Below are 70667 nucleotides of genomic sequence, written 5' to 3' on the forward strand. Positions count from 1 at the left end.
GAAGACTACAGTTTAGTTTCCACCACTCACATCTGGCAGCTTACAACTGCCTGCAAGTTCAGCTCCAAGAGATCTGATGCCCTCTTCTGACCCGCAATCATGTACATATACCCATATACATACATATAATAACAAATATTTTAAAAATATAAGGTGGTAAGAGATAAGACACTCAGCTTGACCTTTAACCTCCACACGTGAGCACAGCTGCACAAACATAAACACATGTGAAAAGAACCAAAAAATATATTTTAATTTAAATATAGTACAGGGGTATGTGATTCTTTTGTAGTACAAAAATAATTGTAAAAGTGTTTTTCCATTTGTAAGCATACACTACAGATTGCTTTTAAATAGTACATTGATACTATAGACTGTATAAATTACATATTCCCCAGCCTGGCCCTTCTTCTCTGGGCTGTCATCTGTAGAGAACACAGTTATGAACCTCGACGCCCTGTCAAGACAATCAGAAACAATTATCCCTCCTAACAGAATTGCATGTGCTTCTCTTTAACTAGCCTTCATGTTTCTGTCTCAAGCCTGTAGATTAAAAACCTTAAAAAGTAATCTAATATTCTGCTGTTTGGAATAGATATCCTTCTGTCGAGGAAAATGTCAGAGAGACTACTGAATAGTAAACTCAGAAATTCTCATTGGGAAGTACATCACTGTGAATGAGTGTCTTTCAGAAATTAGGAGCTAGAACTGAACAGCCCTTTACTGGAAGATGTCAACAGTTCCTGGAAGGTGATCTGCCTTCCCATTCTGCTTCCAAGTATATAAAGCAAAAGTAAGTTCCATAAGAATGATTCACAGAACTATAGCAGGTTTGGCTGTATCTGATCCACCTAGCACCTTTGGCAAAGAGAACCAGGTACTACTAAAACAGTGGGAAGAGCAGAACAAGACAACAAGAAGCTCTGGCATAAGGAAATGGTGCAGCTTTGTTTCCTGCAGTCCTGTTAGACTAGTATTGTAACTTGTGCTTTGGACCAATCATATCTGAGCCTAATGTAAGAGATGACACACTGGCCATCTTAGAACACCTTGGAACTGGCCAACGTTGAAGGCTGTGTTCAGCCACTGGTCCTATTGCTTCAGTTGTTATACTCTGTACAGATTTCCCTCTCCTTTCTGTGCAGAACTGCCACCTGCAGCAGGAGGCTGGGGCAGGAGGAAGAATTTGTGGTGTTCCTAAAAATTCCCCCATCTCCTCCTTCATGCACTCTCTGCTCTATGAGGATGGGTTCTAGATTGTGTAACTCAGACTTACAGAAGAAAATTACAGAGCATACAAATAGGTAATCTGATACACAAAAAAGACGTGGGTCTGTTTTCTTAAAGTGGGATGTAAGCCAGACAATACTTTGTTGTAGAAGAAAGAAGTTTATGTGATGACAGCTCAGAGACATGAGGCTGAGGGAGAGGCTAGCCATTAGGAAGTCTCTTCAAAGAACCCTACTTTATAATTGTATCAATAAATCCTTACTACAGCATGTTCCTATGTGTGCAATATAAACAGGTATATTCTGGCAGTGGTGGCACACACCCTTGAACCCAGCACTTGGGAGGCAGAAGCAGGCAGATCTATGAGTTCAAGGCTAGCCTAGTCTACAGAGTGAGTTCCATGATAGCAAGGGCTACACTGAGAAACTCTGTCTCAGAAAAAAAAAATGTTATATATATATATGTTTCATGAAAATTTTCCCAGTCCTATGTTCAAAATTGATGTTCATTCAGCAGATACTAAGAACCTTGCCCTGGCTTTGTTTCCTAAAATACAAGGGAGACCCAACTCTGAAGCTTGCACACCTTCAGAGATACCAAGTTTTTCCTTTCACTCACCTTTTCAAAACCCAATACTCAGCTTGTCTCGCTGTAACAAGCTACGTAAGCAGCACTTTACTCGATGAGAGAATGGTCCTATAAGCTGACTATGTACTACTACCTGCAGTCTGGTAGAGGGCCTCATGGCCATCCTCAGAATCACACAGCTTGGGAAGACTTCTCCCAGGACTCAGTCATGGATGGGCTAATGTACAGGATGATGGCATATGATCAAATGATGGCAATTCTTTAGTATAAAAGTACTTGTCACTGAAGCTAGGAGAAAATGTCCTGAAATGTTAAGAGAGAGAGAGAGAGAGAGAGAGAGAGAGAGAGAGAGAGAGAACTATTATCTCTTCCTAAAAGCCAGTAAATTACATAAGAGTGTTCGGAATGATTCTGGAAGAAAAGCACCAGGGAAGCCCACAGTACTTTCACCAGTAGATTACATTGAGTGTCAGCAGACCAAGGAGATTTGTGCTGCCTGATGGCCAAGTCCACACATACCACCCACTCAACTTAATGCTCTAAGAGCAAAGAAGGAAATGTTAATCAAACAGGGTCCTGGATCGCATATTCAAGTACAGGAAAACAGTTCCAATTTGATGTGAGAGGAAGCTGGTCCTGGCCTGGGCTTGGCTGCTTAGATGGGCACTCTGTTCTCCTTGGCCCACTTCTTCATGATCCTGATGATATACTCCACTTGGGTGTTTCCTGTGCTTCTCAGTAAATGCAGCACTTCTCGGAGGGTCTCTCTGAGGAAAGGTTTTAAAGAACAATTTTTCTCAATAGAAAAGAAACCCTGGCAATCCCATGGCATTGTTCTACATCCCAGTGAGGCATGTGTGATGATCCTCCACTGGGCATAAGCCAATTATAAAGCTGCTAGTTTTCTAAGCCATGGCAATGGGTCGCTTCTTCAACAGATTTGTTCAAAAGGGTTTAAATATACTAGGGTTCAAATATACTTATAATATAAATGAGAATAGCAGTAAGAACCAAAACTTGGTGAATGCCCAGCATTTACACTTTAACTAACTAAAACATGTTTTAACTTAAAAACATTTTGCACTATGCAGGTCTCTGAGAAAGACAGAAGGAGGTGTCAGATACCTTGGAGCTGAGCTTACACTTACAGGTGTTGGGAAACGCCCGACACACGTGCTGGGATTCAAACTGTAGCCCTCATGACTGAGCAGCAAATGCTCTTAACCACAAACCACCTCCAGCCCCAGGTTAAAATTTATTATAATTAAAGCTTGGATTTTAGGTGAGGCAGGCTGAAGCTTCCCTGTTGTCTCATTAGAACTTTGGCAACTGCCTGTGGATCTGCTCCCCTTGTGGTCTTGTGTTCTATTCCTTTTCTCTCTGAGGAACCTCCTGCACCTGACTAAATGCTTGTATTCAGGATTATACACAAGCACAAAGCAGGAAGTAAATTTTAATAATTTGCTTGCAAAATTATTACAGTTTTCTATCCATATGCATTAAGCAATAAATATACTGCCATGGAACTATTTTTATAACACTAAATTAATGAATTAGTTTTAGCCCAGGTTGCCTTTGCTGGCCTTGAGTCCACTATTTTGCTTCAGGCTCCCAAGTGCTAGGAATTTACTTTCAAGTATTTTAGTTTTTATTCACATAGAACTATAATCCTCTTAGTTTTACATAATCAAATACCTTAGCATTTTCCAGGATACAAGAAAGCAGAAGCAATAAAAGAATTATCAACTAGGTCTATTCCATTTCTATTTTTTTAAGGCCTAAATTAGATAGCAGAAGGGCTTTTTACAGAGCAGAAATGTCAACGGCATTTGCTATGGAAATGGCTGTTCATCCAGGGCCAGATATAGACCTTGCCCTGGATTTAGAGGCTCTTGTATGCTTAGAGTCACTTGATTTAATAAAATAAGACATTTCTGGAAGAAAATGATCATATAGGCAATGCTAACATCTCAGTGTTTCTACCTTTAAGATTTCTGCACCAGGGGCAGATGGACAGAGGCAGTTCTTTTTTTTTGGGGGGGGGGGGGTCAAGACAGGGTTTTTCTGTGTAGCCCTGGCTGTCCTGGAACTCACTCTATAAACCAAGCTGGCCTTGAACTAAGAAATTGCCTGCCTCTGCCTCCCAAGTGCTGGGATTAAAGGCGTGCGCCACCACTGCCTGGCTAGAGGCAGTTTTGCCCATTTGTTTACTTACTTGGGTTCTCTCCCAGCTAAAATCATCTGGAAAATGCCCACACAGGCACCCCTCTTGCCTTCCCAGTATTCAGGGTTGGGATCCAGCCTCTCTAGGACATCAAAAGCTTTGGCTGAATAGTAGAACTGGCCCATCTGCAGAAAAGAAGGCATGGTGGTAGCATTGACATTTAGTCAGAGGTGGGATGGAATGAAACATGCAGAATACAGAACAGAATGGGATAAAACAAATGTACAGTTTCTTTTTGGCATAGCAGTTTAGGTACATTTCAATTCCTAGCTAAAACAAGAGAACAACAGTTTAAATGCACAGGTTCATTTAAAGCCACCTGCCCTTACTTTCAGTGATAGAACATTTTGTCTAATACTGTTGAATTATGATGTCATCAAGACATTTGCTGTTTCTTCTAATTCTATTCTACTCTAGTGAGAAATTGACAGCTGTCTTGAATTAGATATTTTTTAAGTTTCTTCAATACACTACACTAACCAGACCATATTCAACTCAAAATCTTTCCCTGATTGTCCTAGATTCTAAGTACACAATCTCTTAATTCATTTTGCAGACATCTATTCCAAAGACTCAACACATTTCCTTAGCTTCACAGAACATGCTGAGCACAACTGAAATCTGCCTAGGTGGGTTTCTTGTGTTGGCTCTTAAGGCTGTAAATTACTGGGTGATACTCTTCACTCTGTGGGTTTGGTTACTCCTCCAGCCTACTACTCAGCCACTGACAAGTTCCTTAAGAAACTTATGTAGAGGAATTTTAATCCAGCAACATGGCTGCTCTGGCAATGGATCACATGCAAAAATGATCTGGCCAGAATACAGACACACCCTAGATTACAATATGATTTGGCTGGAATACTGACATGTCCTTAATACACACATTTAATCCCTAAAATGGAAGTTAAGATTAGTTTGTAGAAGGATGCAGCCATGTTTGAAAATGACAACTAATTGAGAGGCAGACAAAGTGATGAATCAGAAAAAGATTTAACGATGAGTCAGAAAGGATATGTCCCACTCTCACAAGAATAGTACATCAGTGAGAGGCTATTAAAGAGCAGTTCAGGGAGAAAGAATGAGCTAGACACAGGTAGTGTGGTGTGGTGTGTGTGTATGGCAGTCTTAAAGGGAAAATTTTATAGGTTGTAGAGAAAACAAGCTAGACACAGGTGAAGACATAGTGAGCCAGTGAATAAAAAGGATCCAGAAGTTTAGGACATATTGCCAAAGTTAGTATGAGGCCAAGCAGAGCAATTCATTCAGAAGCTGAGAGAAGCCAGATTGAATCAGTCAACTTGGTAGGCCAGATTTTATGGAGGTTAGAAGTTTCCAGGCCCATACAATCCCTTATCCTGTCTTTCTGCCTACTTCCCAAGTGCTCTTCCTCTTCTCAGGGTCTTCACATTTCTTCACAGTATGTAATCCAGCACATACATAGAGTGGTGTGTGAAACATGCACAGCTTACTATGTGTGAATACAAGTGGATCAACCATCCAGGTCCACACGCTGTGACAAAACAAGATCTTCTAGCAGATTCCTTCCAATAGCTGACCACTCTCTTGAACTATTATTTAGCTGATGCCATGTGATGCTTGTCCTCAAGTTTCCCTTTCCTGTCACCCAAACTCACCTTGTAACAGTCATTCGCAATGAGCTGTAAGAGGCTGAAGGACTCGCCAGAGGTTTCCATCTTAAGATAAAGTTCCCAAGCTAGTCTTGGTTTCTTATTCATAATATCTGCAAAAGAAAATGATTGTGTTAGTATTTATTTATGATAGTGCCTCAGGATATTAACCAAAGATGTTCTTCACCTCCAGCCGTGAGCCTCTCAAGTGATGAAATTATAGGAGTGTGCCACATTCCCGGCATTTTTTAAACGTTAATTTTTATTTGTGTGAATGTGTTTGTGCCCCTGAAGGCTGAAGAGGGCACTGGATTCCCCTGGAGCTGGAGGAACAGGAAGCTGTGAGCTGCCTGGGTGCTGGGATCTGAATTCTGTTCCTCTGCAAGATCAACCAGCATTCTTAACCACTGAGCCATCAATCATTTCAGCCTCCAGGCTTAGGCTTTTTAAATGTATAAGAAATAACTCCTGCACTGTGCCATTCTATGGACTTGGATTTATATACAAAATACCGGTAAAATACCTCTCACATGGAAAGCTTGCAATGTTGCCATCTAAATGGTTTCTTACCAGAATTAGGGCAAACCTAAAATATTTAAGATATACATACTTATCTTTGAGACCGAGTTAAGTTCTAGAAGTTCTCACTTTGCTAAAGGGTATAGTCAGCATTCATTCACTCCTGCACACAGGCCCGCACTCACTGCTGACCAAGTGTTTGGTCTACACCTGTAATTCCAGCTTTAGGGAGATTAAGGCAGTGGGACCCAGGAGTTTAAGGCCAACCTGGGATATAGAGTGAGACTTTGTCTCAAAGTACTACCAGCACCACCAACAAAAAGAATATTCAATTGCTAAAATGGTCCTGAAACTGTAAAAACATAGTGATCATTTTAAAGACAGCTTTAAAATTTTTACTTATCATTGTATGTGTTTGTTGTGTGTTTGGGAAGGAGGGGACTATGTCAGGCTGCATGTATGATGGCCAGAGAATAAATGTCTGTTCTCTTCTACTTTTATGTGGTTTCCAGGAGACAAGTGCTTACTTGAGTCATCTTAGTGGCCCCTGGGGCATATTTTAAATCTAACTGGATTGTAACTAGTCTATGCAAGGGATTATGTAGACACAGGCCTGACACTTGTGCCCAGGTGAGACACCACATACAGACCTGAACCCCAACCTCTTTCCTTCACTGTGATGCTTCCCTTTTTAATATCTAATTTTAACTTAGTGAATCAGCTCTGTTGTGCCCTGTTGTCATTTTTTAATTTTGTTTGTTTATTTATTTATTTTTTTTTTGAGATGGTTTCTCTGTAGCTTTGGCTGTCCTGGAACTTGATCTATAGACCAGGTAGACCTTCAACCACAGAGATTGTCTGCCTCTACCTCCCAAATGCTGGGATTAAAAGTTGTATGGTCATACCACCCTGCTTATTTTTTTTTTTTTATTTTTTTCACCCACAGAATCAACTAACCTGGGTTCATAGAGGCTCACAGAGACTGAGATGACAATCAGGGAGCCTGCATGAGTCTAACTTAGGCCGTCTGCATATATGTTATGGTTGTATAACTTGGTCTTCTTGTGGGACTCCTACCAGGAGGGCTAGGGGCTGTCCCTGAATCCGTTTTTTTGCTTTTGGGACTCTTATCCTCCTACAGGGTTACCTTATCCAGACTTAATATGAGGGGAACTGCCTAGTCTTATGGTAGCTGTCTGATGTGGATGCTGGGAACCAATCAAGTTCTCTGGAAACACAGAGAACACTCTTGACTACACTATTGTCTCTCTAGTCCAGATTAGCTAAAAAACAAAACAACAACAAAAAACCATAAGGCAACAAAAAACACAAAAATATTCATTCTGTAGCCATGGATGGCCTAGAACTCAATATGTAAAATAGGATAGCTTTGAACTCAAAAAAATATGGCTCCCTATATCTCTCAACCAGTCAGTATCTCAGACTGACCACAAACTCATCATGTAGCCAAAACTAACTGTGCAGCTAAGGATGGCCTTGCACGTGTGATCTTTCTGACTTCTGCTTAAGTAGTGCTGGTTTTTTTGTTTTTATTTTCTTTTTTTAATTGGCATTCTCAAAGAACATAAGAAGACCTATAGTTGCAGGTCTCCTGGTGTCAGCCTCCTGAATGCTTTAGTATTCAGTATTGTTTTATGTTATCTAATATGGGTTCACTCTACCCACAGCTGGATAAGACGGATCTCCGCTCTTTGTTTTATTCATGCTTTGTTTACTTTTCCCTCACATTTTTTCTGTAGCTCAGACTAATTACTAGTCTTACTTGTTTATTTCCCTCTGTCCTACCATTAGTAACTAGTACCTTGGCAAACAATGTACTACTTTTGTTCCTTTATGCCACTAAAATGATTAGAATTGAAGAGGCAGTTGCTTTTGACTGACACTTGCTGCATTTTCACGATAGGCATATCCATATGTTAGAGTTGTTTCTTCAGTTAATATTCTAATAATAGAGCAGAGCTGGAGAATGGGCTTGGTGCTCAGAGCATGTGGTCTGAGGATTTAGCTACTGAGCTACACTTTAGAACCAGAATAAATGAAACAGCACCTCAACTCTACAACAATCTAGTCCCTCTTAAACATGGGACATACTTTCACTGAAAGAATATAACTGATTGAAAACGAAATCCAACAAAAACCATAAGCCCAGGTGTGCAAATCCCAATGCTGGGCCAAGTGTGGTGCCTTTAATCTCATCACTTGGGAGGTAGAGCAGGTGGATCTCTGTAAACGTGAGGCCAGAGGCTATCTATAGTAACCATCTGGTCTATATAAAGTGAGTTCCAAGACAGCCAGAGCAACAAAGTGAGACTCTCTCAAAACAAAACAAAACAAAACTGCAAAAGTACGTCTCAATGTAGAAACAAAAACCCTGAAAATTTAAAACAATATGACTACTCTACAAATCAATAATTTTATAGTAATAGAGTCCATGAGAGTGAAAGTGAATGAGGTGAAATCCTAGACAAAGAATTCAAAAGAATAAACATGAGAACATTTACTGAAATCAATGAGGACATGAATAATCATCTGAAATCAAAGAAAACATAAATAGCCGACTAGAGAAATCAGTATAAGGGGCTGGAAAGATGACTCAGTGGTTAAGAGAACCGGCTGCTTTTCCAGAGGGCTCAAGATTCTGTTATGTGAAACCACATAGTGACTCACAACTGTCTGTAACTTCAGTTCCAGGGGATCCAATGCCCTCTTCTGGCCTCCCCAGGGACTACATTCACAGAGTGTACATATCCATGAACATAAAAGAAAAACAAAGATTAAAAAAAGACATACATTGTTAAAAAATAAAATTAAAGTCAAAATATGAAAAGGAATTTATAAAAAGAAATACTGATAAAACTTAACTTGAAATTTTGTAAGTGTAAGTCATACAAAAATTCAGTGGAAAGCCTCACCAATAGAATGGATCAAGTGGAAGACAGTATCAGGACTGGGGGAGAATGCAGATGAATGTGATAGCTAATCTCAGTTATCAACTTGACTCTATGGAATCAACTAATGCCCAAGATTTTGAGCATGCCTCTGAGGCATTTTCTTATTTGGATTATTTGAGGCCACAAGACTCACTCTAGATGTAGGTTATGCCTTTGGGTAGCAGCATATATAAAAGCACTCAAAAAAGGAAGTGTTTGCTTTTCTTACTTGCTTGCCCTCATTCTCACAGACAAGTTCATCTGTCCCATTGCTGAAGAATTTCTTTGCCATGTATTAGAACTAACTTCTTTGGGATTCCAACATAGATTAAAGATCAGCAGCTCTCCAGGAATTCTTAGGGCTCCAGTGCCAGATTGGGAGAATGCTGAAATATCCAGTCTTGGGGACAGAACAACTACCAGATTTTAGCCTTTCTATCATGAAACAGCCATTGTTGGAGTACCTGGAACCTACCCTGTAAGCTATTATAGCAAATCATATGTGTGTGTGTTTGTGTGTGTATGTGTGTGTACATTCTCTCACTACTGTTTTGTTAGAGAACCATGATTAATATAGTGACCATTCATATAACAATAAAAATAAAGTATTAATAAATGATGGAAAATGAGATATATGGGACATAATTAAAAGACTTAATAATGATCCATGGGCATAAAACAGAGACAATAAAGACAAAGGAATGAGCCCATGGGGCTCTAAAATCTCAGTTACAAAAAAAAGGGGGAAGTTATATACTCCTTTACTACAAAATTTTATTTTGAATTTTTGGAACTTGGATGCCAAGGGATTCTCTGCTTATAAATGAATTGGATCATGGTCTGGCAAGGAGCAAAAGTATGGTTAGGCTGATGATCATTGCTGGTGATGTTGCTCTCATAATTCTTAGAGCCAGTGCTACTATTTCTGCATTAGCTTTAACACAAGAGGTACAAATATCTAGTTTTGTTAGTCATCTTGCACAAAATTGTAAGACCCCAAAGGGCTGTTATGCCCTGGCTGAGACTTTCTGTGTGCTGCTGTCTACAAAGTAACATTCTGCATTTTTTCTAAGAACAAAATATCCTGTTGAAGGATGATTCCCCAGGAAGGGAATTTACACCTGACATCCTATTGCCCTCCAGATGAGTTCCTGTTTTTTCTTGAGTTTGTGTTTTTCCTTCCCTGACTTGGTGTATATATTGAACCTGCCCAGTAAAAGCATTGGCATTCTCTCACAGTGAATGACCCGAGTCTGAGTTGTTCTTTAATCCCCCAGACCTATGCCAGAGCTCGGTACTGTGGGCAGCACCAGCGCTGTCAGAAAATGTAACCAATGCCCTAGGCATACAAAAGGATTTGGATAGATGGCTAGAACAAAGAATTGACACATAATATTATCATAGTGCAGACCATAGGAGATGAGGTACAAGGAATGGAAGTCAGAAGCCATTTGGAATGTCATGCTTGATATCTATGAATCTGTATGACTTCAAAATGTATAACGAGAGTCAGAATAACTGGACCAGAGGAAAAAGACACCTTCGAGGTATATGGCAAAATACTAATACTACATTAGATTTATTAGCCCTGCATAAGGAGGTTGTGAATTAAAGAAATGCAAAGACTTTGTCTTTTGGTGCTGCTAGCATTGCAAATGATATTCTGAAAAACTTACAGGCCATTTTCCCCTCATAGTCCTCATTTACTTCTCTCTTATTGGGAGTAGCAGGACTTGGCTTTATGAGGCTTTTATGGCATGTCCATTACCTGTTCTTTTGAGAGGAATCATCAAGCTTTTATAGATGTCAGAGCAGAGTTACATAAATTCAAGCTCCAATGTTTTCCCTAGCAGAAGTTGTTAGTCAGTGACAGGTAAGATTATCTTGAAAACCTTCTCAACCTAAGACATACCATAAATACAAGATTATTCCAGTGCCAATGACGGGTTTTTGGATGGCAACCTAAGACAGACACAACTTTCTGCTCCATGACTGATAAGATGTAAATAAAAACGACAAGATTATCTCAGAGGTGGATCAACCTAAGACAGGGCATGAAGACTAGGATTCATGTGCCAATGGCAGGTAAGGTTTATACTTCTTGAGGGAATGCCTAAGACAGCTAGAGTCTTTGTGCACCAATAGCTGAGACAGCTTTGGCTTGTATAGATAAAAAAAAAGGGGGGCATGTGGGGAACACATCCAGAGTTAACTTTGGCTGACTTCTTGCTTATGATTAATCATAAATTAGTCTGCCAACATTTGTTGTTTTTAGTTAAGACATGAGTTATATCCTACCAAGTTTCTTCGCTTATGCATATGTCCTTGAGAAACTGTAAGGAAATAGCCTTAGCCAAACATAGATATTGTGTACCCATATAAGCATTTTTGGTCATTGTTTAACTTCCTGGAATTGGTCATGTTTGTGTTGCTTGCCTTTAAAAGACACTGAGAAAATACACTCATTGCTGGCATGGTATTGACCAGCAGCTCTCCCATATCTGTCTCTTGCATCTTCTTTCTGCCTTTACTATTATCATCCTCATTCGCCCAGTTGTGGTTCCCAAGTTGACTGACTGGCTGGCTCTGGCAAAACTTTTAGAACACCAAGAAGACAGGACCAGAAAATAAGCTCCTAAGTCACTAAGTCCTAAGTGACTAAGTCCTAAATTACAGTTAAAACACTAAGCATAACAGAGAACTATACTATGATTCTAGGTCTTCACACCATGGACACTTGCCCACTCGTGTTTATTCTGCACGACTTATAATAATCAAGCTGGGGAATTAGCCCACCAACATATGAATAGATCACACACACACACACACACACACTGGATATAAAGAACCATAATATTATATTCAAGAAACATGCACAACTTGAGAATATTATATTAACATATGAAAACTTAGAAAAATGAATTCTTCTCTCATTTTCTCTCATTTTGAATCCCAGATCTTCTACAGCTTCACAAGACCATTTCTCCATAAGCTATGAAAGCTGGAGAGAGATGGTAATGGAGTATATTGTGGAAGGGCATGTGTGTGGGGATGGTCAAGGAATGTGATAAACTTGAAGTTGTCTTGTTGAAAGCTGGCACTGTGTACAACTGATATGTGCAAAAAACTGATAAAAGAAAAATATGACTTATTAAAGGTTATCAATGAACAAAAATTATATTCTGACGTTCCCAGTTTTGGGCTTGAAAAATAAAAAAGGCAACATCAACGTGACAGCATCAGCCCTTCAGTGACACTGCAGAGTCTGGAAGCTTTAATAAAGCTAAGAACCTGGCATCTTTCTGCAGTAGCAGCAGTATGTCAGTGTGGAATGGTGGAACTAATCACAGGCAGTTACACATCACATTCACATGGCAGCTCTTACCGAGGAGTATAAATAACCCTTAATCACTGTCTACTCATCCTACAGAAAACAAAGAAGTGTAGAAAATGCTTAATGTGATTTCCAAACAGATTACATGATAGAAAGAAAAATAGAACTCATGTCATGATGTTGAAAAAGAAAACTTACAGCAGCGAGCTAACCAACTAAGGTAAATGTAATCATTTTTCAGTTTCTCACTTTGGATCAAGAGGAAAACCTATGAGAGAAAAGAAATAAACATAAGGCTGAATATACAATAAAAATAGACATTATCAACTAGACCAGTCTGTTGAGACTATAGTCTTATATTTTAATAGTAAAACTGAAGCATTAAAGGAAAAATTAATGATTATAAAATCTATGTTTATTGACACTATACTTTTTAAAGTATTTACTTTTTATTTATGGGCATGCATGTGAACCTGCTTGAGTGTATATACACCATGAACATGCAGGAACCCACAGAGGATAGAAGAGGTATCAGATGCCCTTGAATTTGGATTATAGGCAGTTATAAGCCACCACATAGGTGCTGGGAACTAAACCCTAGTCTTCTGCAAAAACAGTAAGTGCTCTTAATAGCTGAGCCACTTCTACAGATTGATATTGGACTTTGTAATGTAAACCATAATGAAACAAATTAAAATTATTTATTTACTCTGTATGTGTCGCTTTGTGTGTGTGTGTGTGTGTGTGTGTGCATAAGAGAACATGGAGAATGCAAATTGAATTGATCCATTCTTATCTGCTTGTACAAAGCTCAAGTCCAAGTGGATAAAGGACCTTCACATAAAACCAGATACACTGAAACTAATAGAAGAGAAGGTAGGGAAGAACACTGAATACTTGGGCACAGGGGAAAAGTTCCTAAACAGAACACCAATAGCTTATTTTCTAAGATCAAGAATTGACAAATGGGACCCCATAAAATTGCAAAGCTTCTGTAAGGCAAAGAACACTATCAATAGGACAAAACAGCAACCAACAGATTGGGAAAAGATCTTAACCAATCCTACATCCGATAGAGGGCTAATACCCAATATATACAAAGAACTCAAGAAGTTAGACTCCAGACAACCAAATAACCCTATTAAAATGGGGTACACAGAGAAACCCTGTCTCCAAAAACCAAAAAAATGAGTTACAGAGCTAAACAAAGAATTCTCAATTGAGGAAACTCAAATGGCCGAGAAGCACCTAAAGAAATGTTCAGCATCCTTAGTCATCAGGGAAATGCAAATCAAAACAACCCTAAGATTCTACCTCACACCAGTCAGAATGGCTAAGATCAAAAACTCAGGTGATAGTAGATGCTGTCAAGGATGTGAAGAAAGAGGAACACTCCTCCATTGTTGGTGGGATTGCAAGATGGTGCAACCACTCTAGAAATCAGTCTGGCAGTTCCTCAGAAAATTGGACATAGTATCACCTGAGGACCCAGCTATACCACTCCTGGGCATATACCCAGAAGATACTCCAACATATAACAAGGACATATGCTCCACTATGTTCACAGCAGCCATATTTATAATAGCCAGAAGCTGGAAAGAACCCAGATGTCCTTCAACAGAGGAATGGATATAAAAAAATGTGGTACATTTACACAATGGATATTACTCAGCTATTAAAAACAATGAATTCGAGAAATTCTTAGGTAAATGGATAAAATAAGAAAATATCATCCTGTTGGGCGGTGGTGGCGCACGTCTTTAATCCCAGCACTTGGGAGGCAGAGGCAGGAGGAGTTCTGAGTTCGAGGCCAGCCTGGTCTACAGAGTGAGTTCCAGGACAGCCAGGGCTACACAGAGAAACCCTGTTTCGAAAAAACAAACAACAACAACAAAAAAAAAAAAAAAAAAGAAAAGAAAACAAAAAAAAAAAAAAGAAAAATCATCCTGCATGAGGTAACCCAATTACAAAAGAACACACATGGTTTTCACTCACTGATAATTGGATATTAGCCCAGAAGCTTGCAATACCCAAGATTCAACTCACAGACCACATGAATGAAGAAAGACCAAAGTGTGAGTGCTTCGGACCTTCTTAGAAAGGGGAACAAAATACTTATGGGAGCAAATACGGAGACAAAGTGTGGGACAGAAACTGAAGGAGGGGCTATCCAAAGATTGTTCCACCTGGGTATCCATCCCATGTGCAGTCACCAAAAATAGACAGTAATGTGGATGTCAGGAAGTGCATGCTGACAGGAGCCTGATATAGCTGTCTCCTTAGAGGTCTGCCAGAGTCTGACATATACAGAGGCAGATACTCACAGCTAACCATTGAATTGATCATGGTGTTCCAAATAGAGGAATTAGAGAGAAGACTGAAGGAGCTGAAAGGGTTTGTGGCCCCATGGGGAGAGCAACAATACCAACCAACCAGAGCTCCCAGGGTCTAAACCACCAGCCTGAGAGCACACAGGAAGGGGCCCATGGCTCCAGCTGTATATGCAGGGGAAGATGGCCTTGTGGGGCATAGGTGAGAGAGGAGTTCCTGGGTCCAGTGAAGGCTGAACGCTCCATTGTGGGGGAAATTGTGGGTGGGGAGGGTGGATGGGGGCATATCCTCATAGAAGCAGGAGGATGGGGGAGGGAATAGGGGATTCCTGGGTGGGGAAGAAATGGGGAAAGGGAATTACATCTGAAATGTAAATAAAATATCCAATAAAAAAAAAGAAACTGGCTTAGGTGAAGAATGTGGATAGGTGAGAGAGGTGAGAGAGGAGGTCCTTGGTCCCATGAAGTCCGGATGCTCCAATATGGGGGAATTTGAGGGTGGAGAGGTGGAAGTGGGTGGGTGGGTGGGGGCACATCCTCATAGAAGCAGGAGGAGAGTGGATGGGATAGGGGGTTCCTGGGTAGGAAGGGAATGGGGAAAGGGGATAACATCTGAAATGTAAATAAAATATCTAATAAAGAAAAGAGAGAACATGTGTAACATGATATGCATTTGGAGGTCAGAGGGCAATGTTCAGAAGCTGGTTCTTGCTGCTGCAGTGCTGTATACTTGAGGCTAGCTGCCCTGTAAGGTTCCAGGCAGTTCTCCTGTTCCTGCCTCCCATCTACAAGAGTCCTACCACAGCCAGCTTTTTATGTAGGTTCTAGGGATGAGATTGGTCACCAGGTTTATGTAGCTAGCTCCTTAACCCACTGAGCCACCTCTCTGGACGCATTCTTTCAGGCTGGCCAGTCTGCTACTAAGTGCTGGGTTTATAGGAATGGGGGGGGGGGAGGGAACAAGGCTCTAGCCAAATCAGCCTTCAATAGTTCCTTAATCTCTTACTCTCTTACCCTCTTAATCTCTTACCCTCTTGCTTCTCTGTCTCCTCCCCACCCCCCTTCCTCTCTCTCCATGTGGTCATGGCCAGCCTCTACTTCTCTACTCCTGCTTCTCTGCCTCTCTGCCTCTCTGCCTCTCTGCCTCTCTGCCTCTCTGCCTCTCTGCCTCTCTGCCTCTCTGCCTCTCTCTCTCTCTCTCTCTCTCTCTCTCTCTCTCTCTCTCTCTCTCTCTCTCTCTCTCTCTCTCTCTCTCTGCCTCTACTACCCTCCTGGCTCCCCTCCCCATTCCCTCAATAAACTCTATTCTATACTTAAAAAAAAAGTTCCTTACCCTTTACCATTTATTTTAGTGAGAAGAATCCAAGGATGCTGTTAGATATGATCACAAATGCCTTTGAAAGCAAGCACCCTAATACTTGCCATCATTTTAAAGAGAGAGAAAAAAAGAAGGTACTCACCTCTTCACCCTCACTGGTATTGCCTGTTGCAGCTTTGGCTTGGGCATAATTAAAGTTAAAGATGTCATCATTATAGAAGTAACTCTGAAAAATGTACCAAGAACAGGCCACACTGAATATTAACATGTAAAATGTAAAATCATCAGCTATACTAACTAAACAGTCTTTCTTTCTTACAGTTTATTATTGCTGTGCACAATGCCACCCACCTCTAATCCCAGCACTCAAGAGGCAGAAGCAGACAGAAGAGATCTCTATGAGTTGAGGACAGCCTGCTCTACATGGTGAATTCCAAGCCAGCCAGGGTGACATAGTGAGACAAAAAATAAACCATTGTGCATGTGCCTCTCTGTGTGTGTGCATGTGTATGTAGCTATATGTGTGTATATGTGCAAATGTGTATGTATGTGTGCATGTGTGTGTATGTGTCTATATGCGTGTGTATGTTCATATGTGAATTTGTGTGTGCGTGTGTATGTGGCTATATGTGTGTGTGCATATGTGTATGTGTGTACATGTGTGCATATGTGTGTGTTTATGTCTGGTGGTAGTGGGGTAATAAGTGATGTGTGTGTAATGGTGCATGTGGAGGTCAAAGGACAATTTTGTGGTTCAGCTCTAGGTCTTTCCTTCTGCCTTTACCTAAGTTCAAGTCACCATGCCTGTCTGTCTGTCTGTCTGTCTCCCCTCTCCTCTCCTTTCCTTTTTTTTTGTTCTTTTCTTTATTTTCTTTCTTTCTTTCTTTTTTTTCTGCCACCATAGAAATAATCTTGAGGAATTAAGCCAGGTGTAGCATACACCTTTAATCCCCAAATTTGGGAGGCAGAGGCAGGTGTATGTCTGAGTTCCAGGCCAACCTGGTCTACAGAGTGAGTTCCAAGACAGCTAGAACAATAGAGAGAAACCTGTCTTTAAAAAAAATAATAATTAGATTAATTCCTTGATGCCATCAATCCTACCAGAGAAAAAGAGGCTATATAATATAATTTTTTTTGTGGGGGAGAAGTAACTGTGATTGGCCTTCAGTTCTTTTTTTATTGTCATTTTGAGACAGTCTCATTACGTAGCTTTGGCCAACTGGAACTTACTATACAGAGGCTGGACTTGAACTCACAGAGATCAACTTGCCTTTGCCTCTGCCTCCTGAGTGCTAGGATTAAAGGCATGCACCACCACCACATCCAATTGGGCTTCAAACTTGTAATTCTCCTTCCTACAACATAATTTCTATCTCACACTGCATGTAGAGTGTTTCACACATAAAGTCACAGAGATAATTCATACTGACCTTAAAAGAGTTGAGGTAAATCAAGACATCATCAAATTGTTTAAGCAGGAAGAAACAGGAAGCCATGCACTGCCTTCCTGGTATTGTATCTAAAATGGGGTTGACAAAAGGGGGAAGAAACCATGGAAATTCATGAAACCAGAAGGTGTCTTTAGTTAAAATTTGAGTCACTGTAGAATTTAGAAACAGGAACATAGTTGCACATGGTGGCACACACTTTTAATCCCAGCACTCAGGAGACAAAGGCACGTGGATCTCTGTGAGTTCAAAGCCAGCTTGGTCTATATAGTGAGTTCCAGGACAGCCACGGCTATATGGTAAAATCCTGTCTACAATAAAATACTGAATCTTAGGACCTTTTTCTAATTCCTGATTCTGAAAAAGTAAATTCTTCTGACCTCAGACTCTAGTGTCAACTCTCGAAGTACATAAGAAATGTATCTCCCGCAAGTATACTGATTTTGGTATTCCCTAGACTGCCTTATGAGACTTTGGTTTGTGTAACTTAAGACCTCAAGTCAATCAATGTGGTCGAGTCTCCATAGTTACCTCCATAGTTAACCTACCACTTCTAAGCTATAACAAGGCCACAATAGTATTCCATGAAGCTATCTGACTCTGACCTGGCCCAGCATTTATCTCTGATCTTATACTCCGATTTGAGATAGGAGCTGCTCGTATGACACCCCACCCACACCCGTGGCATTCTGAAGATTTCATGCTGCTGTTCAATGTTTATCATAGTCTGATGTTTATCATGATCTCTTCTGTATTATGTTCAAGGTCTGTCTGTCCCACACTGTAAAGCCCACAGGGGCAGGGATTCTTTTTTATTTGTGCTACATTCCCAAAGCTTAAGTAAGTTTTTGTCGTACAAATCAAAAAATAGAGAAAGGAAGTGCTAGTCAATAAATAGTGTTGGTGAAACATTTGTGAATCTTCAGTAGTGATTTTTTTTAAAAAGTTAACAATCAGTTCAGCAAGCACATTTTTTTTTTTTTTTTGCTATGTAGACTAGCCTGGCCTGGAACCCACAGAGATCCACCTGCCTCTGCCTCCAAAGTTCTGAAGACATGTGCCACCTCGCCCACCAGATTTAATTTTTTTTTAATAGAAAAAAGAGAGAGAGCAAGAGAAACTTAGTGTGGTGGTATATGCTAATAATCCCAGGACTTACATTTTATTTATTTATTTGTTTATTTACTTACTTACTCCTTTCTCCTCTCCCTCCCTCCTTTCTCCCCTCCCTCTTTTGGTTCATTTGAGACAGAATTTCTCTGTGTAACCCTGGCAGTCCTGGAACCCACTTTGTAGAGCAGGCTGGCCTCGAACTCATAGATCCACCTACCTCTGCCTCCTGACTGTTGGAATTAAAGACATATGCCATCATGCCCAGTACTCTGTCTCTTTTTAAAGATTTTATTTTTACTTATGTGCATGTGTGCAGATGCCCAGAAGCTAGAGTAGGGCATCAGATTCCCCTGTACCTAGAGAAACAGATAGTTGTGAGTGCTGGGAACCAAATTCTGGCCCTCTGCAAGAGTAATACATGCTCCTAACCACTAAACCATCTCTCTCTCTTTTTTAAATAGACTCATCATTGTTTTAACATTTAAAATATATTTTATTACATTTTTTTCTACATTTGAATTGTATGTGAGTGTGGCCATGAATCTGCATGGTGGACATGCAGAGGTCAGAGGACAAGTTGTAGAAGTTGTTCCTCCCTTTCTATCACGTGGGTTTTGGCAAACAATCTCAGGTCAGTAGGTAAAGACAAATGTAGTTACCTACTGACTCAGCTCACTGGCCCTTACTTTGTTTTTATTTTATTTTTATTATTAATCATTTTATTCATTTATATTTCAAATGATATCCCCCTTCCTGGTTACCTCTCCCCCATCCCCCATCCCATCCCCCTTCTCCCCATGCTGGGGCATCAAGCCTCTCTCCCCTCCAATTAATATCAGATAAGACTGGTCCTTATTTTTAATTTTTCCTTTTTTTATTATGTGTGACAAATGTGTGTATATGTATGATGTGTATGCATGTTTATCTGTGTATAGGTGTGTGTACAGTGGAATTCATGAGGGGTCAGAGGATAACCTTACATGTTCCATGCCTTCTACCTTGTTTGAGTCAGATTCTTTGCAGTTTGGCCATATATGCCCGGTAAACTTGTGGGGATTCTCCAGTCTCCACCCCCTTCTTGCAGCAGCAACACTGGGGTTATAGATGCTTACAACCATGTTTCTATGGCTGCTAGGGATCCAAACTCAGGTCCTCATGCCAATAAGTGCTTTACCACCAAGCCTTCTCCTCGATCTGGGACTACTTTTATAACCAACAAAATATGCTCTGAAGTTGGGCTTTGCCTGTAATCCCAGCACTTGTGAGCCAGAGGCAAGATGCTTATAAGTTCAAAGCCAACATAAGGAGTTGTTAAATACTTCATAAGAACATTTCATATTAAAACTAATTTATATTTACAACTCTCAGGAACTAAGAAGAAAATTTATTCCTGTTTATTTATTCTCTTATCACTTTTTTAAAAATTGTACTTATTTATTTTTTTATGTGCATGAATGTTTTGCTTAAACATATGTCTGTTTATCATATGTGTGCTTGGACCCCATGGAAACCAGAAGACATCAGTTTCCTAGGAGTGGTGTTACAAACAGTTGTGAGTTGTCATGTGGGTGCTAGGAGTTGAACCCAGGTCCTTTGTAAGAGCAAACAGTGCTTTTAACTGATGGACGAGCCATTTCTCTAACCTCACATCCATTTTTTTAAAACAAAGTTATTTGTATTTTAATTATGTGCACATGTGAGTGCAGGGGCCTGTGGAGGCCAGAAGGAAATATTGGATACCCCGGAGCTGGGCTTATGAGCAGGTATGAACCAACTGATGTGGGTACTAGGAATTGACCTTGAGTCATCTGTAAAAGCAGCAGATGTTCTTAACCACTGAGCTGTCTCTCCAGCCCTTTCTTATCCTCTTTTGCTGATATGTTCAAAAGGGAAAATGCTGATATTTTTCTCTTATTGTTGTGTTTATTTGTGTGTGTTGGTGTGTGTCTTTGTGTGTGTGTGTGTATGTGTGATTGTTGCAACAGAGTCTCCTGTAGCCCAGGCTGGCCTTCAGTGTGGAGCTAAAGATTTGTTTTTGAACTTCTAATTGTGCTGTCTCTATTTCCTGAGAGGTAGAATTATAGATACCAACTATCATGTCTGCTTAAAGTGGTGCTAGGGGTCAAACCCCAGGCTCCTGAGTGCTAGGTGATCAAGCTACAAAACGAACTATATCCTCAGCCCTCCTCTCCAATTCTCCTAACTTCTTGCTTCATAACAAGAAGTATAACATGTATCTCTAGACAGACAGACAGACTCCACCAGTCAATATTGTCCAACTACAAATATGAATTGTGTTCAAAAGGACAGATCATAGACATACCACATTCACTAGCTGATCCTCCTACCAACTGGAAAAACTGTTGAGCAATTTTCATATGATCCCTCTGCAAAACAGAACAGAACTAAGAGAGAGGCAGCAGGCACACATATTTCATTTATATTGTAGTTATGACCATAATGCATTTTCCTGTATGTCATTTAACATCCTTGTTATATCATGCTCAAATTCTTATTAGCACAGCAGCTAGAAAATGACAATTTAGAATTGTGTGAACACAGGTAGAATCATTTACAGAAAAAAACTCTAACCTCAAAATTCCACTCTAAAATCCGTGCATTAAGTAAATTTACACATTCAACAAATATGCAACTCTCTGTGTCTGAACTTTGTATAGGTGCTATAGACATAAGAAGAATTACTTACTAGACTCATTTATCTAAGCAGTAAGTATTTGCTGCCTACATAGAGAGACCCAGAGATGAAAGGTTTATTTATTGCATCCTTTGTGTCATGAAGAACTTAATACCTTAACATGGATAAGAACCTTAGTTTATCTATCTGTCTGTCTGTCTGTCTGTCTGTGTCCCTGCCTATCTGCCTATTGTTGAGAAAGGGTTTCACTATGTAACCTAGGCTGTCCTTGAACTCGGGATCCTCCTGCTTTGGCCTCCCAAGTGCTGTAGTCATAGGTGTGTGGAACCATTCCCAACTAGGAACAGCAGCCTAACTTTGAACTGCTTTTATAATTATAAGATGCTCCCCAAACATTGGGGAGATTGAGACAGAAAGATTGAAGATTTCTGTGAGCTCAAGGCCATCCTGAGAATATCGTATATTAGACCCTATCTAGAGAAACCAAAATTAAAATAAAACAAACAAAGAACAACAACAACAAAAGGCCAGGCAGTGGTAGCACCTTGATCCCAGAACTTGGAAGGCAGAGGCAGGAGGATCTTGTAGGTCAGCCTGGTCTACAGAGTGAGCTCCTAGACAGCCAGGGCTGCCCAGAGAAACCCTGTCTCCAGAAAAACAAACAAACAAACAAACAAACAAACAAACAAAAGAAAAGCTTTTGCTGGGCAGTGGTGGCGCACGCCTTTAATCCCAGCACTTGGGAGGCAGAGGCAGGCGGATTTCTGAGTTCGAGGCCAGCCTGTTCTACAGAGTGAGTTCCAGGACAGCCAAGATTATATACAGAGAAACCCTGTCTCAAAAAAAACAAAAACAAAAACAAAAAAAAAAAAAAAAAAGAAAAAAAATCTTTTTAGAAGAGATAAGGGTGTGTTTCTAGTACCTTAACAAAAGCTTTTCTAGAGAAAGAAGTTTCCCATGTTCTAGATGCCAAATCCATTGTGTTTGTCAGAAAAGAAATAACTGTATTACATTGGCACTCTTTTTAAGCAAAATAGCAAGTTTTATGGTTAAAGCTTTTTTTAAAAAAAAATCTGTACACAATAGAATTGTTTTTGCAAAGATTCTGAACTGGAGGTTTTAAAGAATCAAAGGAACTGAAGGATGTGACTCAGTGCAGGAATCTACCATGCAGAAGGGTCTGAGCCCTGGTAGCCCACCCCCCAACCATAAAGAAAAGGCCTGCAGAAGAAGCTGGTGAGCGTCAGCTTGTTACTGGTTGCACATCAGCATCTATTGTGGTCTTTACATAGCTAGAACTTTGCCAAGTATAAATTATCATGATTTCATACTTACTGAACCCATTTCCTGGCCAAGGGCTGCATTGACAACTCCCTTGAGGATATACTCCTGGGAAAACACAACCATACCAATCACAGTTACGTGGGCTTTCTTGTTGGCCCTTTGCACCAACTCTACTTCATATGCTGACTTGCTTTTCTTGGCTGTATCCTGGCTTATGAAAGGATGAGGAGTCTGGTTTGATTTCTAGAGGGCAAATGCCCATACAGCAGTTTATCATTGTAAAAGCTCAGTCTTAACTGAAATAATTCAGTGAGAGGCTGAATTTACTCAGTTGGCAAAGGGCTTGCCGTGTAACATAAGGACCCTAGTTCAATCCCCAGGACCCATGCAAGGAGACACTTGTAGTTCCAGTGCTGGGGAGGTGAAAACAGGCAGATTCCTGGGGCTTGATAGGCAAGCCAGCCTGGCTTCAGTCTTTTATTTAATGAAAGGGACGGGATGCTTTTTTTATACTTAGTATACACAGTGTTGGAGATACCATAGAGACACAATTCCTGAATGCAAGGAGCTAGCAACTTACTGAAGGAAAAAAGATAAGTTGCAGACACTTAGAGAGCAGCTGTTCATTCATTATAATTACAGATTTCATTTTTTAGAACAGATTTAATATTTTCAAAGTTTAGACCTTTTAGGGAATCAAATACTAAGGGATTTGAGCTACACTTAAAAAAAAAAAAAAGCCTACACATTCATTCTCATCCTAAAGTCACACAAAACCATCAACATATGCGGTCTCCTTGATCCTACAATAGGAGCCTTCTCTGCCACAGCTTACAGCTGTGTGTCTGCAGTGCTGATCTCCATAGCACTTGTTCTAAAAACTGTATGGCACCTCCAGTTACCTGAGGTGTAGTAGGTTCCAGATCCTTGATTAAATTATAGGCTTCCTGCACATCATCTGCAATGTAAGAAGTTAGTTGTTACATGGGCTTGTGTTTCAGCAAAACTCTCGTAAGCACTCACTAGAAAGTTGAGAGTTGCAGTATTCAGACTCGTACAAAATAGGGCTGAGGGAGGGAGCAGGTTAGTAATAGACTGCTTTTACAGCAGGTGCAAGGCTGCACACACACACACAAGAGAGAGAGAGAGAGAGACAGAGAGAGAGAGAGAGAGACAGAGAGACAGAGAAATAGAGAGACAAAAGATAGAGACTGAGAGAGAGAGAGAATACCATGTTTTACTTGACCTTTAATTCTCCATCAAGTTCAAAGTTGTGTAGCTGTCCTAAAGAAAACTATTGTTTTTATTTTTTAAAAAATGCATGTATGTATGTCACGTATGCATGTATGTGAAGGCCAGAGGATAACCTGGTGTCATCTTCAAGGACATGGTCCACCCATTTTGAGACCAATTAGGCTGGAGGGACTTGTTAGAAAGAGACAGGAATCCTCCTGTCTCCACCTCCCTGTGCTGTGTTACAAATGTCTGACACTACATCTGGCACTTTCACAGGCGTTCAGGAGCTGGAACTCAGGTGTTCCTGGGCTGGGCAAGGTAGCACATGCCTCTAATCCCAGCACTCAGGAAGCAGAGCAGCTGCATCTCTGTGAATTCAAAGCCAGCCTGGTCTACAGAATGAGTTCCAGGAGAGTACTATTGTAAAGACCCTATCATTAAAAAAAATGTAGGCTGGATATTATGTCGATGGATTTGTATTTAAATAAGAAGAATGTCTCCCTTTTTTTTTTTCAAGAAGAAACAAACATTATATACATTATATTCACAAGAGTGAATAACAATGTAGACATGTTCTCTCTGTGTAGTGCTGGCTGGCCTGGAATTCACTATGCAAACCAGTCTGGCTTTAAACTCACAGAGAGGCACTTGACTCTGCCTCCTGACCATAGAGATTAAAGGTGTGGGCCACCCACACCCAGTTTAAAAAGTATTTAATTTGGAGTTTTTGGAGGTTCTTTTGTTTATGCTAGAAATTTGCTTTTGTTTATGCTAGAAATTTTTCATAATTTCTGAAATTTCTGAAGTATATTCAATTTTTCATATCTAAAATTTTTTTTTGCTTATCTATCATATAGAGAGGGTGGTTTGTAAGACATGTTCTCACAAAATAAACATATTTTTCTCAGTGAGAAATAAGTTGCCTGGTTGGGCTCTACCACACGCCTGAAAAAAACACACTACAAGTTTAAGATCCATAGCCAAGTGTACTGGTAAGTTCTGAGAAAAGCCGCTCAAAAATGTTTCCAACAATGAGAACATTAGACATCACATTTCTCATAAGACACCTGGGTACAGAGCAGGAGATGCAGACTCTTTGAGCAAACACAAATGCTGATAATTTAAAAACAAGAAAATGTGAATGTGCACTTTCTTTTCTTCTCCTTCTTCGATTTTTTTTTTCCTGGTTTTGCTGAGACAGGGTTTCTCTGTGTAGCTTGGCTGTCCTGGAACTTGATCTGTAGACCGGGCTAGCCTCAAACTCAAAGAGATCCACTTACCTCTGCCTCCCAAGGGCTGGGATTAAAGGTGTGTACCACAACCACCTGATGTGAATGCACATTTTCATAAAAGGTAACCAGGAAAAGGAAAGTAAGGGGAAAAAATGATGATCCAAAAGGAAATTGACAGAGAGGAAAAGACAAAACAGTAAGACAAAGAAAAGAAAAACAGACTGAGGGAGCAGAAGGGGTGTGAAGAGGGAGAAGAAGGAACCGAAGAGGAAAAGGCACAACTGGTAAGTGCCACTCAATTTGTCTTATCTCATGAACTTGGTGCAAATATATCTTTGGAAATCTTATGTATTTACAATGTATACAACTAATTCAGTCATATTAAATATTCTAAAATATTTTTTATCATGTCAGAACATGACAAATTTCTCTTACCTTGACGAAGATAGTAAATCACTAGGTTTAGCCTAGCTTCGGGAATGACATCAACCAGAGGAGGTAAAACCTGCAAAGCCCCTTCGCCTCCTCGGAAAACAACCTGCACAGAGAGCAAGAGTGTCACTGTGGTGTCTCAGGGGCTATGTATGTTCGTCACTGTAAACACAAAGCAGCAAGGGAGTGTCCGTGTGCACCTGTGATCCCAGTACTCAGGAGGCAGGTGTGAGGAGAGCAAGCTAGTTCAAGTCCAAAGCTAGATTGAGCTTCACAGGGAAACTGTGTTACCACAGCATCACAAAAGTAAAAAGCCCATGATGGCATTTACATAACTTTTCAGAGCCGTTTCCACATTTCTCAATGTAATTATTATCAATTGCAGGTAAGGGCTGGTTACTACAAGTCGTACATCCCTAATCAAAAAAACCAGCCAAAAAAAAAAAGCCTGAAAATGTTTAAGTGGTACTGCTGCTGCTGCCATGACTGTAAAATTCCACACATGACCTCAGAAAGTAGGCTGGGCTGAGTGTGGTGGCATATGCTTTAGTCTTCACCCTGGAGAGGCAAAGACAGCTGGATCTCTGAGATCCAGGCCACCCTGGCCTGTATTTATATAGGATTGCAAGCCAGCTAGAGCTGCATAGTGAGATCTTGTCTCAACAAGAGGAGGAGGAAGAGGAGAAGGTGGGGGAAGAAGAAACAAAGCAGAAGGAGAAGCAGTAGTTTCTCTGTCTCTTTCATCTGTTTTCAGATGGGGAAGATGGACTCACCATACAAAACCATTGGCTCTGTGCTCCCAAGTGCCTCGCTCAGAAGCATACAATCTCCTCATCTCATTGTGTTGCATGATGATAGGCTACCATTTCGTGTGAGCTTAGATTTCATTTAAGCAAAAGCCATCACAATCCAGGCCTAAACCCATTAGTTACTTTCCACTTTCTCCAGTACAATCATCGTCTGGTTATCTTACACACATCACACTTGCTCTACACTCATGTCCTACATTAAATGAACCCTCAAAAACTCAGCCAGTCTTCAAGCATGAAGCAATCAGCCCATTATTCTAACCATGAGAATATGTTCCTTTGTTCACTTCAGTCTCCATGCCTTGCCCTTCTTTCCAAGTGTGATCCACACTCTGTCCTAATAAGAGGTGCCCTCTAATAAGAGGTGCCCTACAGAAAAAGACTGATGTTTGAAACCCCTTTATCTCATCCACAGTAAGGCAGCACTCCCTGGAGTAGTGCAGTATTTGTTGGGGTGTTTTCTTTTATTCATCTTTAGTTGCTATGATGTACCAAGTCAACCACGCTGGGAAGCTTCCTCACCAGATTGTGCCTGATGAGTTCTTTAGCAAATTCAAAGGGTGAAGAAGCATTGTCCATCAAGCTTTTGAGCTCTGCCTAAAAAATAAAAAGGAAAGGCATGTCAAAGTAATAAGCATACAGCTCTTATTTTCTAAGATTTATTTTGTTATTATATTTATTTATTTTGATTTTTTTTCAGTTCTCTCTATGTAACCCTGGCTGGCCTGGAATTTGCTATGTAGACCAGGCTAGACTTGAACTCACAGAGATCTGCCTGCTTCTGCCTCCTGATGCTGAAATTAAAGACATGCACCACCATACCCAACTTGTTATTTTCTTAGTTTATGTGTATCTATGTGTAGGTCTGTACTTGAACACACTCTTCTTCTGAGACTACCAGCATTGAATACTTCTCAAGCTGGAATTACAGGTGGATGTTAACCATCTAACGCGGGCTCTGGGAGCTTAACTCAGGTCCTCTGCAAGAGCAGTGGCTCTGCAGCCCCAGCCCCAGCACGAGTGGGAGCTTGTGAATGCAGCACAGGTGCAGAAATAAATGACCTTCCAAAACTTGTTCCCCAACCATGACATACAAGCCATACATGTGTGTAGACACACACACAAAACAAATAAAGAAATAATCTTGTGACTAAGCCCAAAGAGCTAAGGTCGATTCCCAAAACCAACACAATAGAAAAAGAGCCTAGGTTCCTGCAAGTTGTATGCTGATGTCACTTGTATAAAGGGCATGGCACACATACAAATATAAAGATAATAAAAATGTTTAATAAGCTAGGATGGTAGTGCATCCCTAATCCTAGCTTGGGAGGCAGAGGCAGGCAGGTCTCTGTGAGCTTGAGGCCAACCTGGTCTACATAGTGAGTTCCAGGACAGCCAGTGCTACATTGTGAGACCCTGTAACCAAAAAAAAAAAAAAAAAAATTAATAAAGTAAAATCTCTAAAAGATTATTAATAATATCAAACTTAAAATTGAGACTTTTGTTTATGTGGGTTTTATGAGACAAAACAGAAAACTAAATAATTAGTAAATAAAAATAATAAGTAATTCATTATATGCTAATAAAATTATTATTTTAAAAACTATATTTAACAAGGGGAGCAGTGGTGGCACACACCTTTAATCCCAGCACTTGGGAGACAGAGGCAGGTGGATCTCTGTGAGTTTGAGGCCAGCCTGGTCTATACAGTGAGTTCTGGATAGCCAAGGCTACACAGAGAAACCACAAAAATCAATCAACCAACCAAAAAAAAAAACAAAAACCCAAAAAAAACGGTATTAACCAACACACAGGGATTGGCTCTGTTTCATACTTTCCACAAATTACTCTCTCTCTCTCTCTCTCTCTCTCTCTCTCTCTCTCTCTCTCTCTCTCTCTCTCTCTCTCTCAATTGGTGCTTTTTTGTTAAAAAGTCACTGTGAGCTCCTGACAGGAAGGGAACCTGAAGAAAAGATGACAACTGGAAGACCATCTCCATGTTAGCATTTGTTATCCTTGTTTTCCAGTACAAGCATAATCAAGAAATGTCCCTACTGCTTTGGAGGACAAGTTAGTAACGATACCACTGCCACCATCTCTTTCACGTTTACTTCAAATACAGCCTTGAAAAAGTCTGCGTGTCACCAGTACACAACAATGGCATGGGATTATTTCTTCCTTCATGATAATTTGAAACCATAAAAAACATTGTTTTCTAAACATCTGTAGTACACATAAGATGTTCTGTCTATGACCTGACGCAAGGAAAATTCTTTTTCTTCTCAGAAGAGATTCCATTCCATGAGCTTTGTTCACTAATATGATATGGATTAGCTATACCCAATTCCACCTATTCTTAGGACGTTTGGCTAGTCTTGCTTGCTAGCAAGCTCTGAGACGTTCCGAGGCTGCACCACTCACCAGCAAGTGAGTTCTGTGTTTCTCATGCTGCGACAGCCTCTCAGCCCTCTTAATAATACCTGGCTTAACAGAGGCTCTGTCATGGCAGGGGCAGAAGTTCCAAGGGTGACAAGTGAGTCCCTAGGGGCAGCATCTAAGAAGATGCTATTCACTCTGTGCACGTGGTGAGAGTGACAACACTGTGCCCAGGCAGCTTGTCGGCCTCACTCAAGCCTTGGCCTGTCTCACAGCCTCTGCAAAGTGCTCAGGGACCCAGAGACAACAGAGCACGCCTTTACATTATTCAGTTTAATGATCTTAACTGAAAAAAAACTACAAACATAATAGAGGAATTATTAAAACATTTTAAACAAGTGGGGCAGTGGTGGCACAAGCCTTTAATCCCAGCACTTGGGAGGCAGAGGCAAAGGCAGGTAGATCTTTGAGTTTGAAGCCAGCCTGGTCTACGGAGTGAGTTCCAGGACAACCAGAAAAATCCTATCTTGAAAACCCAAACCAAAACAAGACGATTTTAAACCATACTGAAAAAAATGACAAGAAAGTAAAAGAGTTGTGTCAAAAGTAAAGGGAAAACAGATCCAGGAAAAAAGTCACATAAGCCAGTTTTGAACTGGAGGTTTTATGAGTCTCATAGAAATAGATTTTTTTTTAAACTTCCTGTATCATGTGGGTTTTTAATGATTATTTATTTATTTATTCTTTTTTTTTTAACACTCCAGATTTTTCCCCTCCCAGTCCACCCTCCAACTGTTCCACATCCCATACCTCCTCCCCACCTCCCTGTCTCCACAAGGATGTTCCCACCCCAACCCCCCACCCCACCAGACCTCTAAACTCCCTGGGGCCTCCAGTCTCTTGAGGGCTAGGTGCATCTTCTCTGACTGAACCCAGACCTGGCAGTACTCTGCTGTATGGAATTTCAATATACACTGAAGGAAAGGCCATCCAGAGACTGCCTCACCTGGGGATTCATCCCATATACAGTCACCAAACCAAGACACTATTGTGCATGCTGACAGGAGCCTGATATAGCTGTCTCCTGAGAGGCTCTCCCAGAGTCTGACAGATACAGAGGGGATGCTCACAGTCAATCATTGGACTGAGCATGGGGTCCCCAGTGGAGGAGTTAGAGAAAGGACTGAAGGAACTGAAGGGGTTTTTAACCCCATAGGAAGAACAACACTATCAACCAACCAGGCCTCTCAGGGCTCCCAGGGACTAAACCACCAACCAAGGAGTACACATGGAGGGACCCATGGCTCCAGATACATACATAGAAGCAGGGGGAATGGGATAGGAGGTTTGGGGGGAGGGGACCAGGAAAGGGGATTTGAAATGTAAATAAATAAAATATCCAATTAAAAAAAAATATTTTTTTTTTTTTTTTTTTTTTTTTTTTTTTGGTGGTTTTTCGAGACAGGGTTTCTCTGTGTAGTCCTGGCTGTCCTGGAACTCACTCTGTAGACCAGGCTGGCCTCGAACTCAGAAATCCACCTGCCTCTGCCTCCCAAGTGCTGGGATTAAAGGCGTGCGCCACCACCGCCCGGCAAAAAAGAATTTTAATATACATATTATTTACTCTTTGAGAACTTCAGACATGTGTTTTGTAAATTCACAATGTGTTTTGTAAAATTAGAGCATTTAAGTCAGGCATGTTGGCTCCTGCCTGTACAAGACACACTTAGGAAACTGAGATGGAAGGATCTGGAGCTCCAGGTTGGCCAGAGATATATAGTAAGAGCCTGTGATGGTTTGGCCCCAACACCAAACAGTACAAATGGGAGGAACACGTGTCTAAGAAGGCAGCAATGCAGAAATGTAGACAAAGCCTGATCTAAACAACATCTGAGGAGTTCTTAACTTCACCAGATTATCAACTGGACAGATGTGAACACATGGTAGCACTAAATCCAATGGTCCCTGAGAAAGGTAGGAGACAAAGGGAAGGAGAGAGGGAGAGAAATGTTCTGAGCCACAGACAGACTTTAGAGACAGAAGCTGAAGCATTTGGTTTTAATCATTCATATGAACATACATCATCTAGGTAAAACTATCTAAAATACACTAGATACAACATAGATCATTCAGAAATGAAATTCCTTTTAGGATATCAGTTGGGTTTGTTTTGTTTTTTTTTTTTTGTTTGTTTGTTTTTTAGTTCATATAGTGCAAGGCATTTTGTGGCACACCTTTAATGCCAACACTTCAGAAGGAGAGGCAGGCAGACCTGTGTGAGGTCAGGGTCAGCATAGTCTATATAGGGAGTTGGAGGACAGCCAGAGTCAAGAGTGAGACCCTGTCTGAAAACATGTTTATATACCTAATTGGTTATAGAATCACACTGGCAATAAAAAAAAGAGCACTAATACAGAGCCTAGGTCCTAGAGTTTATGAAGTAACTCCTATTAGAACTGAGCTAATTAGAAACACATCTGTGTGCCTACCTCAGCTGCTTTGCCGTTATAAAGGCGAAAGTGATTGCAGGCCTTAAGGTTGAGAGCGATGGTACTATCAGGGATTTGCTGAAGGTAAACAGCCAGGACTTCTTGAGACACATCATAGTAATCCAATTTGTAGTAGCAGAGGGCCACATACACATTGAGGGCCAGGTATTCCCTGTAAGCAGAAAGACTAAGCTGAAGGATATTTCACAGAAGTGTCTAACTGTAAAGCGCAAATGAACAATAAGGCTAAGAGGAGAGGCCAAGGATCTGCCCTGGAAGGAAGAAAGCAAGAGAGAATAAGGACATTTTCTTTCTCCTTTTGAGTTCAACACTTGAATGTCTTTAAACCAGATTTGATATATTTCTCTTTTATGAAAGTTTTTATTAGCACATATTAGTTATACATAATAACTGGTTCATTTATGACATTTTTACATGTACATATAATGTATTTTATATTCACCCTACATTGTGCTCTCGTCCCCTTCCCACACCCACTCATCCCCTTCCTCTTTTCCATTAGTCTTCCTTCGTGTGTGTGTGTGTGTGTGCGTGTGCGTGTGTGTGTGTGTGTGTGTGTGCGTGCGTGTGAGTTTATTCAGGGTTACTTATAAAGGCAAGGATGACAGGTCATTTATAGGAACACGGGCGACTTTCCAGTGGATAGATAACCACTAACAGAAATGCCCCTGTCTTCCTACAGCAGCTATTGACTGCTTCTATGTCCTCAGGTGAAACCTCATGGGCCCCCTCCCAGCAGTCATCAACTGTCCATAAATCCTCAAAGAAGGGCAGAGCTTTGTGAGCATCCCCTCCTCCGTATTGGAATGATGAATGGCCCAATTTTGTGCAGGGGATCATAGCATTCAAGGGAATTCAAGTTACACAGACAGCAGCATTTGTCAACACACCACCCTTTCCTCTCATCTTTTCTACTCTTCCATAATGTTCCCTGAGCCTTTGAGGGAGTGACATGGATGTTTCATTCAGGGACCCTTTTTGACCTGTAATGAGTGTCTGCAGTTAATGCCACCCACTGCAAAAAGTTTTCCTGGCCATAGCTGGCAGCAGCACTAATCTATGTGTAAACCTAAACATTTAAAAGGCAATTCGAGAGGTACATCACGTCCCTGTACAAAAGCAACAGCAGTAGCTTCTCTACAAGGGCAAATGACTTATACAGTCATGGGCTTTTAACCAGTTTTACAGTACCAGAAACGACTTCTCCCTGAGGAAAAGTCCTCAGAACCGATCAGAAGGCAGTCAGATGACCCCGTAACATTTATACCACTATTGCACTTGTGGGCAATCTTGCCTATCATGTTGGTAGTTTAGCACACAGCGTACACAGCTGAGTAAGAATGTTCACAACAACTTTCTTCCAGCAATTGGCATAGAACCTTCCAGTACTGTGAAAGCTAGTCAGGTGCCTTGGTTTCAATGAGAAGGGATCACATATGCTCATGTATTTGAATTCTCCGCCCACGTTTGGTGGAATTGTTGGGAAGGATTAGGAGGTGTGGTCTTGTTGGAGGAAGTGTGTCACTGGGAGAAGGCTTTGAAGTTTCAAAGGCCCAAGTTCATTCTCAGTTAGCTCTGTCTCTGTCTCTCTGTCTGTCTGTCTGTCTCTCTTCCCCTCCCCCTCTGCCGTATGATTGTTTCATAAAATGTAAGCTCTCAGCTATGTCCCAGCACCACGCCTGCCTGCCACCATGCTCCCTAACGTAATGGTCATGGAATTACTCTCTGAAACGGTAATTAACCCTAAAATTAAATACTTTAATAAGTTGCCTTGACCATAGTGTCTCTTCACAGCAAGTAACTAATATACCAGGAGAAGAAGCTTCTAGCTCACTTCCAGCTAGATTTCTCTGTATCTTGCAACAAAAAAAAAATGTGGACTCTTCAATATTGGGACAGCTAGTTCTAGTAGGTAACCAAAAGCAATGGCAACAGCTTGTATTGTTTAGGGGCATGTAGGGCCTTCCTATAATTCACAGGGATGTAGCACACAATTGAAACTGGGATTTTCATCTTGGTAGATTTTTCCTTTGATAAGTATGAAGTGTCCTTCCTTATCTTTTTTTATTACTTTTGGTTGAAAGTCGATTTTATTTGATATTAGAATGGCTACTCCAGCTTGTTTCTTGGGACCATTTGCTTGGAAAATGGTTTTCCATCCTTTTACTCTGAGGTAGTGTCTGTCTTTGTCACTGAGGTGTGTTTTCTGTATGCAGCAAAATTCTGGGTCCTGATTATGTATCCAGTCTGATAGTCTACGTCTTTTTATTGGGAATTGAGTCCATTGATGTTAAGAGACATTAAGGAAAAATTATTGTTGCTTCCTGTTATTTTTGTTATTAGAGGTGGAATTATGTTTGTGTAGCTATCTTCTTTTGGGGTTGTTGGAAGATTACTTTCTTGCTTTTTCTAGGTTGTAGTTTCCCTCCCTGCATTGGAGTTTTCCATCACTTATCCTTTGAAGTGCTGGATTTGTGGGAAGATACTGTGTAAATTTGGTTTTGTCATGGAATATCTTGGTTTCTCCATCTATGGCAATTGAGTGTTTTGCTGGGTATAGTAGTCTGGGCTGGCATTTGTGTTCTCTTAGGGTCTGTATGATATCAGTCCAGGATCTTCTGGCTTTTACAGTCTCTGGTGAGAAGTCTGGTATAATTCTTATATGTTACTTACCTTTTTCCCTTATTGCTTTTAGCATTTTTTCTTTGTTTTGTGCATTTGATGTTTTGATTATTTTGTGACGGGAGGAATTTCTTTTCTGGTCTAGTCTATTTGGAGTTCTGTAAGCTTCTTCTATGTTTTGTTTTGTTTGGTTTTGTTTGGTTTGGTTTTTCGAGACAGGGTTTCTCTGTGTAGCCCTGGCTGTCCTGGAACTCACTCTGTAGACCAGGCTGGCCTAGAACTCAGAAATCCGCCTGCCTCTGCCTCCCAAGTGCTGGGATTAAAGGCGTGTGCCACCACCGCTCAGCTAAGCTTCTTGTATGTTCATGGACATCTCTTTCTTTAGGTTAGGGAAATTTTTCTTTATAATTTTGTTGAAGATGTTTATTGGCCCTTTAAATCTTCACTCTCATCTATACCTATTATCCTTAGGTTTGGTCTTCTCATTGTATCCTAGATTTCCTGGATGTTTTGGGTTAGGAGATTTTTGCATTTTGCATTTTCTTTAACAGAGGAATAGTGATAAAAACTGCATGGTATTGGTACAGAGACAGGCAGGAAAATCAATGGAATAGAATTGAAGACCCAGAATTGAACCCACATACCTATGGTGACTTGATCTTTGACAAAGGAGCTAAAACCATCCAGTGGAAAAAGAACAGCATTTTCAACAAATGGTGCTGGTTTAACTGGAGGTCAGCATGTAGAAGAATGCAAATCAATCCATTCTTATCTCCTTGTACAAAGCTCAAGTCCAAGTGGATAAAGGACCTTCACATAAAACCAGATACACTAAAACTAATAGAAGAGAAGGTGGGGAAGAACATTGAATACTTAGGCACAGGGGAAAAGTTCCTAAACAAAACACCAATGGCTTATGCTCTAAGATATATAAGATCAAGAATTGACAAATGGAACCTCATAAAATTGCAAAGCTTCTGTAAAGCAAAGGACACTGTCAATAGGACAAAACAGCAACCAACAGATTGCAAAAAGATCTTTACCAATCCCACATCCTATAGAGGGCTATTATCCAATATATACAAAGAACTCAAGAAATTAGACTCCAGACAACCAAATAACCCTATTAAAATGGGGTACAGAGCTAAACAAAGAATTCTCAACTGAGGAAACTCGAATGGCCAAGAAGCACCTAAAGAAATGTTCAGCATCCTTAGTCATCAGGGAAATGCAAATCAAAACAACCCTGAGATTCCACCTCACACCAGTCAGAATGGCTAAGATCAAAAACTCAGGTGATAGTAGATGCTGGTGAGGATGTGGAGAAAGAGGAACACTTCTCCATTGTTGGTGGGATTGCAAGATGGTGCAACCACTTTGGAAATCAGTCTGGCGGTTCCTCAGAAAATTGGACATAACATTACCTGAGGACCCAGCTATACCACTCCTAGGCATATACCCAGAAGATGCTCTAACATATAACAAGGACATATGCTCCACTATGTTCATAGCAGCCTTATTTATAATAGCCAGAAGCTGGAAAGAACCCAGATGTCCTTCAACAGAGGAATGGATATAAAAAATGTGGTACATTTACACAATGGAATATTACTCAGCCATTAAAAACAATGAATTTGAGAAATTCTTAGGTAAATGGATGGAACTAGACAATATCATCCTGAGTGAGGTAACCTAATCACACATGGTATGTACTCACTGATAATTGGATATTAGCCCAAAAACTTACAATATCCAAGGTGCAACTCACAGACCATATGAAGTTCATGAACAAGAAAGAGCAAAGTGTGGGTGTTTTGGCCCTTCTTAGAAGGGGTAACAAAATACTCATGGGAGCAAATATGGAGACAAAGTGTGGGACAGAAACTGAAGGAGGGGCCATCTGAAGACCATTCCACCTAAATATCCATCCCTTTTGCAGTCACCAAAGGTAGACGATGATGTGGATGCCAGGAAGTGCATGCTGACAGGAGCCTGATATAGCTGTCTCCTTAGATGTTTGCCAGAGCCTGAAATATATAGAGGTGGACGCTCACAGCTAACCATTGAGCCGATCACGGGTTCTCAATGGAGGAGTGAGAGAAAAGACTGAAGGAGCTGAAAGGGTTTGTGGCCCCATGGGGAGAGCAACAATACCAACCAACCAGAGCTCCCAGGGTCTAAACCACCAGCCTGGGAGCACATAGGGAGGGACCCATGGCTCCAGCTGTATGTGTAGGGGAGGATGTATGTGTGGGGCATAGGTGAGAGAGGAGTTCCTTGGTCCAGTGAAGGCTGAACGCTCCAGTGTGGGGGAAATTGTGGGTGGGGAGGGTGGATGGGGGCATATCCTCATAGAAGCAGGAGGATGGGGGAGGGAATAGGGGATTCCTGGGTGGGGAAGAAATTGGGAAAGGGAATTACATCTGAAATGTAAATAAAATATCCAATAAAAAAAAAAAAACTGGCTTAGGTGAAGAATGTGGAAATATGTGGAACTTGGGGCAAGAAAAGACCTAGAATATCATAAACAGAACTCAATGAGCCATTCTGAAAGGAATTTGGAAAACAGGCATGTAAATGTTATTTTTTAATATAAATATATGTAGTAATTTAAAAAAAGTGGGATTTTCATTTATTAACATATATGTCTGTATACCATGTGTGTGCCTAGTGCCATGGAGGCCATAAGAGGGCATCTTCTGCCTCCAAAGTAGTGAGATTACAGTAGTATGCTGCCATGGCCAGGCTTAAATAATGCATTCTTATTGTTGATATTTTATAAACTATTATTCATTTTTAAAGACAGCATACAAAGTAATAGGTTTTATTATGGTATTCTCATACATATGAATCATTATATTTCATTCTAACCAGTTTTTTCCCCTCCTCCAAGGCCATACATTTTCAAAAATTAAATAAAAATATTATATATATTTTACAGTGATCAGTAAACACATCAATATATAAATTTTACAGGAAACTGGGAGGCATTTAAATGGCTCCTTAGAAAGGAGAGATGCTAATGAAAAAGGTAAAGGCCAAGCAGGATGGCGGCACTCCTTTAATCTCTGGAGGCAGAGGCAGGAGGAGATCTAAAAGTTCAAGGTCGACCTGATCTACATCAGAGGTTCAGGACAGAAACATAGTAAGAACCTGTCTCAAAAACCAAAGGGGCTGGAGGAGTGGCTCAGTGATTAAGAGCACTGGCTCCTCTTCCAGATGACCTAGGTGTGATTCTTTATACCCACATGGCAGCTCACAACCATATGTAACTCCAGTTCTAGGGAAGGTGATGCCTTCTTCTCCAGATACCAGGCACACGTTTGGTGCACACACAAACAGGCAGAACACCTATATACATAAAATAATAAATCTAAAAGCAAAAACAACAAGAGAAAAAGGGTAGAGAAAGTCTGGTGTGAACAATATACAAAGTGTTCTTAACCTCATTGGATCATCAATGAAATAGATTTGAATACATGGTGGTACTAGGTTCTAAGCCAAACCGGAAACAAAGAACACTAAAAAAAATGTCGGAGATGTCAAGTGGTCAGTAAAGAACACAGACCTGTTATCCAGCAGTATCCGCTTGTATATATCAATAGCTTCTTGGTAATGGGAGCGCATGTAATGAATTGAGGCCAAACTCAGCTGATCTTCTTTGATATCCTGAAGATTCTGATGAAAGTTCATTAATTTCTTCTCATCATTAAACTACAATTGTGAGAAAAGACAGGCAGAGTTTCACACACATGTGAGAGAGAATCACAGATGATGGAGGCCTGAACTCTCTAGCCACTGTATCCCTGTTTTCTCCATATCTTAGCTCCTTATCTTGTTGGTACTGCTGTCGAGAAGGATGGCAACATCTCTGGAGACAGAGCTTTGGTAACAGAAAGGCCATAAGTTACAGCTACGATTTATTACTTGATATCTCCACTCTATTCATTTTTCTCCTTCTTATGTTTTCTTTTTTTGCTATTTCTTTGCCCTCACCCCTTGACAATTCTTTCTCATTCTTTTATATTGCTTTTTCTTCAATAAATAGTATGTAATCAAAATGTATTTGTCATCATGTAACTTCAAAAACGCGATTTTAAATGTTCTGTTCTAGGTTTTTTTCAACTTCTCTTCAGTTACTATATGTGGTTGTTGTTTTAGGCTATCAGAATTCAACCTTCTTGCTGATTTTATTAGAAGATAGCTATAAGGGCTGGAGAGATGGCTCAGAGGTTTAGAGCACTGACTGGTCTTACAGAGGTCCTGAGTTCAGTTCCCAGCACACACATGGTGGCTCACAACCATCTATAATGAGATCTGGCACCCTCTTCTGGCCTGCAGGCATATATGCCGGCAGAACACTGTACATAACAAATAAATATTAAAAGAAGATAGCTATTAAATAGCAACTACCTTTGTCTATACATGGGACAAAACTATATGTTTTGTATGTAACTCTTGATTCATAGACTATCCACTCCTTCCTGGTGCTTCAGCTCTTTTATTTTTTAAAAAATATTATTTACATTAATTTTATGTGTTTAGGTGTTTCCCAGCATATATGTAGATGCATTCAGTGGCCATGGAGGACAAAGGAGGGCATTGAGTCCTCTGGAACTAGAATTGCAATCTGTTGTGAGCTACCATGTGGGTGCTGGAAACCAAACTCAGGTCCTCTACAAGTGCGCTTAACAGCTGTACCACCTTTCCAGCCCCCTTAATTTTTTCCTTTAAAGAACCTGTTTTAAAGCCCAGGGACTAAAAGAGAACTACTCTCACTGGGTATGCTGGTGTAAATGACAATGGCCCCCAGAGGCTCATATGTTTGAATGCTAGTCCACAGTTAGTGAAATTGTTTGAGAAGATTAGGAGGTGTGACCTTGTTGGAGTAGGTGCAACCTTGGAATAGGTGTGTCACTGGGGGTGAATTTTGAGGTTTCACAAGCCTAAGCCAGGTCCAGTTTTTCTCTCTTTGCCTGCTGCCACTGATCAAGATGTAAAACTCTCAGCTACTGTTCAAGCACCATGCCCGCCTGCTTTCTGCCATGATGACCATAGATTAAACCTCTGAAACTGCAAGCAAGCAACCCCCTCTCCCCCGCAAAATGCTTTCTTTTATGAGTTTCCTTTAGCCAGGTGGTAGTTTAATTCCAGCACTTGGAAGGCAGAAACAGGTTGATCTCTGAGTTCAAGGCTAGCCTGAACTACAAAGTGAGTTCCAGGACAGCCAAGGCTAGACAAAGAAACTCTGTCTGGGGGCTGGGGGAAGCAATCATCAAATTTTGGGGCTGGAGAGATGGCTCAGGAGTTAAGAGCACTGGTTGCTTTTCTAGAGGTCCTGAATTCAATTCCTAGTAACCACATGGTGGCTCACAACCCAGTGACATACTTCCTCCAAAAAGGCCACATGTACTCCAACACCTCCTAATCATTCTGACATAGCCACTCCCTGATGACCAAGCATTCAAGTATATGAGCCTATGGAAGCCATTCTTATTCAAACCACCACACAGCTCACACAAATGCTTTGAAAACAAATAGTTTTAATACCTATATTCTAGACTCAAGTATAAGCACAGTTTATTACAAATTTCCTGACTAACTCAGGGAAAACAGAAGACTCTGTTGTAACCTTACCTTATATTTTGACTTGCTCCCTTGTTTGTCTTTTAGACATTGTTGAAATGATATACATTATTGATTATAACTTCATACATTTTCCTTTTAATTTATTCCATCTTTGGATTTTTTTCTAAATTGTTCTTTTGTTTTGCCAGAGCATCAGCATGGAACTACCAGTGTGTCCTTATTACAGCCCATGGTAATACATGGGTAGTGATACAAACTGGATTGTCTTTGTATATTGATAACACAAGGGAGAACTGTGCTACATTAATAAAGTAAAATGATGTGTATTTATACCTGGACATTTCTCCAAGTGTGTTCATTTCTCCAAGATTTCTACAGTCAATGGGATGTGAGATTTTGCTTTAAGTTTTAATGACTTGCTAACATCACAGTTCTCAGGCACCTTTGTGGAAGAAGGCCCTGTTGTTTTGAGCACCAATTTCAGGATTGGGTATAATAATATGTTGCATAATGTATTGTCTATGTGATTTGATGTACCATTTAACAATACCCCATGAATCCCCCTGAATGATGACCCTCTAAACCCCCAGATCCAAAGATCTTTCAATGTGTCCTAAGCCCAGACTTTTGATCACTGGATAGGCAGAGCCTTCACCTTTATTCTCCTATAAATTAGTTAAAAAGATGGAAATTCAGTCTTCTGCAGCCCTTAAAATTAAGGTCCTGGGGCCTGAAGAGATGGTCCAGCATTAAGAGAACTTGCTGCTTTGGAAGACCTGCATTTGGTTCTTAGTACCCACATGCAGGCTATGGCCATCTGTAACTCCAGTTCCAGGGGATCTGACACTCTCCTGTGGCCTGTGTAAGCACTGTACATGCATATCGCACAGACATAAATGCAGGCAAAATACCCACATAAACAAAATTAATTTTCTTAAGATAAGAAATTAAGTAGGGGAATTGAGGCAGGATAGAAAGATAAGGAGTTATGTTGAAATGGAAAGAAGAGGGTGAGAAAGAGCAGGACCTTCTCCAGACTGACCTGCTTTGACTACTGAGAAAGGAAGGAGGCTTAAGACTTTACTGATGGGGACCTAATGGTCAAAAGAGGCAATGTGTAAGACCTTGAACTGTGCTCGTGCAGGGCCAGATGATACGTTGTTCCCAGAGATGCTTCAGTCAAGGATGCTCCACTACAGCAATTAGGCTGTGCTACTTGGGGCTAAAATGATATAAAACCTTATGTTCCTAACATTCTCTTCTCCTAGACTAACTTTTAACCTCTTAACAAATTATACTCTGGACGATTTTAAAAGAACAGGGGGGCTTCTTATCAAACTTTAGACATGTAGCCACACTTGTCTTATAGGATGTGGTCTTTGTGCTTGTGTTCTCTCTCTCTCTCTCTCTCTCTCTCTCTCTCTCTCTCTCTCTCTCTCTCTCTCTCTCTCTGCAGTTATTAAATCCAATGCTGCCTCAAAAAGAAAAAAGGCTACTAAATAAAGAAAGAAATCCTGTGGCTGACCTGCAGTTTGATCACTGATACACTACAGATGTGTGTATGTATGTATGTGTGTGCACGCACATTTATACCCATGTGTGCTTATGTGATACTGGAGAACAAGGAAGTCTGGGATTCCTGCATGCCAGACAAAAGCTCCATCACTGAATATGTCCTCGTTGTTTTCTTGAGCCCCAGCTGGCCTATAATTCATTCTGTAAACCATACCAGCCTCAAGCTTGTGGCACTCCTCCTCTCTCTCCGTTCCAAGGATTACAGGCCTGTGCTGCCAAGCCTGAGTCTTTCAGTATGAATGTTAAAGACAAACAGTTGCTTGAAAATACTAAGTTGCAAAGTCTAGCCTGCAAATCTCTTTATGGTGCTCATGTTTTCTTCTTTAGAGTGCACTGTTTAATTCAGAACATACGAAAATCTCTCTCTCTCTCTCTCTCTCTCTCTCTCTCTCTCTCTCTCTTTCTCGTCTTTCTTTCTGAGACAGGGTTTCTCTGTGTAGCCCTGGATGTCTGGATGTCCTGGAACTTGCTCTGTAGGAGATCCACCTGCCTCTACCTCCTTATAGCTGAGATTAAGGTGTATGCCACCACCACCCAGCAAGTTAATCTTTCTTTAGGCCTGAAAATTGGAAAACATGCAAATAAGAGACAAAGGGCAGTGATGGGAGGGCTGTGGCACTTCTGTCTATTAGAAGGAACAGTGATGACAGTAAGTGAGGGTCCAAGTTAGAGTTCTGCAGACAGTACCCAGCTAAAACTGCCGAGGAGGCTCTCTCAGCATCAGTCAACGTGGTACATGAGAAACATTCAGAATTTTCAAGAGAACCTAGAGATCAAAGTGTGTATATGACACACCCTATTGAAAAAAAAAAAAGACAATTGGGAAACTATTTTAGAAAGATTTCACAGCCCAAGAACTACCATTTACCTCTTCTGTAGACTATCTTGTGACATGAAAAAAGATAATATACTTTTGAATGGAAAATCTGGATTTAAGACAATACATATACAAATAGCATGATCTAAATTTAATAAAATAATTCACATTTCCAGAAAGATATGGGGCCAGTGGTCTAGCTCAGTGGCAGAGTGCATGCTTAACATGCATGATGTCCTCAGTTTGATCCCAGCACTAAAGAGAGGGAGAGAAAGGGTGGAGAGAGAAAGTGAAAAAGATGAACTTTTAAGACTGGATGAGGAGATCTGGAAAGATGCCGTGATGGTTAAGAGCACTTGCTGCTCTATCAGAGGACCTGAGTTTAACTCCAAGTACCTACCTAGTGGCTTACCACCTTTTGTAACTCTAGCCCCAGAGGATCTAACACCCTCTTCTGGCCTCCTTGGGTACTAGATAGTGCTTAGGCATACACGCAGGCAAAAACATCCATACACATAAAATTAAATAGTAATAGTAGTAGTAATAATAACAGAAAAATGTCTAGAAGAGAACAGGAAATGTTCATTATTGTGTGTACGTGTATCTTTTAAAAAAAATTTCTAGGGACTAGAGAGATGGGTCAGAGGTTGAGAGCACTGACTGTTCTTCCAGAGGTCCTGAGTTCAATTCCCAGCAACCACATAGTGGCTCATAACTGTCTATAATGTCTACACTTCTATAATCTCATTATAGAAGGCTCCCTCTTCTGGCATGCAGGCAGAACACTGTATAAATAAATAAATGTTAAAAAAATCTTTTTCTAAAAGAATATAATAAAATATCTTATTTTTGTAATAATAAGAAAAAACAAAGTATTTTTTTTTAAATCAAATTGAAGACTTCCATTTCTAGTAATAGTGGACTTGCTGGGAACATAGTCCTTTCACTAAGAACAGACAGACATTTGAAAGCCACTAGAAATCTATATGGAGGCATTAAAGTTACAAACTTAATGAAGATCTGTGATACTAAGATCCCAAAGAGATGGAAAGGACAGGATGTAAGGTACCCACCAAGACAAGACCAGCAACATTTATCTGTTAAGGACTCTGGTTAGTTCTTAAGTGGTGACTGAGTTGACAAAAGCTAAGTACAGCTTGTGGGAGTCGTCAGGCTTGATAGATAGACATTAGAGGCTGTCAGTGAGGAGTCTGGGAGGGTAACCTAGTAAGGGAGCAAAGTGGAAAGTCACCAGCTCTCAGAACAGCTAGCAACCAGCTTTAAATGGCTGATTCTGCTGGCAGTAGCCAGACCATTGGCTCCTCATGTCTCTGCCAGATGCAAAAGTAAATCCTCTGTGGAAGATGGAAAACTATCTAGAACCTCAAATTATCTTCATGTTGTTTTCATCTATAGTAGCCAGAATTCAATGTGATATGATCATGCATACAAGAAATAGGAGTATTAGACCAAAAATCAGCTGTCAGGAAAGAAACCTATGAGAATTCTTAGACCTAGGTTTTAAAATAACAGCCATCAATATGCACTGAAATTAGGATGCTCTAGTAAAAAATTTAAAATGTTAAAAATAAAAATATAAATTCTGGAAAAGACCACAAGTGAAATTAAGAGCTAAGTACATGGATGGATTTAATATATGACTAGACATGGCTGCAGAAAAATTAGTAAGAAATCTCCTCAAAAAATATAGAGTAATAGAAGTGTTTACCTGTGACACAATGAAACTGTTTGCATAGGTACATGTTATTGAAATCCAACAAGGAATGAAAAGCAAAACAAATGCCGGGTGGTGGTGGCACACGCCTTTAATCCCAGCACTTGGGAGGCAGAGGCAGGCGGATTTCTGAGTTCAAGGCCAGCCTGGTCTACAGAGTGAGCTCCAGGACAGCCAGGGCTACACAGTGAAACCCTGTCCCTAAAAACCAAAAACAAAAAACCAAAAAAAAAAAAAAAAAAAAAAAAAAAAGTTGAGAAAAACAAAACAAAAAAAAGAAAACCCTTAACAACCAAAAAGCCTTCACTATGTAAAGGACCTGAGCTCTAATAACCTCTAAAGTACTATTAACAGTATGCATAACAACAAGCTACAGGGGGCAAACGTGGAACTTTAAAAAATCAACGCAAAAAGGATACAAGAGAAAAAAGGAGATGGAATTTTGATCATCTGGGACAAATAGAAACAGAACAGTGAGATGGCAGTTACAGGCCTAGGTGTGGTGGTATGTCCCTTTAACCCCAGCAGTTGGGAGGCTAAGAGAGGAAACTTATGTGTTTGAGGTCATCTTGAGCTATGCAGCAGTTTTAGGCCAGCCTGTACAACACAGCAAGGTCACATCTCAAAAGCTAAGAGCTCTGGATCTAGCTCAGCAGCAGAGCACACACATAATATGCACAGGCCTGGGTTTCATTCTTAATTCTGTAAAATAATAATGACAATTATGTTGTAAAAAATTTTAATGTACCAAATATATTTTATATGCTACTCGTTTGTGACTTAATTAGCTTTCTGTAAAACAATTTAGCAATATTAACAGAAAATTCTAGTTAAGTATTTCCACCTCTATTGGCAAAGGGAAGAGAGAAAAATGTTTTTAAAGCAAGAAATGTGGAATGAGAACATCATTACCTTGTGAGCCAGATGGAACAGTAGGCGGTTTTGGAGCCGGCTTTTTGGAGCTGGGGGAAAAAGAACCATGTTGTTTGATAAATATGGGCTTTTAAAATAACAGCTATCAATATGCACTGAATTAGGCTGGAGAGGTGGCTCAGTGGTTAAGAGCACTTGCTGCTCTTGCTGAGGACCCAGATTCAGTTCCAAGTTCACTCATAGTTTACAACTGTTTGTAACTCCAGTTCCAGGAGATCTGGTGCCCTCTTCTGGCCTCCAAAGGCACACTCAGGCAAAGCACTCACACATAAAATAAAAAATCTTGGGGGAAAAATTCAATAGTCTGTGAAACTTAGTCCCTTGTCAGAATAAGATGAGTCTCAGGTGGACTGCCCCAATCCTTACCTAGCTGTACATGTCTGCTAGAATAAACAGTCTGGTCCCCACCTGCAGGAGCTCCAGAAGAACGAGAAGGAAGCTGTTCTAAGGTCCTGCTCTCCACTGTGACTTCTACCCTGATACTGCTATGACGTCCCACAGTCCAGCAGTCCACACGCTGAACCAAACACTGCTAAGAGTCTCTGTCACCTGAGAGCACACACGGACCCACCTGCATTTTGCTGTCCATCTCAGGGATCTTTCTCGGTTCCTCTTGAAATCCCCTTTTCCAGAATTATATTCTCCCACGTTTTCCTAAATCCAGAATTACACTTTACACTTTCCTCGATAGCAGTCCCCTGTATGCCAGGAATTTTCTACCACACCTAGTACCACCCTCAAACAGGCATCTAAGAAAAAGGCTACACCCCTTTCAAGTCCCAGTCTTGTTTGTAGTCTTGTCAATTTTCTAATTCTGGACAACCAATTCTATCTCTCTTTTATAGAACAATATCATACTTCAATTCATGAAGAAATAAAAACTGTATGTAAGTATGGAAATAAAGGTGGCTACTGTGGGCATCCTTCATGTGCCTATCAACTGTCTCAGTGCACACTCTTAGAAACATGAGACAGATAGTGCCCTAAGGGACCTGGTGAGTGATTACATTTGGAAAAATTACACTAGTGTATATGAAAAATGGGGTACAAATTAAGAGTGGCTTTAAGTTCCTCATTTTCCTTGAGGAATAGGTCTTATACATATAAGTATGAATTCTACCCTGAAAATCATTTTCCCTAACAATTTCTTTTGGTGGTGGTGGGAACAAGGTCTTTCTATGTAGCCCTAGCTGTCCTGGAACTCACTCTGTAGATCAGGCTGGCCTTGAACTCAGAGATCCACCTCCCTCTGGCTGCAGAGTGCTGAGACTAAAGGCATGTGTCTCCACACCCAGCTTCCTCACAGTGTCTTAATCAATATTCTCTTACCTACTTTCTCTACATTTCCTTAAGTTTCATTTGATTTGCATTCTAATTATCTTTCATCTTTTTTCATGTCCCCTCTTTACTTACAAGTTTGCTAACAACTCTTCTTTGGGGACTCTGACAAGCTTCTTTTTTTTTTTTTTTTTAAGATTTATTTATTTCATGTATGGGAGTACACTATTGCTGTCTTCAGACACACCAGAAAAGGGCTTCAGATCCCATTATAGATGGTTGTGAGCCACCGTGTGGTTGCTGGGAATTGAACTCAGGACCTCTGGAAGAGCAGTCAGTGCTCTTCACCACTGAGCCATCTCTCCAGCCCTCTGACAAGCTTCTAAGAAGGAGAATCCACCAGACTCTTCAGGTGGGGATCTGAAGGCTGGCTTCCATGCTTCTCACTGTGAGCAAAAAGCCCCACAGCAGAATAGCATAAGCAAACATGGTCCTAACCACTGCCCTCATCTGAAGGCCACTTGTGGCACCTTTTAAAGCCACCTTGCCCCATCTTATCCCAGCAAGGGACTAACTTTCATAGCTATTGAAGTTTGTAAATAGCAAAGTTACTGTTCAGCTCTCATGTCTGAGGTTTAACTCTGTAGTAGAGTACTTGTCTAACAAGCATTCAGCATTGGACTAAGTCTCTAGCACCCAGAAAAAAAAAATACAAAGATTATAAGGCTGGATTTAAAAATTTTAAGAACACTTCAACTGTAAATTGAAGTATCTATATGACACACACTTTAGAAGCAAAGATAAAAATAGGTACAAAGCAAAGACTCATCATAAGGCAGAGTAGGAATTATAACAACGGGTAAGCCACTAAGCCAAAAATGATATATAAAAAGCCCATTTTACCTTTAATCCCAGCAGCTTCTGCTTGTTTATACATCCCAAGAAAAAAGTAGGTGCAGGCCAGGTTCACCCACACTTCTGGATTGCAGTTCTCCTCCTTTGTTGCATTTTCATATTCCTATAACAGACATTGGGTGATGGCTATGCTTGACAGTAAAGCAAGCGTCCATCCTCTATGATGGGAGAGTTCTCTCTCAGAGCAGCTTACACTTTGGGGATCCTACATCTCCTCAGCCATTATCTACCAGAAGAGGTTACACTCCCATGTGATTGATTCTACCCAGACAGTCGTCTTGTACACAGAATTTACACTTTGTTTCTTGTACATAAAAGTTACACTTTGTAGTTTCCTCATTTCTAAAATATCTTAGAAACCTTCAGAAATTAAAACAACTGAAATTTATTTTGCTAACTTAAAAAGATATACAGATGGGGCTTCTAGAGAGACGGCTAAGAACACTGGCTGTTCTTGCAGAGGACCCAGGTTCAATTCTCAGCACCCACATAATGGCTTACAATCATCTGTAACTCCAACTCCAAAAGACCCAATGACCTCTTGGTCTCTACAGGTACCAGGTGGGAACCTGATTCATATACACACATGCTGGCAAAACACTCATACTCATACACTAAAATAAATAAATACAAATCATTTTTAAATAACTGTGAAATGCAGAGGCACGCCTCAATGATAGAACGCACGCTTGACATGCGCCAGACCCTGGGTTCAGATTCATGTGAATGCTAACATGTTAGAGTCTCATTAGCATATATGTAAAAACAAAGGGCAAGTAAATACAGACTCGCATGCCAGACCATATAGAGTCCTTCTCCTTTTTATAAAGTTACTTTTGGACTGTATTTAAAATCATTTTATAATACTAACTTACATTATGCATAAAGAATACTATCAAATGTATTAAATACTCAGACAGTATATTGGAGTACTATATCTGGCCATAGTTTGTGGGTTTTATACAAGTATTTTAGTTTATATATAGCAAAGTGAGAAGTTGAGCAGAAAAATTCTCTATAAATATTCGTCTATTTATTTATTTAGTCAGGGTCTCTCACAATAGACCTGACTATCCTAGAATTCAGTATCTTGACCTTAGAGTGAGGTCACTCTGTAGACCAGGCTGGCCTCAAACTGAGGAGATCTGACTGCCTCTGTCTCCCCAAGTGCTGGGATTAAAGGTGTGTACCACCATTGCCTGGCTGTCTCACTATTTTTTAAAGTTAGCTTACGAACTAGCACACTTCCCAACAACGTTTTCATGGATGGTTTTAATTTCCCCTCCCCTCCCCTCCCCTCCCCTCCCTTCTCCTTCCCTCCTCCTCTAGCCTATTTTCTGACTCCTCACTGTGTGCCCCTCCAAACATTCCCACCCACATGTATTTCCTCCTCCACTTTTCATACAGAAGCAGAATAATGTAGAAAAGACCAATTATTAGATACTGATATATTGACTGATTTAGTGGTTTACGTAAAGCACTGCTTTTACTACCTGTCTGCCACATGACTTCACATGAACAGCTGAAATAACTGGTTGTTGCCCTGAACAACCTAATGCCTGCCACTGATTGTCACTGCAGCTTCTAGCTTGCCTGTACCACTTTGTGGTTTTAGAATATGAGATGAGAATGCAAACTGGACCTGGGGCTGAGGCCCCTCAGGAGCTATCTTGGCTTCAGTCCACCAGTGACAGCTCCTATCTTCCCACACTGGCATCAGAGTGCTTCTTTCAAAAAGACTTCCAAACAATATTCCATGTGTTCAGTTATCTTCCCCACCCTCTCTGAATCAGTACGGTAAGGAGGGTCAATGGATGCCTGTATTAAAAGATACAGGACTGGAGAAGACAGGGCAATTTCTTTCTTTTTACTTTGTTTCCTCCCGCATTGTTTGGCTGATTCCATGAGTATATACCATATGATGTCATTGTAAACACCCATTGGATTTTCCCCACTAACCTCCAAAGCTCTCTTGTAGTCACCCAGGTGAAAAGCACAGTATCCAATCCATAAATTAGTGTCGTCTTCTTGCTCCCCAACGTGGCGTTTAAACTTCACATTAAAATTTCATGGAAAAAAAAACACAAAAAAGACTTTATTAATAAAGGCTTGGGAGTTTTGTTTTGTTTTGTTTTTGTAAAGGTAAGCTGAGTTACCGGTAACAAGCAGAATGCTAGCAGAGGCTGGACAGTACGAAGCTCAATTAAGCCAGCACTGACAGGAGTCGGCACAGTCACGTTCTACTTGGCATACAACTCCATTTCCCCCCAGACATTCTGGATTTGTTTTTCTGTGTTTGCTAGCACCTTACTCCAGAACATGAGTAATCTAATAATTCTGGATAACGCCCCAAAACTATACCAAACATTTAAAGCCAAGTAACCAAAGGTTAGAGGCCAAGCAATGATTCTATGATCCCATGGCCACTCCCTGTGTTAATGGGACTTAAATTCATTCCAAAGCCCAGGCTCCCACCACCAGGCTCTGCTGCATCCAATCTCACACTTTTGTCTTATTCTGTTAACACACACACACACACACACACACACACACACACACACACACACTTACTTCTCTGAGGACAGGCTATGTCAGGATTCTGTTAGCCCAATCAGGCTAGCTTACAGACTAAAAGAGCTAAAGATGTCCAGAAGATGGTCTTATTTGTGTCCATTATAAAAACTTAGGAATTCCCCGGCTAATAAAAAAATGAGTTTTATTACAGAGAAAAGGACTGAGAAGGATTCTCAATTACCATGTGTCCTAGTTTCATTCCCTTTGCTGTGATAAAGACCCTGACCAAAACAATTTAGGGAACTGGGCATGGTGGTAAATGCTTAGCTGGATGTGGTGGTGCACATCCTTAACCCAAGCACTCAGGAGGCAGAAGCAGATGAATCTTATGAGTTCAAGACCTGCCTGATCTACATAGTGAGTTAGTTTAAGGCCTGCTTAAAGAGAGACCTTGTCTCAAAGAAACCAAACCAAAACACAGGGTTCTTTGATTGTAACGTAAGTTCCTTATACAGAGGTAACAGTGGATAGAATTGCAAGCAGGCCAGCCCTCAAGTCCCTGCACAGACTTGCCTCAATATGAATGATAACCTGGAATTATAGGCCAAATAAATCCTCACCTCCCCTAAGCTGTTTGTTTGTTTGTTTGTACTGTTTTGGTTTTGCTTTGTTTTTATCTTTATTCAGCCCAGTATTTTTACTTTTAATGAGGTGTATTATGCACTTGCTGCTCTTCAAGAGGACCTGAGTCCAGTTCCTAGCACCCTCATAAGGCAGCTCAAAACTTTGTGTGACTCTAGGTCTAGGGCATCCAGTTCTTCTGGCCTCTGTGGGCACCTATATTTGGGTGCACGTACCCACATGCAGACACAATCTAACCACAACTTTTTAAATGTTTTAATGTGAAAATGCAAGGGGAAATACACGGGGATGGGAGTGTTTGAAGGGGTATGCAGTAGGGAGTCAGAGGACAGGCTAGAGGAGGAAGGAAGAGAGTCAATTAAAACTGTCAATGAAAATGCTTTAGAGAAGTCAGCTAGTTTGTAAGCTAATTCTAAACAGGAATGAGACAGTGGTGGCACATGCCTTTAATCCCAGCGCTCAGGAGGCAGAGGCAGGCAGATTTCTGAGTTCGAGGCCAGCCTGGTCTACAGAGTGAGTTCCAAGCCAGCCAGGGCTACATAGAGAAAGCCTGTCTCGAAAACAAACAACAACAACTAGACATGTACATGGTATTCAGTCCTCTGACTTGCACTGCTAGAAGGTCCTTCCAAGGCATCTCACCTACTGCCAAAGATGAGAGCTGACACACAAAAGCCAAACAAGTGGGCTCAATATCAAAGCACTAGTAAGACACATAGGATTCTTTTCACATGTAGGTTTCACACGTGAAAAATAAAGCTAATCAAACAATTATTATCAACAGTTTGAGAGCTGCATGACTATAGATTCACATTAGTGAGACTGGTGGGAAAATGTGATACAATAGTTTGCAGCAGTGGATAACTGGACCAGGCTGTCAGAACTCTTTCTCCCTTGGTGCATCCTGTGCTCTACTGTACTGTGTGCTTTCCACAAGCAGTTTCTCAAAGCCCAGTCTCCTAGGACAACTTTATGTTAGATTTCTCAGACTACTTACCCAAAATGCAGCTTCCTGGGCATCATTGCTGAGCTAGTGAATTCAAATTGGCAAAGCAATAGCCTAGAAATAGAAACATCTAACTATCCTTGGCACTTCCAATGCATATTAAAAAGAGATATCTACAACTAGCATGGGTTTAAAAAAAAAATAATGACCCTGCCACACAGAGTTGAAATGTTGTATGGGTTTATTATAGTTTTAAATTATAAATGGTAGGATCACTTATTTTTTTTTACCAAAATGTAAAAAGGAATAAGTTACAACAAATCACTCAGGATTTATGGTAAGTAATGTGTGAATTGACACTGTTATATGCAATACTGTTCCTTTATGCTAGATTCATCATCTGTGGAACTAGAAAAAAATTAATTTTATGTGTACAAGTCTTCATGTATGTCTATTCACCATATGTGTTTATAGTGTTGAAGGAAGCCAGAAACCTTAAATCCCATGACATTTTAGTTACTAATGGCTGTAGGCAGGCATGTGAGTGCTGGGAATTAAGGTACTATGGAAGAGCACAGTCCTTTTAACTGTTGAGCCATCTCTCCAGTCCAAAATGTTTTATATTTCATCAGGTTTATAGTTAACTTGGAGTCTGGAATTTGGATTACCCATAATGTGCCCACCTGTCCCAGTAGCATAGTAAGCAGCATTCAACCCACCATCCACCAGACTTAGAAGTAAACCTTCTTTGGACATTACCTCCAATAGGGTAATGGCGCCAGTGAAATCTCTTTGCGAAAGCAGATCCTCTAGTTTTGGAATCTTCCTCCCTTTCTTCTTTCTTTTGTCAGTGTGCGGTGACTCCCCGCCCACAGCGGGTTTGGCCCTTGAAAGCATCTGTAAAACAAATAGGAAAGACTGTTCTATCAAAAGTCATTTTTAAACTGAGAGTTCTCAGTCAGCTCTACATGTCACATCCTTACTATCAAACCCTAGGAAGGCTATTCAGATTCTTTTTTTAAACACACATTTTACTAAAAGGACCATCACCTTCTACGGAAGTAGAACCGAATAGCTACTTCCAACAACTTTAACCGTAAGAGACAAACACTCACGCAGCTTCTACTATCTCGGTCTTCCAAGACTCTTTTTTCCAGTTCACAATCTAGTATCGGGAAATGAAGAAGCAGGAGGGAAGAGAGCACCGAGGTATATTTCTTCGCATCCCTCCGTATTCCCCGCGGAAACATTGGAAGAATAAAGGGATCGCCCTCTAGAGACGTCTACACCTAGATTTTACCCAATAGTGCGTTGAGAACTCTAAGCCCAGGTACAAACCTATTCGAAATCCCCCACCCTTACTATTCAGAGCCACTAACCATCTTGGCGTCGGTCCTGTGAGCCCCCGCTGCAGATAGTCTGCAAAGGCTGTGCTTCTGCGAGTTGCCACATCCACACAGCGAGCTCCGTCTCCAGGGCAACGCCGCGGGAGGCTTGTCCTTCTGAGAGAAGAGCGCCCCCAGAAACAGTGCCCTCAGCTTCTTGGTTCCGTGGGTTTCCGCAGCTGGAAGAGTAGATGTTTCTCTCAAAGAAGCGGATCCTTGTTGTTTGTGCTGGGGATGAAAATGTGGTTGTGTCTCTGTTTAGGAATGTAGTTTAGGAAACGGCGGCTTAGAATTACTATTACGACTAGGAAGTATATTTCAAATGCAAGTTTCTTGGGAAGGTAATTTTAAAGGACCACTTCCGTTTTGCCTAGGTTGAGGACGACAGCAGCCCCACTCCCTGGTACTTTGTCTCTGTTTTCTGCTGGAATCTGCTGAACCAAAGAATAGTTTGGAGGCAGAAGTGATACCAAAATATTTCCTCTAGACAATGTTAACCCCGAAGATGGGAGGAGAAAGACCCCCCCCAAATAATCATGGCCAAATTAATTAAAGCAAGCGTTTTAATTCGTGTACACGGGCTGCGGCTCTTTCCGTCCAGTTTGGAGAGATCAGCATTGGATGTGAGGAAGACAAGGTTTTTATAGACCTTAGGAATTGGTGTCGGGGGAGGTGTTCCAAATGGGGAAAAACAGGAAAGGAGTGTTACAGGAGCAGAACATAACTATAACAAGTAATAAGTAAGTCCTAACTGCCGGGCAGTGGTGACGCACGCCTTTAATCCCAGCACTTGGGAGGCAGAGGCAGGTGGATCTCTGAGTTCGAAGCCAGCCTGGTCTACAGAGTGAGTTCCAGGACAGCCAGGACTTCACAGAGAAACCCTGTCTCGAAAAAAAAAAAAAAAAAAAAAAAAAAAAAAAAAAAGTAAGTCCTAACTACCTCCTGTAACAGTCATGGTTGTAAGGTGGGCATAACAACAGATAGCCACAACAAGGTAGTCATATAAGCTTTCAAAATAAAGGTAGGGCTGCAAGATGGTTATAAACAACTTTTAGAAACAATGACATGATTGTCATACCTGGAACAGGCAGTACAGAACCATTTGTAGTTAAGGCTATAGGTGAGGCATAGCCCCAATCTTTAAGAAACAGAGGTTTAATTATAAGCAGGAATACACCTAGTTTGTTTTTACTATAAGGTAATTTCTGTTTGTTTTGTTTTGCTTTTCAAGATAGGTTTTCTCTGTGTAACAGCCCTGGCTGTCCTGGAACTTACTTTGTAGACCAGCCTGGCCTGGAACCCACAGAGATCTATCTGACTCTGGCTTCCAAGTGCTGGTATTAAAGATGTGTGCCACCAAGCCCAGCTATAAATGGACTTTTAAGTCTAAGATGGAGGCATGCTGGTTCTTCAACACACCTATACACAATTAGAAACTGTAAAAATGCATGTGCAATTAAAGCACGAGTGGAGTATTTACTCTAGAGCACCATTAACTTAGCTGCAAAAGTATTTTTAAATGATGGAATTGTGGAATGTTGGAGCTAGAAGGGACCTTAGAGGACATGCAGTCAAACTTTCAGAATGAGCAGATCCACTAAAGACCTAAAATCTTAACAACTTGGATGAAGATGTGTAATCATTACATAGTTGGATTACTTTCCATACTACTCTGAACAGCCTTTCAGGGACTCACGTCTACTATAAATGTATGAACGGCACATATAACATCTTAGGTTCTTTTGCATTCTCATCTCTGTCCAGCTTTTGTGTGTCTTCTCACACTGCAATCTGTTGGTGAGTGAATGACATTTGCCTTTGTATATACACTTCTGTAAATACAGAAATAAATTGGTATGCAGAGATATGCAGAGATATGTATGGAAAGGCTAATATCTACACTTTAAAGGTGCACAGACTGACCAGCACTCCACTTAAAATTCTTTTGTTTCCAAATCTCAGAAATATTCCTATTTTCAACAAAAATTTCAAAAAAAATATTTTAGCTACTTTTTTTTTTGTGGTGTGATATAGATGACCGATCCTTTAGTTGAAATAGTCAAATAATTATAACATAATCTTTTAAAAGTACAACTCAGTAGACTTTGGTGTATTCACAACACTGTATTCTTTAATAGTCTTAAATTCTAAATCTTCCCAGGGAGAAACTTTACAATGGTGCTGTAGAGATGGCTGCTCTTCCAGAGGTCCTGAGTTCAATTTCCAGCAACCACATAGTGGCTAACAACCATCTGTAGTGGGATCTGGTGTGCAGGTATATATGCAGGTAGAGACCTCATATACATAAAATAAATAAATCTTTTTTTAAAAAAAATCAAAGAAACCCTATAATGCACAGCAGACATTCATCATTTTGCATTCTCTAGGCTCTGTCAACCACTTATCTATTTTTTGTCCCTGCTGATTTGACTATTCTGAACATTTCATAGAAATGAAACCACAGAAAGAAGAACCGTGTTACATATGTCCAAATATTGAAAATTTCAAAACCAGCCCAGCAAAATTATTAGCTAAAATGCTTTATCATTCTACCTTGACAAATACAACAACTTGTAGAAGTTTGGGCTCCAGTTTAGAACTCTGGGAATTCTTAGATGGGTGTAGCAGTGCACAATGATCTAACCCAGTTCTCAGCCTTTAGCCCTTCTCACCCCAAGCTGTAACCTGCACTAATAGGGCTTTGTGCATCACTGTGGACCCTCGAGGAGCCAACAAATTCAAGCTCTAGACACCCATTTATCCTAGAAGTTGTTATACTCTTATAACCCTAAAGGAAAACCCTTTTGGGGTTTTCAGACCCAGGGCAGAACCCTACTCAAGTGTGCAGACTAAACATTGCATGGGTAGAGATTCAGTATTCAAAGCTGTAAAGGAGGGAGTACAAGAACTCAGCACTGTATGTTCTAAGTAGTTTTGCAAACAGTGAAGGTAGAACTCAGAGCAGAGGCCTCTTACTACGGTTTAAAGTCCATGTTACTCATAATACTGTTGAATTTACTAAATCAGCTAAAATGATCCCTCATTTCTGAAAGACTGTGGTATTGCTTAAGGCTCTGCATCCTTGGGGAGGCTGTTTGAGACACATTGTAGTTGTAATGAACAAAAGATGTCCCTAAGTGTACTGGAGAAATTATTTTTTCCCAAGGACAGCTCTAAGGATTATACCTGGTGTTATAAAACACGACAACATCAGCACAGGAATGGTGATTACTGGGGTGAGAGACAAAGTTAGGGCTTGCAGCTTTATTATGATGGGAGAAAAAAGCAGTGTCTAAGGGTCTATGATACATATCTAGATTCTGGCGATGGCTGTATGACTATGTAACATTACCCCCAAACCATTGAAGTATCCAATTAAGTATCCAGTATGAGTATATCTGACGACATGTAAGCTGCATCCCGTGAAATCTGATTTTGATTGTTTAAATGGTAATCTAGTTTTGAGTGCAAGGCAGTATTCTCTTTTTTTCTAGATTTATTTATTTTATGTATATGAATACACTGTAGCTGTCTTCAGACACACCAGAAGAAGGTATAGATCCCATTACAGATGGTTATGAGCCACCATGTGGTTGCTGGGAATTGAACTCAGAAACTCTGGGAAAGCAGTCAGTGCTCTTAACCACTGAGCCATCTCTCCAACCCCTCAAGGCAGTATTCTTTCAAAGATTATTTACTTTGATTATATGTATATATCTATGCAAGTGTCCACAGAAGCCAGAAGAGGGTGTTGGATTTCCTAGATTTGGGATTACAGGCAGTTTTGAGCTGTCTGATCCGTGTGCTGGGAACTAAACTGTGCTCCTTTACACGAACAGCAAGTGCTCCTAACCACTGAGCCATCTCTCTGACATTTCAATAAGGTGCTCTTGAAACTCTGTCTCTCCAGTTTTGCCCTGATGTATACTGACAACCACCCATGGTCCTCAGAAACCACTGTGGAAATTATGTCTTTGTTCTTGACAGAGCTATGAGCTGCTGGGAGAATGTTAAGACACTGCCAAGTTTTGATCAGGCCTGGAAGGGAGGGGAGGCTGAACTCATCATTAGAGCATGTGCCTAGCATGAGTGAGGCCTGGAGTTTGATCCTTAGCACAGAAAAAAGTAAGTTTCTACATTTCTCAGTAAGGTTGGTTTTCCTTAAAAGAAAATATCTTGAAAAGAAACCTCCATGTTTCCAAGCAAGGCAGTGGTGGCACATACCTTTGATTCCAGCTCCCAGAAGGTGCTACAGCCAAGGCTATACAGTGAAAGTGTATCTCAAAACAAACAAAGAAACAAACAAACAAAACCCCCACAACCAAACAAAAATGAAATTTCTATGTTTCCACTACAGACAACAGTAACTTTTAATCTATTTAAGTGCTGTTAGCTTTTTCATTGTGTTCACTAGATTTATAAATATTCATCAAAACAAATGTTTTGGGCTGGGGAAATGGCTCAGTTGTTAAAGTCCTTGGCCCACAAGACTAAGGACCCAAGTTTGCATCTCTAGCCCACATAAAAGACATGATGCAGTGGTTCACCTCTGTAATCCAAGTGCTTGGGAGGCAGAGAACGGCAAACCCCTACTCCATCTAGATGACCTGGTGAGCTCTGGGTCAGGGAGAGATGACGTGTGTGCTGATATCAAGGACAAATTTGAGGAGTTAATTGACTCCTTATTTTTATGTGGATTCTAGTGAGTGGACTCAGGTTATGAAAGCATCACTTTTTTTTTCTGGGTGAATCCCATTCCATCCTATGAATAGGCACATTTTGCTTACATTTTCATATTATTTAAAGCACATGATACCTAGTAAGTTTTCAGAGCTTGGTGTTCCCATTAGTCTCACATTCAGTGAGCTGGGGGGTTGCAGCACAGCATCGATCCTGTTCTGCCTTGTGTTGGATCAAAGAAAGATACCAAATCATGAAAAACTTCCTAGATCAACAGTCCTTAACCTGTGAGTTGTGACCACCCAAAGACACGTATTTTCAATGGTCTTGGGAACTGAGACCCTGGTCAATAGCCAAATTACAGTTATGAAATAGCAATGATGATAATTTTATACTTGGGGATCAGCACAACATGAGGAACTGTATTAAAGGGTCACAGCATTGGGAAGGCTGAGAAGTGCTGTCCTAGATGTAGCATGCTAGTGGCCCTGCCTTGGCCTGCAAGTCTCATTTCTATTATGACTTTCTATACATTGGTTTTTATTTTATCACAACTAATTTTATCAATGAAAAGCATTGGTTTTATGAGTTTTCAGGAAAACATGTGGGGCTGGAGAGATGGCTCAGTGGTTAAGAGCACTGGCTGACCTTCCAGAGGTCCTGAGTTCAATTCCCAGAAACCACATGGTGGCTCACAACCATCTGTAATGGAATCCAATGCAGTGTACAGTGTACACATATACATTAAATAAATAATTGGTTTTTTCAAAGAAAAAAAGAAAGAAAGAAAACGTGCATTAAATCACAAGACAACACTGATACACACTCCCAAAATAGCCAAAGTCAAACTGTGGGCCTAGGCTATTGTCATATGATGTCTTGACTCAGGCTGAGCATCTTTCCAAGTGGCTCATCCATGTACTAGACAACTCAGCACTGGCTGTCGGTGGGGGTGGGAGGATTACTTGGCACATGGACCTTTTCATGGGGTGACTTGAATGCCTAAGTCATTTGAGGGTTTGCTTTCCCAGAGGGAGGGAGCAAAGAGGAAGCTACAATGTTTTCATGACCTAACTTTGGTAGTCACACTGTCATTTCAGATTACTGAGGTCACTCCTATGCAACTTGGAAGGAGACCACAGTTACCTGCAGACAAAACTCACTGAGAGCCAGCTGGCTACTTGCAAGTTAATTCCAGCCAAGGACATCATCATCCCCATTACTTCTGTTTTCAAAATAAGGCATAGTGAGTAGTGCTAAGAGGAGAGCATGCAGCCTGAGGTTCCTCATTTCAGTTCCAACAAGAAAGTCTAAATCCGTACTGAGAGAATGGCTGGCCCTTCTCTGTGGTAAGAGCTCTCTTCTCTATTTACCAATGTCATCCTCGGCTGTTTCATTAGCTAGGGAAAATTCCTGGCCGTCCCCTGCTTCTGTCCTCCCTGTCACCTGATCATGTGACTATTGACTCTACCCACTCCTATACCTCAGTGGAACATCTGTTTGGCATGGACTTTGGACATTCCATCTGACTCAACTCAGATATGTATGTACTTTTGATTTCTGTGACTTAGCTGACTCGTCGTTACAATCTGGGTGTGTGTTGCTTCCTTCTGATTGGTCGTTTAGCTGATTCCTATTGCTCTCTACTCCAGTGTGTCCTCACCTCCAGCTTTGCACTCCCAACAGATTTACCAGTAAACCACGTTAAACAGTGAAGAACTGGAGAGATGGCTCAGCAGTTAAGATCACTGGCTGTTCTTCCGCAGGTTCTGAGTTCAATTCCCAGCACCCACATGGTGGCTCATTACCATTGATAAAGTGATCTGACATCTTCTTCTGTCATGCAGGTGTACATGTAGGAAAGCACTCATAAATGAATAAGATAAACTTTAAAAAACAAACAAGAAAAACAATGAAGAACAACAACTGAAACCACAAGAATAATAGACAAAAACAAAAAGCAATGAAACAGCAAACTCTGATAGTCTGGAAAAAATTCTCCTTCCTTTCCTTTCCCTTGTCAGCCTTCTAGAATGAGTGATCTATACTCAATAATTCTCTTCCTCGGCTATACACATTTTGAATTGTAATCTTACCCGTCCAAGAAAACTGTGCACCAAGCTGGAATATAATGTTGCATGTATTTGTTGATTTAAGGACCATGCTCAAGACATAAGGTTTATATCTTGGCAGGTCTACTACTAGACTAGTTCCCCAAAGATGGAGCTTGGGAAAATGATAACACAGACATGAACAGACTGCAGAAGAGATAAACGAAGTATCTGTGAAATAGGCATATGTTAAAATATACTACTTTAGCCCAGGATAGCCATCAGAGGGTTGTACCCTACAGTGTAGCTCAGAGGAACTACATTCATGGAGGCTGTGGGGAACACACTAAGAAGAGGTGCACCAGGGTCCCTGAGTTCAGTGGCATTGAGTCCGGAGGCACAAGGTCAGCTATTTGGGAGTCTGGAGAGGAGGAGTGGTGAGGGATTCGAGGCCAGCTTGGGCAACACAGTAAAAATCAAGAGAAAGCAAACATCCCTCCAGAGATCCATTGCTGATGTTCCCAGTGGGACATAACTGACGGGGTGTAGAGCTGTCTTCAGAGTTGACTCCCTGACAGCAACAAAGATTCTAGGATCTCTGGGACTGTATCTAATCCCAGACACTTGACAGCCAGAGCTAGAGAACCTCAATAACAAAGCAAAGAATGGGAGACAAAAGGGCACACTCATAAAAAACTTGGAGATTGTAGACAAAACAGTTTCCCAAGGAAGAAAATAGATGGGTGGTCAACAATGTACAGTTTAGTACATGTCCTCAGTAAAAAAAAAAAAAAAAAAAAAAAAAAAAAAAAAAAAAAAAAAGTGTGTGTGTGGGAGGGCAATGGTATAACTAGGTGGCAACAGCACGTGCTTTTAATCCTGGTGGAGGCAGGCAGATCTCTGTGAACTGGAAGCCAGCTGATTGACAGAGCTAGTTCTAGGACAGCCAGAGCTAAGCAGTGTTATTCTGTCTCAAAAAAATAAATAAAATAAAAATTTAAAAAAAAAAAAAACCCAAAACCAAAACCAAAAAAAACCAACGAGAGAAGAGACTGGGGTTGGGGGTGGGGCAGATTAAAACCAGTGGCACTTATCTTCAATTCCAGCACTCAGGAGTCAGAGGCAGGGGGAGTCTCTCTGAGTTTGAGGCCAGCCTGGTCTACATAGAGAGTTCCAGGATAGCTGGGGTTACACAGAGTATCCTTGTCTGTAAGGGTGGTAGTGGTAGTGAATAAGGAGAGATGTGTTGATGGCACATGTCTACAGCATGCTGACAATGTCTCCTTGATATGCTCACTCAAGGAGAAATCACAGTTATTTGTCTACTAAAACTGTGTTCAGTTTTGGACTGACTGAGCTGAAGAGGTGACCATGTCCCCTGTGGGGAAACCTCTAATATTCCATAATGTACTATAATAATTCTACCAGTTTTCTTCCCTAAGTCACCAATAACACTAGAATTGTTAGTAGCTATAGGGACACAACTCCACAGGACACCTTTTTAGAGACTTCTACACATGGAAAACTAGATTTCAACAAAGAAATAAGTTTCAAGGTGAGCCAAACATAAAATTAGCTTTATTAAAAGCAGAAAGGAAGGTGTTTCAGGAGAGAGTAAAACATACCTGTAGGCTTAGATTTTTCAAAACCTAGTTTAATAAGTGTTCTTTTTAAAAAAAAGTGTCACTTATTTTGCCTGCATGCATGTCTGTGTGAGGCTGTTGGATCCACTGCAACTGGAGTTACAGACAACTGTGAACTGCCATGTGGGTAGAGAGAATGGAACCTGGTTCCTCTGGGAGAACAACAGTCAGTGGTGTTTTGTTTTGTTTTGTTTTTGTAATTTTATTTATGTAATGTATGAGTGCTCTGCTGCATATACATGCACATGCCTGAAGAGGGCATCAGATCACCCGATAGATGGCCATGAGCCACCATGTGATTGCTGGGAACTGAACTCTTAAATGCTGAACCATCTCACCAGTCCCTAATAACAGTTCTTAAACTGTTTGTCATGGTTTGAATATGCTTGGCCCAGGGAGAGGCACTATTAAAGGTGTGGCCTTGTTGGAGTAGGTGTGTCACTGTGGGTGTGGGCTTTAAGACCCTCCTCCTAGCTGCCTGGAAGTCAGTATTCTACTAGTAGCCTTCAGATGAAGACAGAACTCTCAGCTCTGCCTGCACCATGCCTGCCTAGACACTGCCATGCTCCCACTTTGATGATAATGGACTGAACCTCTGAACCTGTAAGCCAGCCTCAATTAGATGTTGTCCTTATAAGAGTTGCCTTGGTCATGGTGTCTGTTCACAGCAGTAAAACCCTAACTAAGACATTTTTTTAACCTCCCTTCTAGCCCACCACTCACCAGAGGTAGTTTAATAGGGCAAAGGGGGATGGGGACCTGTTTAGAAATAGTTCTTTGGGGCGATTCCAATCTTTGTTATCAGGATACCAGCAGTTAGGTTTACACAAATCAGCAGCAGTAGCTCAATCCATTCACAAATACCACTCAGTAATCCTCAATGGGCAGTTTGATCCAGAAGAAACCTCCAGGCTCTGCCAGTAGGCCCCAGTCCACAGAAGCAGCAAGAAGTCACCAGAATATCACAAGAAGTTTTTTGGTGCATTTTTTTCTCTATGAAATCACAACAAATGAAGATCGGCAAAGAAGGCAAGATGAACCAATGCCACAGCGCTGTCATCCACTGTCGGGTTATACTTATACTCTTTTCAAACGTCACTTGTCCTCTCAAGCATCGGTGTGTGGGTATGTGTAAATGAATTTTTCCAGGCAGCTTCCAAAATAAACAAACAAACAAAACACCACATGTCTGTTCTTAGCAAAACATCCTCATATAAGACAGTTTCCAGAAAAACATCACATGATACAACTGAGTCTCTAAAGAAACCAGAACTTTCCACTTCATACACCTCATAAGACCAGTGTGGGTTTCTTAACAAGTAATAATTAGTTGCCATTTTCCTAATCCTCATTGTATATCTGAGACCGTCATACTTGGATGTTGGACCCCTCCTGGCATCTGACTCTGAAGGATAAGTGTTAGTGTAGTGTGGAAGCAAGCTGAGTCATCTGACATAGTGACTGTACTGTAGGAGGAAGAGGTTTACATCTCCAAAGGTTGCCAAGGAAAGAAACTACTTTTCTAACATTGTTCAAAGAGCATAAATCGTTTATTTCATTTACTTTTCCTCTTAGAAAGATTTATTTTATTTTTAATTATGTGTATGATTATGTGTATGTGTCTGTGTGAGAGTATATTTATATGAATTGCAGGTACCCTCAGAGCCCCAAAGATAGTGGGGGATGCCCTGGAGCTAGAGGTACAAGAAATTGTCAGTGACCCAAAGTGGGTGCTGGGAAAAGAATTTCGGTTCTTCCCAAGAGCAAGAAGCCCTCTTAACCTCTGAGCCATCCCTCCAGTCCCAAGGGTAGAATTTTTAAGAATGTTAAAAGTCAAATAAGTTTTCTCAGCAATCAGAGTTGTAAAGTGAATCTCTGAGGGGCATTTAGTCTAAGAGAGGGGAGTACTAGGAACATACAGTTTCAGGCCCCAAGCAAGAAAAGTATAATTGCCGTCTTTGTCACTCTTGATTGAAATGTATTTGGTAGTGCATTATCTGGCCCTACATGGGCACAATTTGCTTACCATCTCTGACAAGATGCCTTTTGGGAAACGTGTTGTATTGGTTAGGGTTTTACTGCTGTGAGCAGACACTATGAACAAGGCAACTCTTATAAAAACAACATTTAATTGGGGCTGGCTTAAAGGTTCAGAGGTTCAGTCCATCATAATCAAGGTAGGAGCATGGCAGCATCCACACAAGTATGATGCAGGTAGAGTTTAGTGTTTTACATCTTCATTCAAAGGCAAACAGGAAAAGACTAGCTTCTAGGCAATTAGGAGGAAGGTCTTAAAGCTCATCTCACAGTGACACACCTACTCCAAGGCTACACCTCCACATTGTACCACTCCCTGGACCAAACATATTTAAACCACTATATTCCACTCCCTGACCCCACTGGCTTGTTCAAGCACACAAATCTCTGGGGGGGGGGGCATATGAAGTCATAGCATAAAAAGAGATTTAGTCCAACTTGCAAAGCCCCCATAGTCATAGCAGTCTCAATAATGTTAAAAGTTCAAAGCTCAAGGTTTCTTCTGAGATTCATCTAATCACTTAACTGTAATCCCCAAAGCAAGACAGGAAAACAGCTGGGCAAACTCTAAAGTCTGCATCTTCATGTCTGATGTCAAATAGGTTTTCAGATTTCGAATTCCTTTTTCATCTTTGTCGACTGTAACAAGCTTCTTTCTCCTGGGCTGGTTCCACTCTTTGTTAGCAGCTTTTTTCAGAATATAGCCCATGACTCTGGCATCTCAAAAAATCTTGGGGTCTCCAAGGCAATTTCAATGTTACAGGTTCATGTTTCAATGTCAGGGATCCACACATGATCTTCTGGGCTCCGTCCAAAGGGCTGGCATCACTTCTCCAGCTCTGCCCTGTGTAGTACTCTAAGCTCAGGTTGATCCACTCCACTGCTGCTGCTGTTTTTGGTGATCATCTCATGGTACTGGCACCTCCAATGCACTGGGGTGTTCTGCTGCAAGTAGGCTTCACCAATAGCCTCTTACAGGCTCTCTTTATGGTGCCAAGCCTCAAATCCTTTGCATGGCTCCTTCAGTCCTGGATCATCAACTGCAACTGAGGCTGCACCTTCACCAATGGCCTTCCATGGCCTCTCACAGTGCCAAGCCTCAACTGCTCTACATGACTCCTTCATGCCTTCAAAACCAGTATCTCCTGGGTGACTCTTACACATTACCACGTCCAGTTGCAGCACATGATACAACCTTGGCTAACTCTGGAACACAGTTTCTTTGTGCACTCAGAAAACATTTTCCAGAAGATTTCATCTCAGTGATGCTAGTCTCTTCTTAATCACCACTAATTTCTTAACTCCAGCTAACCAGCGCCAATTGAATTGTCCCAGTAATCCCTTCTATTTTTCACTCTAAAGTCAGAGCCATATGGCCAAAGTTGCCAAGTTGTTTCCTGTGGCTGGAACATGATTCCCCCTTATTACCAGCTTTCTGTTTTCCAACTGCCTCACGCTAAGCTTGGCTGTCCTGGAACTTGCTCTGTAGATTGATCTTGAACTCAAGAGATCTGCATGGCTTTGTCTCCTAGAATTAATGGTATGTATCACCATGCCTGGACCTAAGGTTAGCTGGGTGGGATCTTGCCCCAAGGTCCCACTCCCTTAATCTGTTATCTTCTAGAACATAGGATTCATCTCCATTCTACTTCCTGGTACCCCTTTAATACTTGAGCCATATATTTTGTTGTTTTCCTTTCTCAGCTTGCTCCTTTTTATTACAATGCTCTTCATAAAAGTGAACTTTAGTAACCACACAACAAAATTTATACCAGATTGTTTTGAGACCTCCTTTTTCAAAGCAATTAATCCAAATATCTTCATTTTAGCCTCAGGCAGACTCTTCAGACAATGGCAAAAAGCAGCCACATTTTTCACCAAAATATCTCAACAACAGTCTCTAGGCCACATACTGAAATTCTTCTCCACTGAAACCTCTTGAGCCAGGTCTACACAGTTAAAGTCACTCTCAGCAACAAAGTCTTCCATATTCCTACTATGATGGCCCATTAAGCCCCACTTAAAGCATTCCACTGCTTTCCAAATCCAAAGTCCCAAAATCCACATTTTTCCAAATAAAATCATGGTCAGGCCTATCACAGCAATATCCTACTCCTGGTACCAACTACTGTATTGGGGTTTTACTGCTGTGAACAGACACCATGAACAAGGCAACACTTGTAAAAAACAACATTTAATTGTTGCTGGCTTACAAGGTCAGAGTTTGAGTCCAGTATCATCAAGGCAGCATCCAGACAAGCATGGTGCAGGCAGAGCTGAGTGTTCTATATCTTCATCCAAAGGCAAACAGGAAAAGACTAGCTTCCAGGCAACTAGGAAGAAGGTCTTAAACTCCACACTCACAGTGACACACCTACTCCAAGGCTACACCTACAAATAGTGTCACTCCCTGGACCAAACATATTCAAACCACTACACATGTATTGTGTTAGGGAGCCATTTGTTTCCTGCCATTGGAATCTGAAGTTTCCTGGCTTTGTCAGTAGTAAAAGCAGACCAGATCCCCTCCTCTGAAGTGGAAAATTAATGGCATAACCTAGCAAGAACAGCCAGGCCTCAGGGGAATCAGCATGAGTCAGCAGGAGGGATTTGGACCAGAAGGAGTTGTTCTTGGCTGTGCCTCTCTCAATGAAGCAAAGATCAGAGAAGACATGAGACTAAGAAGGGTTGCAGAACCAGATCTATAAGCAACATCTCTCACAGTCCCTTGAGTCCTATTTATACTTCCTCCAAACAGCGTGTGTCCTTGCACATGTCTTCCCTCACCAGGTGTCTTGCCTTAGCACGTGAGTCTGTATCAGCTGCCATCACTCTGTCAATTGTCCTGAGTCCTCAGAAGCAGCAAGAAGCCACAGCACACTACAGAAGTTTTTTGGTATGTTTTTCTCTATAAAGTCCAAACAAATGGAGCTCAACTATACAATGTAAGGCTGACCAATACATGTGTGTCAGCTTTTCATCACGTGTCCTTTCAAGTGCTTGCTTTAGCAGAACATCCTCTCTCCTGTGTCTGCTCAGTGAAACGTTCCTTCACGAGTCTACCTTAGCCTTTCACCACGTCCACTTCAGCAAATGTTCACGTCTGCTTTGGCAAATCATCCTTTTAACACAACTAACTTTCCAAAGAACCCTTAAGTTTCCCCTTTACTCCTCCCTTCCCATGCTCTCCTTGTGTGTCACAGTGCTTCCTTCTCTCAGAACAACGCAATTCTGAGAAAGAGGAATACATATGTGTTTTTGTGACAGTTAGGGGCAGGGTCAGAGTTCATCCAATGCCCAGAGATCTGAGGCACCCTCACAATTCCTGTGGTAGAGCTAGGTAAAGCACAGCTAAGGTCCAGTTTACAGTGGTTCTTCAGGTTCTTAGAGTCACCAGTTGCCATTTTCCCAATCCTCATAGTAATTTGAGGTCACCATACTTGGATGTTAGGCTCCTCCTTGCATCCATCTGATCCTGAAGGATAAGGGCTGGGATAGTATGGAAGCAAGCTGAAACATCTGAAATAGTGACTGTACTATGGAATGAGGGTACCAAAGAGATTGCTGCCCCTCTTACATATCTAAGGGATGAAGAACTGTAATGCATATCTACTTAACCTCCCAGTGGGCCTTGCAGCCACTGGGATCTTAGAGAATGACTGCAGACTATTGCCAGGAAGTAGCAGCTTAGACCCAGGCATGCATCCTAAGGCATGTGCTTGGCAGCTGCGGATCTGGTGAATACATTCTTTTCTGCTCCAGTCAGTCAGTAGTTCAGTCAAGTAGACTTATAACAGTTCTTACAGTATTACCATTGGCTCACTCACCTGTGGGGGAAAAGGTGGAGAGCATGGGAGACACCTTGGGGTGCGGTACATGTATTCACAAGAGTGGAAGCTAGGGGTGGTGGTGGTGATAGTGTACACCTTTAATTCTAGCACTGGGGAGGCAAAGGCAGGCAAATATCTGTGTTTGAGATCAGCCTGGTCTACAGAGTGAGTTCCACGACAGCCAGGGCTATACAGAGAAACTCTGATTCAAAACACACACACAGAGAGAGAGAGAAAGAGAGAGAGAGAGAGAGAGAGAGAGAGAGAGATTGAGATTCAGAGATGCTTAGACAGGTATGTTGGTTTAACAGGTAAAGGTGTTTGCTGTCAAGTTTAACAATCTGAGTTAAATGCCTAGAACCCATATGGTAAGAGAGAACCAACTTCTGTAAATTATCCTCTGATTCTCTCTCTCTCTCTCTCTCTCTCTCTCTCTCTCTCTCTCTGTCTCTCTCTCTCTGTCTCTCTCTCTCTCACACACACACACACAAGAAATATATTACAAATTTTTAAAAAACTAGAATTCTACTGGTTATTAGCATTCTCAGGTACATCTTTCAAAGTAAAAGTCTATTTCTCACATTCTTTATTTGAAAGAAGAAAGCATATAAGCTGTGAGAAACTCTAGGTTCTCGTTGGACACAAACTGGGTCACGCAGCATCACCGCTGCCTTTAGTCTCTGTCTGGGTTCATTTTCTGTTGCTATAACAAAACGCCTGAGATCAGAATAGGAGTTATTGGTCACACAGTTCCAGAAGTCCGGGAGCCTCTGTCTTACAAGGTCAGGTTTCTGTTGCGGTGAGAAAACCCTGTCCAAAAACAATTTGGCAGAGACAAGATTTCTTTTGCTTACACTTTAAAGTCCCAGGTCATCATGGAGGGAAGACACAGTTGGAGTGTGGAGGTGGGAACTGAAGCAGAGTCTTGGAGGAAAGCCTTTGCTAGGCTTACTGGTTTGCTCTCCCTGGCTCACTTGGCTTACTTTCTTAGACAATCCAGGGCCACCTGACTAGGAATGGCACCACCCACAGTGATCTGTGCCTGAAGGCCTGAGCATTGCACAGATGGCTCTGGCAAGCCTTGCCCTTCTCCCCCATTCCCTCTGCCTTGCTAAAAACCATTAGATTACATTCCTAAAGCTAGCCACCAAGGCCTATCCCCTTGTTTGGCCACTTCCTCCTTCTGTGGCTGACTACCAAGGTCCAGCTATTGATGTACTGAGGTTCAGCAATCCAAAGCCCCCTTGGGCTCATCTAACTGACATGCCCAATTAAAAATTAATCACCTCGCTCTGACAGGAGGGTTGCCCCTTTACCCTTATAAACTGTCATTTACCTATAGGCCTTGTCTGTCTCCTCTCTATCTAGGAACAATCCTCTCTTCCCCCTCTCTCCTCCTCTATCTCCTGTCTTTGTCTTTTATTCCCTGCCCTTTGTCCTTCTGTGGCAAATGAATCTCTTTTGTGCTGAGAACTTGGTCTTGGGGTGTCTTGCCCAATACTGGTACTTTCAGGGCCCTCCTGTATCATCATTAATCAAAAAAAAAAAAAAAAATGTCCTACACACTTGCCTATAGGGAATCTGAGGTGTTATCTTAGTCAGGGATTGTATCCCTGCACAGAACATCATGAACAAGAAGCAAGTTGGAAAGGGTTTATTCAGCTTACACTTCCACACTGCTGTTCATCACCAAAGGAAGTCAGGACTGGAACTCAAGTAGGTCAGGATACAGGAGCTGATGCAGAGACAATGGAGGGATGTTACTTACTGGCTTGCTTCCCCTGGCTTGCTCAGCTTGCTTTTTTTTATAGAACCCAAGACTACCAGCCCAGGGATGGCACCACCTACAACAGGCCCTCCCACCTTGATCACTAATTGAGAAAACGCCTTACAGCTGGATCTCATGAAGGCATATCCTCAGCTGAAGCTCCTTTCTCTGTGATAACTCCAGCTTGTGTCAAGTTGACAATCATCGTCGTTGTCGTTGTGTTTTATAAAAATAAAGAGGAGAGAAGGAATATGTTTGGTGGAAGTGCAGTCAGGTGTGGGGAAGGAGGTGCCTCTACAGGCCTATGCTGAGGCATCCTTTCCCATGAGGGACCAGCCACACAGTATAGTATAGAATAGAGTTTATTCAGGGCATAGGGAGGGGAGTTGAGGGAGTGGAGACAGAGAAAGGCCGAGAGAGAGAAAGAGAGACAGAGAGAGAGAGAGAGAGAGAGAGAGAGAGAGAGAGAGAGAGAGAGAGAGAAGGAATAGAGGCTGGCCATGAACATGTGGAGAAAGGGGAGAGAGGAAATGGGGAGAGACAGGTAAGGGGCAAGAGGACAGAGCTAGAACAAGAAGGCAAGAGAGAGCAAAGGGGGCAAGCAGCCCCTCTTATAGTGAGTCAGGCATGCCTGGCTGTTGCCAGGTAACTGTGGGGTGGGGCCTAGACAAAATGCCAAAAATCATCATCATTAGAACAACATCCTAATTTGAGGTTACGTTATGTTGAAGAGGTCACCTCAGGAACTTTGGAAAGGTCATGGAATATTTGCCCCTCTGGCAGGGAGAGGCTGATTAACATTCCTCAGACCATAGCGTGTGTGTGTGTGTGTGTGTGTGTGTGTGTGTGTGTGTGTGTGTGAGAGAGAGAGAGAGAGAGAGAGAGAGAGAGAGAGAGAGAGAGAGAAGGAGAGAGAGAGAGAGACTGACTGACAGAACACATTCAACAGGACTTACTGTTGGCCACCTACAGACACCTCTCATTCCTTGCCACCTCATTCCCTAAAGACCAATCAGTTTCAAAAGTCACACTGTTCTGCCAATCACATTGTGCCTAATGGCTGCTGCCCTGAAAACTGTATAAAAAGCTCACTGAACAAGCTGCGTGGGGTCACCACTTCACCTTCGGTGTAGGACCACCCCAACTCGAAGCTAAGGCCTGCCAGAGTCTTACAGTGTGACAAAACTTTTCTTGGGGAGATGCTACACTCGGTTCTACTCACTCCAGATAGGAATGTACACCAACGTACAGATACGGCCTAAGTTCAGGTTGGTAAACCATGCTTTTTATTGAGGTTACTTGCAGAAATGTAGGTGAAGGGTTACAGGAGCAGAAATGGCTCAAAAACAGTTGTATCACCAAAGCCCACACCAGCATGGGTGACGGCTCACAAAATCTGGGAACCTGGGGCTCATTGCACAGCCTGCAGGCCGTTCAACAGGTTGAAGAGTATCTGCCTGTTAGGGGTTTACCAACTGTCACAATTGGTAAACCTCTAACAGGCAAATTGGCTGCTTCTCTTTCCAGGCAGCTGGTCTGGTTTCAGAGTCTTCTCTGCAGCTTGGCTTATCTGAGCAGGACTTGTATTGCTTCTCTGTCAGGGATCGGCCTATGGAATTTGGTCTGTTTAAAGGACTTCTAGGAGATATTATGAGTTTTTTAAAAAATATTTTTCATAATTGATTTTTATTTTCTGTGCATTGGTCTTCCCCTGGTACTGGAGTTACAGACAGTTGTGAGCTGCCATGTGGGTGGGTGCTGGAAATTGAACATGGGTCCTCTGGAAGAGCAGCGGCTGAGTCATCTCTTCAGCCTGATAGTTTGAGTTTTTGATTTTCCTGTTTAAGAAGATTCACTGCAGGACGGAATGCTACAGTCTCAGAGGAAACTGTTCTATGACAAACAGTTCATAATAAAGCAAAGCAGAGTAAGCATGCTCACACAGGTCTCTGTACCCCCTCTAATGGAATCACAAATGCCATCATTGAGACCCCTCTCCCCTGACATTTTCTCACCCTATCTCCCTCAAACCCCAAATAACATTAACATATGATTTTTTTCCCCGCATACAGATTCAACAGATTCAGACTATAACAAACTAGGTTGCTTTGCATGAGGCCTAGAACAGGAAAGAACTCTAGAGCAGGACCAGGCTGTGGTACAAACATCCTTCTTCTTGGACCATACCATTTAGGATAACCTGTAGCATTAGAGGTATTGGGGATAAAATTACAGTTTTTTTTTTAAAAGTTTTTAAAAGAAGCTTTCATTTATTTTTTAATATATGTATTACAGGAAACAAAACACAAGAAGGCAAGAACAACGTCACTCAGTCACAAGCAGCTCAGCTCAGTGTGTCGTTCTAGATCCTAGACTCCTGGGCGTGTTAGAGCTCCTGGGCAGGGAGAAAAACTTGTGATGTGGTCAGTTACACAGCCTTAATCCAGTCCACTACTAGGAAAACAGAGGCAGGAGAGGAGGATCGTGCA

The 70667-nt window shown here is 41.2% G+C and overlaps 1 protein-coding gene across 1 annotated transcript; it reads right to left on the bottom strand.

Moving 5' to 3' along the window:
• Nucleotides 1–228: 228 nt before the first annotated feature.
• Ift56 (intraflagellar transport 56) lies at nucleotides 229–52313 on the bottom strand. Its single transcript, XM_034519603.2, has 18 exons — nucleotides 52164–52313; nucleotides 51544–51681; nucleotides 48642–48734; nucleotides 46671–46785; nucleotides 44469–44518; nucleotides 37409–37554; nucleotides 31198–31369; nucleotides 26855–26929; nucleotides 25527–25629; nucleotides 23526–23581; nucleotides 22675–22728; nucleotides 21007–21070; nucleotides 17553–17641; nucleotides 16265–16348; nucleotides 12673–12742; nucleotides 5677–5783; nucleotides 4034–4167; nucleotides 229–2585 (listed from the first exon to the last, which is right to left on the bottom strand). Exons 1-18 carry the CDS (start codon nucleotides 52164–52166, stop codon nucleotides 2474–2476), a joined length of 1665 nt encoding a protein of 554 aa, XP_034375494.1. The 5' UTR covers nucleotides 52167–52313; the 3' UTR covers nucleotides 229–2473.
• Between the last annotated feature and the right edge of the window lie 18354 nt (nucleotides 52314–70667).

Source organism: Arvicanthis niloticus, chromosome 15, assembly GCF_011762505.2.
Source record: "Arvicanthis niloticus isolate mArvNil1 chromosome 15, mArvNil1.pat.X, whole genome shotgun sequence".
NCBI lineage: Eukaryota > Metazoa > Chordata > Mammalia > Rodentia > Muridae > Arvicanthis > Arvicanthis niloticus.

Excerpts from the sequence above, each read along its gene's own strand:
- Ift56 (XM_034519603.2), bottom strand. Across the intron at positions 12,743-16,264 it reads ATACCAGTGAGGGTGAAGAG|GTTTTCCTCTTGATCCAAAG; the intron begins GTGAGTACCTTC and ends TTTCTCTCATAG. Across the intron at positions 4,168-5,676 it reads TTGCGAATGACTGTTACAAG|ATGGGCCAGTTCTACTATTC; the intron begins GTGAGTTTGGGT and ends TCTTTTCTGCAG.